General features: G+C 46.1%; 2 protein-coding genes across 5 annotated transcripts; both read right to left on the bottom strand.

Moving 5' to 3' along the window:
- Nucleotides 1–1,274: 1,274 nt before the first annotated feature.
- Nucleotides 1,275–4,784, bottom strand: LOC123061526 (probable protein ABIL1). The gene is made up of 9 exons (XM_044484655.1): nucleotides 4,375–4,784; nucleotides 4,152–4,234; nucleotides 2,833–2,983; nucleotides 2,655–2,754; nucleotides 2,485–2,568; nucleotides 2,328–2,400; nucleotides 2,198–2,253; nucleotides 1,958–2,046; nucleotides 1,275–1,807 (listed from the first exon to the last, which is right to left on the bottom strand). The coding sequence occupies exons 1-9, from the start codon at nucleotides 4,498–4,500 to the stop codon at nucleotides 1,652–1,654; spliced, it is 918 nt and encodes a 305-aa protein (XP_044340590.1). The 5' UTR covers nucleotides 4,501–4,784; the 3' UTR covers nucleotides 1,275–1,651.
- A 42,264-nt stretch (nucleotides 4,785–47,048) lies between these two features.
- On the bottom strand, nucleotides 47,049–55,320 carry LOC123061527 (S-type anion channel SLAH2). 4 transcript variants are annotated; one of them, XM_044484660.1, is made up of 4 exons: nucleotides 55,072–55,320; nucleotides 48,707–49,398; nucleotides 47,844–48,611; nucleotides 47,049–47,720 (listed from the first exon to the last, which is right to left on the bottom strand). In XM_044484660.1, exons 2-4 carry the CDS (start codon nucleotides 49,382–49,384, stop codon nucleotides 47,307–47,309), a joined length of 1,860 nt encoding a protein of 619 aa, XP_044340595.1. In that variant the 5' UTR covers nucleotides 49,385–49,398; nucleotides 55,072–55,320; the 3' UTR covers nucleotides 47,049–47,306. The 4 variants fall into 4 exon arrangements, with proteins under 4 accessions (XP_044340595.1, XP_044340596.1, XP_044340594.1 ...); XM_044484661.1 differs by lacking the exon at nucleotides 55,072–55,320 and adding an exon at nucleotides 52,187–52,316; XM_044484659.1 differs by lacking the exon at nucleotides 55,072–55,320 and adding an exon at nucleotides 49,601–50,364.
- Between the last annotated feature and the right edge of the window lie 12,648 nt (nucleotides 55,321–67,968).

Genomic DNA, 67,968 nt, shown 5'->3' on the forward strand with positions numbered 1-67,968 from the left:
GAGATCTCCGCCCGGCGCGGCACTGTTGCCACTCTGCCCTTGACGTCACTCCTGTCAGGAGTACTGTCCCCACTACCTCCTGTCGGTACGGCCCGAAGATGGTTGGCCCTGCCGGTCAGCGAGAGCCCGGAAGACGGCTGGGGACACACCAGTCGGATCCGAGGGAGGTCGGCTCCCAGCAGCCGGCCTGGCCCTTCCTCGGGGGCCTACGCGCCATTAACCAGACCAGATGCAGAGTGGCTACATTGATCTCCCACCAGGAGGCAGCACTGTAGCCACGCCTCCTTGACCAAACAAGCGTCATTAGCAACACGGCTACAGTAATCTGTAGCCAGCAAGACCCGCGAGCGGCGGAGGCGGCCTGTCGGCTCCATACCAGACCAGCCGGCGGGCCCCAGCAGTCGACGGAGAAGCCAACGACCAGAGAGACTGACAGCCGGGTCCTACGCCCGGCCGGATTATCATTGTACCCCTGGGGGTAGGCCTATATAACCCCCCCCAGGGAACCCATGCAAAGGGTTCGGATCTGTTAGGACTAGACTCATACCTAGAGGAGGAGAGAGCGTGCCTGCCTTCTTCCACCTCTAGCAAACAGCTCAAGGAGCACCATTGTACCACTTGCGCCTTAGTGATCATGCGAAGACCCCGCAGAGCAGGACTAGGGGTGTTATTTCCTAGAAGAGCCCCGAACCTGGGTAAAGTACGCCAGCGTTCGTGTCTACGCCTCATCCCGCTTCCAGGCACCGGCGACGTTCTACTCGCTCCCACCATGATAAGCCATCCATTGGCATATGTCACACCCAACCCCCCGACAACGACCAACCGCCACCACCGTCCAGGACCCGCAGCGGCCGCCGGCCACGCGCCGCCAAATACACCTCGCGCCAGATTTGGTCGCAAGTGGCGGCAAGCATGCCCCTCCAGCAAGCAGCCCGATGCATCACGGATGCCACCTAATGTCGTCGCCGGGAGGGCACTCGGAGCACCGCCGCAACCCACCAATCGTGAAGCCCTGGCCTGTGGTGGCGACCTGCACCCGCGCCACACGCCAGGGGATGAAGAGGCCCGCCGCCGGCGGCGGCTAGACTTTGCCTAAGCGCGCCTTGTGGTGGCGGCGGGGGCAGTAAGTGGGAGGATGGCCGACGACGGTTAGGGTTCCCTCCCCGTCTCCTGCAGGGGCGACACAGGAGGGGTGGGTGGGTCGGGAGGGTCCCGTCGTCGCTCTCAACTGAATAATAATCTCTGTGAGTATGCCTGAAAAACCAGTGGCATAGTTTTCCACGCAAAAAGACCTGTGAACATTGATTCAAGGAGATACAAATCTTCGATTGTTTTCTTTACAGACACGCTTTATGATCTATATATAAATGAAAGGAACTTACCATTGACATACCCATATGCATTCCATCTCATTCATTTATACTGAAAACTTCTGGAACTTCTGCCTAGTGACTAGACACGATGGTTTAAGACTGACTATATCTGTATAATTTTTTTCATCAATTTATAGATGAAAAGGGCATCAAAATAAGGTCTATCTCTAGACCGCTAACATACAAGATGCAAATAGTCATATAAGAGATGTGGACTGAGTTTGTTGCATGTACTTCATGGTGGGGCGGGCAGGAGCAAACTGCAGGTTTGCAGTTGATCAACGAACAGAGGCGTTTTTCATCTTTCCGGACCTGTGCCTGACAAAGAAAGCAGCTAGCATACTTTTGGTGCGGACGGGAGCCTTTTGGATTTGACGCCCTCTTGGGTTGTCGAGAGAACTGAATGATGCCAAATGCCTTGCACCAGGCTGATCCTGAAAATGCAAATCAGGCAACCCCAATATATAATCAAGAGTTCTGTACACAAGATAGGTTGTCTGTGGAGGGAAATAGACAAGTTTTACACCATCAAATGAATTACAGGTCTTAATACTAAGCACATATTTCATCATATCATGGTTTACCTTCATGCCAATGTTACGCGTAACAATGTCCGAACTGCTCACAGTTGACTGCAGACGCTTGGGCAAGGGAGACACGGACAATTCCTTACCTGAAATGTAAGTTGTTTCAGATAAAATGCTTGTTGTCTGTACACACAGATATAAACTATGCAAAAAATCTGCCTAGATAGATACACTTTGTACCAATCATAAAAGCAAAACACACAACTGGGGCTATAAGCAACCAAATAAATTAAATACCTGTAAGGTTGAACCCACCACTGGATGTAGGCTTAGTAGTTTTCGTTTCCCCGTGGCTGCAAAAGCAGATGACAACAAATCAAATACCCCATTTCGGAAGAGTGTATAAAAATGGGCGTGACATACTTACCCTAATTCAGATTGGTGTTCTCCATTGGTTTTGGTGTTCTTCTCTGAAGCCAAGTGCCAGAAAAGAGTCTTCTCTAATAAGGAAAACATTTTGCATTAGTACACTAAGTATATGGCATCAAACTTCCAAATGTGCGCACAGAAGCAAGAAAAGGCACCTGAGGGATAAGGTTTAGGCTTTAAGTCAAACTCGGCGTCTGTTTGCATCTCAGAAAAGGCCTGCGTTCTTTTGTTTCCCGCAGCTAGTTCAGAGAAAATTTCACAAGTTAAATTAGGTGATAATCGTTTCTTGGGCTGAGAAATAAATGTTTGTATCACACGTCCTTACTTGGTACGATGTAATGTTTGTGGTGTCTTGTGGCGTTTCCGATCATCTGCTGCTGCCTAAGGCCTTCTTTATCGGTGTAAGTTTGGCAAGTCAGGACTTGCTGAACATGGAAAGTAAGTGTCACTTGTAAATCCTGCAGCTCTATCAGCACAAATTCTCTTGCTAAAATAGTCAGTACCTGGTTCAAGGATGCTACTTTCAGCTCGACAGTTGAGACCTCTGAAACCTGTTGTTCATACAGGTCTGTCAATTTGTAGGCAACGGTGCCAAGGTGGTCGACCGCGTTGACCAGAGCCCTAACAGCATAATCCTTCAAGTTGTCCAGCACACTACAACAACAACAACAAAGCCTTTAGTCCCAAGCAAGTTGGGGTAGGCTAGAGGTGAAACCCATAAGATCTCGCAACCAACTCATGGCTCTGGCACATGGATAGCAAGCTTCCATGCACCCCTGTCCATAGCTAGCTCTTCGGTGATACCCCAATCCTTCAGGTCTCTCTTAACGGACTCCTCCCATGTCAAATTCGGTCTACCCCGCCCTCTCTTGACATTCTCCGCACGCTTTAGCCATCCGCTATGCACTGGAGCTTCTGGAGGCCTGCGCTGGATATGACCAAACCATCTCAGACGATGTTGGACAAGCTTCTCTTCAATTGGTGCTACCCCAACTCTATCTCGTATATCATCATTCCGGACTCGATCCTTCCTCGTGTGGCCACACATCCATCTCAACATACGCATCTCCGCCACACCTAACTCGATCCTTCAAGTTGTCCAGCACACTGATAACAGGAACATGCGAAAAATGATCAGACAACCTCTCGCTGCATGTTCTACTTCTGTGCAGTGATCACCTAGCAGAAACTTGATGCTGCCTTTTGTTCTTCCATATTTACAGAATCTTTGGTTCCTTTTGCAGTGCAGCCAGATGCAGAAGATGGACGCGTCCATTCAACTAAAATTAACAAGGTAACCTTTATTTCTAAGTCGACCAAGAAATTCTTATTTCTAGGTGGACGTTTCTGATCGTTGATTCTTCTTTATCCAATGGGAATCGAGTAGTTGCACAATTTGGAGTAACTATTTCTCAGGCGACGGCTTAAAATATCAGATCTGAATTAAACAATTATGAAAAGTTGTGCAAAGAAATCCAAAATTCCTACAACCTTCACTGCCCATGATTAATTCTCTAGTGGTGTCTCCGCATTTAAGCCTCCACACCTGGAGAGTTTTTGTCAATCAATTGTCCTTGATTTGTCTGATCCTAGTTCGTCTGTAGATGGGTGCAAGTATGCTACTAGCATACTACTGAACCAATCAACACCAAAATAGAAGCTGGGCATAAAGTTTGGTTAAAACATCGGCTAGCAACATCAAGTAAACAATGATTGCTACACATGCAAAGTTGTTATTACTACCAAGAAATTGCGACCGAGTTGCTACAGAATAGAATTGAGTGCTAGAACTTGAATCGCAGTGGAGACAAGAATAGCTCACATATGCTTCTGCTCGCTGTGGAGGTACGACTTCTCGCAGTACTCCGCGGCGGAGTAAAGCTGTGGGCGCAGGTTCTTGAGCTCCTGCACGCGCGACAGACGCAGGTCACTTACCGCCAACCTAACAAACGGGAGCGCAAAACGCGGATCTGTCGGCGCGCCGATAGAGGCGATGGCCAGGCCGGGTAGCGGCGGGATCTCCCGGATCCTGGCCGGCGGCGTACCTGGAGCGCCTTGACAAAGCTCTTGCTCCGCTCCATGGACGCCTCGTCGAAGGTGGTGGGAGCAGGGCGGGCGGGGTCGGGCCCGGACGCCCACGAGGGCGGCGCCTGCAGCTGCGGCTGCTGCATCGCGGTCCTCTGCTCGCTCCTGTCGTCGGTGGGAACGGGAAGCGGGGAGGCCAAGGCACGTCAGGAGGAAGCAAGGTAGCGAATGCGATTCGCCTCTGCTGTTGTCCCGCCTGCCGGGTGCTGCAGCAGCAGCGGCTCGCGTATTGGAGGTAGCTGCGCTCCGGCTCCGGCTGCGTGCGGGAGTGGAGGCAGGTGGTGGAGTGGGGGCGGGGCAGCGAGCGAGGTGGTGAGGGTGGGCGCGGATGGCGACGGCGGACGGGGTCGTGTTGGTTGCCAGTCGCTTTAACTTCTAGTCAATGTGCGGCGGGCGCAGCACCCACCCACGCAGGCCCTGTTGCACTTGGCAAATGACGGCAGCAGATTAGGGGAATCGAGTGCAAGCTTTGTCAGCCTCTTTTTCCTTCGCGGGGAATCTCTCTCGGCTGTGTTTTGTGGGAGCTAGTACTTTCTAAAAAAATTCACTGATGATTTGATGAAAAAGTGAGTTTGTCTCCTCCGTCCTGTGGCTCGTCCTCTGCACTTGGCTGTTGCTGTTTGGTTGCAACATGTTTGGTGCGTTGGTACCTTTGGGTTCGGTTGCTGTACATTGCAATTTGTGCGTAACAAGTTATGGCCTTGACATGTACTAAAAGGAGAATTAGTTATCTCTTTTATTCGAAAAGCATCGGATCTATTATAAAAGTTCATCGAAAGTAAAAAAAAGTACATCTGAAACATAATAAAAAATATACGAGATTCCGCTACCCCTGAACGACCACTACTACCCCAGAATAAGACGCCGACGCGCTGCTATGCCGCTCCCCCTACCAGGGTCTACTTGGCCTTGTCAATGACAGCGGAGATGTCTTCGTGCACATGCCCCGATGCCCTGAAGCCACGGTCGTCGTCGTTGAACCATTTAATAAATCTAAAGTGCCTGACACCAGATCTTGCCACATGACGAGAAACTCTAACCTCATCATCCCAAGAAAATGATAGAAATCTACATCGAATCTTCGTTTGGCTACATCTAGATAGGCGAACTTCTTATAGGAGTCCAGAACAAAAACTCAAAGAGAAAGGGTCACCATTCGCCTGAGCGATACACCTACGAGGACTAAAAAAATCTACCTAAAATACTAGCAGAGCGGAGGCACCGTCCAATCAAAACTTTAAGATTTGTATTTTTTGTTGCAAATGCTCACATTGGTAAAGTTGTTGCGGTGCTGGCCGCTATCTCCGTAGTTTGTTCCATGTGTTCTGGGTCGTCTCTTGATCATTTTTAGGTTGTTGTTTGTCACGCTTGAGGGCTGCACTGTTCATTCTTACTCCCTTCGTATTAAATATAAGACTTTGTCTTGACAACGTCATAGGAAAGTTCTTATATTAAGTTACAGAGGTAGTATTTGTTTAGGAGAGAAGTGATTGAAAAGAGAATGGTAAGTGTATGTACTAAAAAAAGAAAGGGTGGCACATATTTAAAAATAAAAGAGCTGTTTTTTTACCCTTCTTTTTTCATAGCCGTCTATTTTGTTACGGTTGAAAGTTCACCCTTGAAACATAACTAAGAATCCGACCAGTTTTTGTCGTGGTTGTACGTCTGTCCTAGGCAAGCTTTTTGTTCAAGATGCAACTCCACCCACGATACACAACTGGGGACTGACTCATTTTTGTCCCAGTTGCAACTTCACCTTCAACATGTAACTCGGTCCAACCTATTTTTGTCTCAGTTTCAAGTCCACCGATAACATGCAACTCCATGCCTGTAATGAAACTTCAACTAAGGGCGGGTGCAAGGTTATTGGCCAGTTGCATGCCCAAAACTAAGACAAAATTCATGTTTTTTGCATTTCCAGCTATTTTATAAAAAGTCATGAACATTTTGTTAAAATTATGAAAAAATAGAATTCATGTTTTATTTTTTATAAAAAAATCATGAACTTTTCCACATTCGTTTTTTTGAATTTGTGAACATTTTTCAAAGTTGCTAATTCCTTTCTAATTCACACACTTTTTAAAAATTACAAACATTTTTTATTTCATAAAATTTTAAAAAAACATACAAAGAATTTTTCATTTCACCAATATTTTTTTGCAAACAATTTTAAATAGATGAGCAAGGACAATCGACTTGTTTAAACAAAATAAGAAAAAGAAACAAACGCATGAGGGGAATGGCTTTGTTCTGGGATGAGGTGATGTCGATGTCGTATTTGATGTTGCATATTTTAACAGATGTGACATGTTTATATCACATATAGATTAGGCCTAGACACACCCATGAAAATAATAATAGTTTTTTTGTGTGCAAAAATAATAATACGAGTAGTTGTTAAGGTCTTGTGGGGCTTAAGAACCATCAAAGCTTTTTTATTTCCTTTTTTCAGAAAAGACATCCAAAGGGTGTCTCATATATGATAGTAGTTCCTCCATTTCCTAATATAAGATGTTGTAATATTTATCAAGGAAACACATACAATTAAAGGACAAGAGGACACAAAACAACCTATAAACCATATATAATTGAATAGTAATATAGCAAAATCTGTTGATAGTACTTTTGCAATGGATAATGTTGCGCTTTGAGCTATAATAGCTTGCAACAAAACCTAGTGAAGTCTTCCATATCGTTCTACTCACATCATGTAGGTGAATTAATTAATGCTATTTATGTATTGGCTGGACGAGATTTGATCCCATGATCCTACCACCAGCATCCTTCTATATTTATATCATCTTCACGTGTAATAAGATGCCAGTCAAACGAGGGTGCATCTTGCATTATTGAATATGAGCCCACCAAAGGTTCAGCGAGTGCGACACTCTGAACATATGAGTTCTTTTTTCTTGCAAGAAACTTTCAATCTATTAATTTTTTAGTATGATGGTACGAAGAACAATATTCTCTTCTTTCTTCTTTCTTCTTTTTTACTAATAAAGGGGCTATTGCTTTTTACCACCGCAATTTCGTCTGTACATGATTAATTTTAGTCCGACAGACCGCTAACGAGGTGGCACTAAAATAACGTACGGATCCGATATTTTTGTCCGCAACAAAAAAAATTAGTCTCCTGGGCCAGAAGTCCGAGTGAGCCAGCAAGCCAGCGGCAAAAACTATTCGCTGGCAAGCAGACTCGAACCCAAAACTTGTACTGGCACATAACAGAGTGGCCAACCAAGCCGGCCTGCGTCCTTTCCCACCTCGTTCTTTCACATCCAATCTACTCAATTTATATAGTGTTTCTTGGGTGTCAGGAAGGCATCTAGGAGATCATTACAGAAAATGGAGGAAAAGGAGGCGAATTAACTGGAAAGCAAGGCATTTCTTCTATATATTGAAGGAAATATGCCCTAGAGGCAATAATAAAGTTATTATTTATTTCCTCATATCATGATAAATATTTATTATTCATGCTAGAATTGTATTAACCGGAAACATAATACATGTGTGAATACATAGACAAACATATTGTCACTAGTATGCCTCTACTTGACTAGCTCGTTGATCAAAGATGATTATGTTTCCTAACCATAGACATGAGTTGTCATTTGATAAACGAGATCACATCATTAGAAGAATTGTGTGATTGACTTGACCCATTCCGTTAGCTTAGCACTTGATCGTTTTAGTATACTGCTATTGCTTTCTTCATGACTTATACATGTTTCTATGACTATGAGATTATGCAACTCCCGTTTATCGGAGGAACACTTTATGTGCTACCAAACGTCACAACGTAACTGGGTGATTATAAAGGTGCTCTACAGGTATCTCCGATGGTACTTGTTGAGTTGGCATAGATCAAGATTAGGATTTATCACTTCGACTGTCGGAGAGGTATCTTTGGGCCCTCTCGGTAATGCACAACACTATAAGCCTTGCAAGCAATGTGACTAATGAGTTAGTTGCGGGATGTTGCATTACGGAACGAGTAAAGAGACTTGCCGGTAACGAGATTGAACTAGGTATTGAGATACCGACGATCGAATCTCGGGCAAGTAACATACCGATGACAAAGGGAACAACACATGTTGTTATGCGGTTTGACCGATAAAGATCTTCGTAGAATATGTAGGAACCAATATGAGCATCCAGGTTCCGCTATTGGTTATTGACCGGACACATATCTCGGTCATGTCTACATAGTTCTCGAACCCGTAGGGTCCGCACGCTTAAAGTTCTGTGACGATCGGTATTATGGGTTTTTGTGTTTTGATGTACCGAAGGTAGTTCGGAGTCCCGGATATGATCACGGACATGACGAAGAGTCTCGAAATGGTCGAGACATAAAGATAGATATATTGGATGACTATGTTCAGACACCGGAAGTGTTTCAGGAGGTTTCAGACATTTACTAGAGTACCGGGGGGTTACCGGAACCCCCCGGGGAGTATATTGGGCCTAATGGGCCTTAGTGGGAGAAGAGGAGGGGCGGCCAAGGGCAGCCGCGCGCCCCTCCCCCTCTAGTCCGAATTGGACAAGGAGGGGGTGGCGCCCCCCTTTCCTTCTCTTCCTCTCTCCCTTTCTTCTCCTCTCCTACTCCAACTAGGAAAAGAGGGAGTCCTACTCCCGGTGGGAGTAGGACTCCCCCCTTTGGCGCGCCCTCCTCCTTGGTCGGCCGCCTCCCCCCTAGCTCTTTTATATACGGGGGCAGGAGGCACCCCATAGACACAACAATTGATCTGTTGATCTCTTAGCCGTGCGCGGTGCCTCCCTCCACCATAATCCATCTCGGTTATATCGTAGCAGTGCTTAGGCAAAGCCCTGCGACAGTAGCTTCATCAACATCATCACCACGCCATTGTGCTGACGAAACTCTTCGTTGAGCTCTACTGGATTGTGAGTTCGCGGGACGTCACCGAGCTGAATGTGTGCTGAACGCGGAGGTGCCGTACGTTCGGTGTTGAGGATCGGTCGATCGTGAGGACGTATGGCTACATCAACCGCGTTGTTATAACGCTTCCGCTTAATGGTCTACGAGGGTACGTGGACAACACTCTCCCCTCTCGTTGCTATACATCACCATGATCTTGCGTGTGCGTATGCGTAGATGTTATATGCACGAGTAGAATACAAGTGAGTTGTGGGCGATACAAGTCATACTGCTTACCAGCATGTCATACTTTGGTTCGGCGGTATTGTTGGATGAAGCGGCCCGGACCGACATTACGCGTACGCTTACGCGAGACTGGTTCTACTGACGTGCTTTGCACGCAGGTGGCTGGCGGGTGTCAGTTTCTCCAACTTTAGTTAAACCGAGTGTGGCTATGCCCGGTCCTTGAGAAGGTTAAAACAACACTAACTTGATGAACTATTGTTGTGGTTTTGATGCGTAGGTAAGAACAGTTCTTGCTCAGCCCGTAGCAGCCACGTAAAACTTGCAACAACAAAGTAGAGGACGTCTAACTTGTTTTTGCAGGGCATGTTGTCATGTGATATGGTCAAGACATGATGCTATATTTATTATATGAGATGATCATGTTTTGTAACGGAGATATTGGCAACTGCCAGGAACTATATGGTTGTCGCTTTATTGTATGCAATGCAATCGCCCTGTAATTGCTTTACTTTATCACTAAGCGGTAGCAATAGTTGTAGAAGCAATAGTTGGCGAGACGACAACGATACTACGATGGAGATCAAGGTGTCGCGCCGGTGACGATGGTGATCATGACGGTGCTTTGGAGATGGAGATCACAGGCACAAGATGATGATGGCCATATCATATCACTTATATTGATTGCATGTGATGTTTATCCTTTATGCATCTTATTCTGCTTTGTTTGATGGTAGCATTATAAGATGATCTCTCACTAAATTTCAAGGTAAAAGTGTTCTCCCTGAGTATGCACTGTTGTCAAAGTTTGTCGTGCCAAGACACCACGTGATGATCGGGTGTGATAAGCTCAGCGTTCATCTACAACGGGTGTAAGACAGTTTTACACACGCGGAATACTCGGATTAAACTTGACGAGCCTAGCATATGCAGATATGGCCTCGGAACACTGAGACCGAAAGGTCGAGCGTGAATCATATAGTAGATATGATCAACATAGTGATGTTCACCATTGAAAACTACTCCATTTCACGTGATGATCGGTTATGGTTTAGTTGATATGGATCACGTGATCACTTAGATGATTAGAGGGATGTTTATCTAAGTGGGAGTTCTTAAGTAATATGATTAATTGAACTTAAATTTATCATTAACTTAGTACCTGATAGTATTTTGCTTGTCTATGTCATTGTAGATAGATGTCTCGTGTTGTTGTTCCGTTAAATTTTAATGCGTTCCTTGAGAAAGCAAAGTTGAAAGATGATGGTAGCAATTACACGGACTGGGTTCATATCTTGAGGATTATCCTCATTGCTGCACAGAAGAATTATGTCCTGAAAGCATCGCTAGGTGCCAAACCCGCTGCAGGAGCAACGCCAGATGTTATGAACGTTTGGCAGAGCAAAGCTGATGAGTACTCAATAGTTCAGTGTGCCATGCTTTACGGCTTAGAACCGGGACTTCAACGACGTTTTGAACATCATGGAGCATATGCGATGTTCTAGGAGTTGAAGTTAATATTTCAAGCAAATGCCCGGATTGAGAGATATGAAGTCTCCAATAAGTTCTACAGCTGCCAAATGGAGGAGAATAGTTCTGTCAGTGAACATATACTCAGAATGTCTGGGTACCATAACCACTTGACTCGGCTGGGAGTTAATCTTCCGGTTGATAGTGTCATTGACAGAGTTCTTCAATCACTGCCACCAAGCTACAAGAGCTTCGTGATGAACTATAATATGCAAGGGATGGATAAGACGATTCCCGAGCTCTTCGCAATGCTAAAGGCTGCGGAGATAGAAATCAAGAAGGAGCATCAACTGTTGATGGTCAACAAGACCACCAGTTTCAAGAAAAAGGGTAAAGGGAAGAAGAAAGGGAACTTCAAGAAGAACGGCAAACAAGTTGCTGCTCAAGAGAAGAAACCCAAGTATGGACCTAAGCCTGAGACCGAGTACTTCTACTGCAAAGGGACTGGTCACTGGAAGCGGAACTGCCCCAAGTATTTGGTGGATAAGATGGATGACAAGGTGAACAAATGGTATATGTGATACTAGACCTCGCAGTAGCACCTGGGTATTTGATACTGGTTCTGTTGCTAATATTTGCAACTCGAAACAGGGACTACGGATTAAGCGAAGACTGGCTAAGGACGAGGTGACGATGCGCGTGGGAAATGGTTCCAAAGTCGATGTGATCGCCGTCGGCATGCTGCCGCTACATCTACCTTTGGGATTAGTTTTAGACCTCAATAATTGTTATTTGATGCCAGCGTTAAGCATGAACATTATATCTGGATCTTGTTTGATGCGAGATGGTTATTCATTTGAATATGAGAATAATGGTTGTTCTATTTATATGAGTAATATCTTTTATGGTCATGCACCCTTGAAGAGTGGTCTATTTGTATTGAATCTCAATATTAGTGATACACATATTCATAATGTTGAAGCCAAAAGATGTAGAGTTGATAATGATAGTGCAACTTATTTGTGGCACTGTCGTTTGGGTCATATTGGTGTAAAGCGCATGAAGAAACTCCATACTGATGGACTTATGGAAGCACCTAATTATGAATCATTTGGTACTTACGAACCATGCCTCATGGGCAAGATGACTAAAACGCCGTTCTCCGAAACAATGAAGCGAGCAACGGATTTGTTGGAAATCATACATACTGATGTATGTGGTCCAATGAGTATTGAGGCTCGCGGCGGGTATCATTATTTTCTCACCTTCACAGATGATTTGAGTAGATATGGATATATCTACTTAATGAAACATAAGTCTGAAACATTTGAAAAGTTCAAAGAATTTCAGAGTGAAGTGGAAAATCATCGTAATAGGAAAATAAAGTTTCTGCCATTTGATCGTGGAGGAGAATATTTGAGTTACGAATTTGGTCTACATTTGAAAAAGTGTGGAATAATTTCACAACTCACGCCACCCGGAACACCACAGCATAATGGTGTGTCCGAACATCGTAATCGTACTTTACTAGATATGGTGCGATCTATGATGTCTCTTACTGATTACCGCTATCATTTTGGGGTTATGCTTTAGAGACAACTGCATTCACGTTAAATAGGGCACCATCGAAATCCGTTGAGACGACGCCTTATGAACTGTGGTTTGGCAAGAAACCAAAGTTGTTATTTCTTAAAATTTGGGGCTGCGATGGTTATGTGAAAAAGTTTCAACCTGATAAGCTCGAACCCAAATCAGAGAAATGTGTCTCCATAGGATACCCAAACAAAATGTTGGGTACACCTTCTATCACAGATCCGAAGGCAAGACATTCATTGCTAAGAATGGATCCTTTCTAGAGAAGGAGTTTCTCTCGAAAAAAGTGAGTGGGAGGAAAGTAGAACTTGATGAGGTAACTGTACCTGCTCCCTTATTGGAAAGTAGTTCATCACATAAACTGGTTCCTGTGACACCTACACCAATTAGTGAGGAAGCTAATGATGTTGATCATGAAACTTCAGATCAAGTTACTACCGGACCTCCTAGGTCAACCAGAGTAAGATCCGCACCAGAGTGGTACGGTAATCCTGTTCTGGAGGTCATGTTACTTGACCATGACGAGCCTACGAACTATGAGGATGCGATGATGAGCTCAGATTCTACAAAATGGCTTGAAGCCATGAAATCTGAGATGGGATCCATGTATGAGAACAAAGTGTGGACTTTGGTTGACTTGCCCGATGATCGGCAAGCCATCGAGAATAAATGGATCTCCAAGAAGAAGACTGATGATGACAGTAATATTACTGTCTATAAAGCTCGACTTGTTGCGAAAGGTTTTCGACAAGTTCAAGGGATTGACTACGATGAGACCTTCTCACCCGTAGCGATGCTTAAGTCTGTCCGAATCATGTTAGCAATTGCCGCATTTTATGATTATGAAATTTGGCAAATGGATGTAAAAACTGCATTCCTGAATGGATTTCTAGAAGAAGAGTTGTATATGATGCAACCGGAAGGTTTTGTCGATCCAAAGGAAGCTAACAAAGTGTGCAAGCTCCAGCGATCCATTTATGGACTGGTGCAAGCCTCTCAGAGTTGGAATAAACGCTTTGATAGTGTGATCAAAGCATTTGGTTTTGTACATACTTTTGGGGAAGCCTGTATTTACAAGAAAGTGAGTGGGAGCTCTGTGGCATTTCTGATATTATATGTGGATGACATATTGCTGATTGGAAATGATATAGAATTTTTGGATAGCATAAAGGGATACTTGAATAAGACTTTTTCAATGAAAGACCTCGGTGAAGCTGCTTATATATTGGGCATCAAGATCTATAGAGATAGATCAAGACGCTTAATTGGACTTTCACAAAGCACATACCTTGACAAAGTTTTGAAGAAGTTCAAAATGGATCAAGCAAATAAAGGGTTCTTGCATGTGTTAAAAGGTGTGAAGTTGAGTAAGACTCAATTCCCGACCACTGCAGAAGATAGAGAGAAAATGAAAAGTATTCCCTATGCTTCAGCCATAGGCTCTATCATGTATGCAATGATGTGTACTAGACCTGATGTGTGCCTTGCTATTAGTTTAGCAGGGAGGTACCAAAGTAATCCAGGAGTGGATCACTGGACAGTGGTCAAGAACATCCCAAGAAACCTGAAAAGGACTAGGGATATGTTTCTCGTTTATGGAGGTGACAAAGAGCTCGTCGTAAATGGTTACGTCGATGCAAGCTTTGACACTGATCCGGACGATTCTAAATCGCAAACCGGATACGTGTTTATATTGAACGGTGGCGCTGTCAGTTGGAGCAGTTCTAAACAAAGCGTCACGGCGGGATATACGTGTGAAGCGGAGTACATAACTTCTTCGGAAGCAGCAAATGAAGGAGTCTGGATGAAGGAGTTCATATCCGATCTAGGTGTCATACCTAGTGCATCGGGTCCAATGAAAACCTTTTGTGACAACACTGGTGCAATTGCCTTGGCAAAGGAATCCAGATTTCACAAGAGAACCAAGCACATCAAGAGACGCTTCAATTCCATTCGGGATCAAGTCCAGGTGGCAGACATAGAGATTTGCACGATACATACGGATCTGAATGTTGCAGACACGTTGACTAAGCCTCTCTCACGAGCAAAACATGATCAGCACCAAGGTTCCATGGGTGTTAGAATCATTACTGTGTAATCTAGATTATTGACTCTAGTGCAAGTGGGAGACTGAAGGAAATATGCCCTAGAGGCAATAATAAAGTTATTATTTATTTCCTCATATCATGATAAATGTTTATTATTCATGCTAGAATTGTATTAACCGGAAACATAATACATGTGTGAATACATAGACAAACATACTGTCACTAGTATGCCTCTACTTGACTAGCTCGTTGATCAAAGATGGTTATGTTTCCTAACCATAGACATGAGTGTTGGGGAACGTAGCAGAAAACAAAAAATTTCCTACGGTTTCACCAAGATCCATCTAGGAGTTCATCTAGCAATGAGTGATTAGATGCATCTACGTACCTTGTAGATCGCGAGCGGAAGCGTTCAAAGAACGGGGATGAGGGAGTGGTACTCGACGTGATTCGAATCACCGAAGATCCTAGCACCGAACGGACGGCACCTCCGCGTTCAACACACGTACGGAACAGCCACGTCTCCTCCTTCTTGATCCAGCAAGGGGGAGGAGAGGTTGAGGGAGATGGCTCCAGCAGCAGCACGACGGCGTGGTGGTGATGGAGCTGCAGTACTCCGGCAGGGCTTCGCCAAGCACTATGGAGGAGGAGGGGGTGTTGGAGAGGGAGAGGGAGGCACCAAAGATCAAGGTAAGAAGTCCTCCATCTCCCCCACTATATATAGGAGGGCCAAGGGGGGGGGCGCCGGCCCTAGGAGATCTAATCTCCTAGGGGGGTGCCGCCAAGGGGGAGGAATCCCTCCTCCCCAAGGCACCTAGGAGGTGCCTTCCCCTCCTAGGACTCTTCCTCCCTTGAAACCCTAGGCGCATGGGCCTCTTGGGGCTGGTGCCCTTTGCCCATGTAGGCCAAGGCGCACCCCCTACAGCCCATGTGGCCCCCCGGGACAGGTGGCCCCACCCGGTGGACCCCCCGGGACCCTTCCGGTGGTCCCGGTACAATACCGGTGACCCCGAAACTTGTCCCGATGCCCGAAATAGCACTTCCTATATATAATTCTTTACCTCCGGACCATTCTGGAACTCCTCGTGACGTCCGGGATCTCATCCGGGACTCCGAACAACATTCGGGTTAGTGCATATACATATCCCTACAACCCTAGCATCACCGAACCTTAAGTGTGTAGACCCTACGGGTTCGGGAGACATGTAGACATGACCGAGATCGCTCTCAGGTCAATAACCAACAGCGGGATCTGGATACCCATGTTGGCTCCCACATGCTCCTTGATGATCTCATCGGATGAACCACGATGTCGAGGATTCAAACAACCCCGTATACAATTCCCTTCGTCAATCGGTATGTTACTTGCCCGAGATCCGATCGTCGGTATCCCAATACCTCGTTCAATCTCGTTACCGGCAAGTCACTTTACTCGTAACGTAATGCATGATCCCGTGACCAGACACTTGGTCACTTTGAGCTCATTATGATGATGCATTACCGAGTGGGCCCAGTGATACCTCTCCGTCATACGGAGTGACAAATCCCAGTCTTGATCCGTGTCAACCCAACAGACACTTTCGGAGATACCCGTAGTATACCTTTATAGTCACCCAGTTATGTTGTGACGTTTGGTACACCCAAAGCACTCCTACGGTATCCGGGAGTTACACGATCTCATGGTCTAAGGAAAAGATACTTGACATTGGAAAACTCTAGCAAACGAACTATACGATCTTATGCTATGTTAGGATTGGGTCTTGTCCATCACATCATTCTCCTAATGATGTGATCTCGTTATCAATGACATCCAATGTCCATAGTCAGGAAACCATGACTATCTGTTGATCAACGAGCTAGTCAACTAGAGGCTTACTAGGGACATGTTGTTGTCTATTATTCACACATGTATTATGATTTCCGGATAACACAATTATAGCATGAATAAAGACAATTATCATGAACAAGGAAATATAATAATAATGCTTTTATTATTGCCTCTAGGGCATATTTCCAACAGTCTCCCACTTGCACTAGAGTCAATAATCTAGTTACATTGTGATGAATCGAACACCCATGGAATTCTGGTGTTGATCATGTTTTGCTCTAGGTTAGTCAACGGATCCGCTACATTCAGGTCCGTATGTACTTTACAAATTTCTATGTCTCCATCTTGAACATTTTCACGAATGGAGTTGAAGCGACGCTTGATGTGCCTTGTCTTCTTGTGAAACCTGGGCTCCTTGGCAAGAGCAATAGCTCCAGTGTTGTCACAGAAGAGCTTGATCGGCCCCGACGCATTGGGTATGACTCCTAGGTCGGTGATGAACTCCTTCACCCAAATTGCTTCATGTGCTGCCTCCGAGGCTGCCATGTACTCCGCTTCACATGTAGATCCCGCCATGACGCTCTGCTTGCAACTGCACCAGCTTACTGCCCCACCATTCAAAATATACACGTATCCGGTTTGTGACTTTGAGTCATCCAGATCTGTGTCGAAGCTAGCATCGACGTAACCCTTTACGACGAGCTCTTCGTCACCTCCATAGACGAGAAACATTTCCTTAGTCCTTTTCAGGTACTTCAGGATATTCTTGACCGCTGTCCAGTGTTCTTTGCCAGGATTACTTTGGTACCTTCCTACCAAACTTACGGCAAGGTTTACATCAGGTCTGGTACACAGCATGGTATACATAATAGAACCTATGGCTGAGGCATAGGGGATGACACTCATCTCTTCTATATCTTCTGCCGTGGTCGGACATTGAGCTGAGCTCAATTTCACACCTTGCAACACAGGCAAGAACCCCTTCTTAGACTGATCCATATTGAACTTCTTCAATATCTTATCAAGGTATGTGCTTTGTGAAAGACCTATGAGGCGTCTTGATCTATCTCTATAGATCTTGATGCCTAATATATATGCAGCTTCTCCAAGGTCCTTCATTGAAAAACTTTTATTCAAGTAGGCCTTAATGCTGTCCAAGAGTTCTATATCATTTCCCATCAAAAGTATGTCATCTACATATAATATGAGAAATGCTACAGAGCTCCCACTCACTTTCTTGTAAACACAGGCTTCTCCATAAGTCTGTGTAAACCCAAACGCTTTGATCATCTCATCAAAGCGAATGTTCCAACTCCGAGATGCTTGCACCAGCCCATAAATCGAGTGTTGGAGCTTGCACACCTTGTCAGCATTCTTAGGATCGACAAAACCTTCCGGCTGCATCATATACAATTCTTCCTTAAGGAAACCACTAAGGAATGCCGTTTTGACGTCCATTTGCCATATTTCATAATCATAGAATGCGGCAATCGCTAACATGATTCGGACGGACTTCAGCTTCGCTACCGGTGAGAAAGTCTCATCGTAGTCAACCCCTTGAACTTGTCGATAACCCTTAGCGACAAGCCGAGCTTTATAGATGGTCACATTACCATCCGCGTCTGTCTTCTTCTTAAAGATCCATTTATTTTCTATGGCTCGCCGCTCAACGGGCAAGTCAGTCAAAGTCCATACTTCATTTTCATACATGGATCCTATCTCGGATTTCATGGCTTCTAGCCATTTGTCGGAATCCGGGCCCGCCATTGCTTCTTCATAGTTCGAAGGTTCACCGTTGTCTAACAACATAATTTCCAAGACAGGGTTGCCGTACCACTCTGGTGCGGAACGTGTCCTTGTGGACCTTCGAATTTCAGTAGGAGCTTGATCAGAAGTATCTTGATCATCATCATTAACTTCCTCTCTAGTCGGTGCAGGCACCTCAGGAACATTTTCTTGAGTTGCGCCATTTTCCGGTTCAAGAGGTAATACTTCATCAAGGTCTACTTTCCTCCCACTTACTTCTTTCGAGAGAAACTTTTTCTCCAGAAAGGACCCATTCTTGGCAACAAAGATCTTGCCTTCAGATCTGAGGTAGAAGGTATACTCAGTAGTTTCTTTAGGGTATCCTATGAAGACGCATTTTTCCGACTTGGGTTCGAGCTTTTCAGGTTGAAGTTTCCTGACATAAGCATCGCATCCCCAAACCTTTAGAAATGACAGCTTTGGTTTCTTCCCAAACCATAATTCAAACGGTGTCGTCTCAACGGATTTCGACGGAGCCCTATTTAAAGTGAATGCGGCAGTCTCTAAAGCATAGCCCCAAAAAGATAACGGTAAATCGGCAGGAGACATCATAGATCGCACCATATCTAATAGAGTGCGATTACGACGTTCGGATACACCATTACGCTGAGGTGTTCCAGGCGGCGTGAGTTGTGAAACTATTCCACATTTTCTTAAGTGTGTGCCAAACTCGTGACTCAAGTATTCTCCTCCACGATCTGATCGTAGGAACTTGATTTTCATGTCATGTTGATTCTCAACCTCACTCTGAAATTCCTTGAACTTTTCAAAGGTTTCAGACTTGTGTTTCATCAAGTAGACATACCCATATCTACTTAAGTCATCAGTGAGGGTGAGAACATAACGATAGCCACCGCGAGCCTCAACACTCATTGGACCGCACACATCAGTATGTATGATTTCCAATAAGTTGGTTGCTCGCTCCATTGTTCCTAAGAACGGAGTCTTGGTCATTTTACCCATGAGGCATGGTTCGCACATGTCAAATGATTCGTAATCAAGAGACTCTAAAAGTCCATCAGCATGGAGCTTCTTCATGCGCTTGACACCTATGTGACCAAGGCGGCAGTGCCACAAGTATGTGGGACTATCATTATCAACCTTGCATCTTTTGGTACTCACACTATGAACATGTGTAGCATTACGCTCGAGATTCATTAAGAATAAACCATTCACCATCGGAGCATGACCATAAAACATATCTCTCATATAAATAGAACAACCATTATTCTCGGATTTAAATGAGTAGCCATCTCGCATTAAACGAGATCCTGATACAATGTTCATGCTCAAACTTGGCACTAAATAACAATTATTGAGGTTTAAAACTAATCCCGTAGGTAAATGAAGAGGCAGCGTGCCGACGGCGATCACATCGACCTTGGAACCATTCCCGGCGCGCATCGTCACCTTGTCCTTCGCCAGTATCCGTTTATTCCGCAGCTCCTGTTTTGAGTTACAAATGTGAGCAACCGCACCGGTATCAAATACCCAGGAGCTACTACGAGTACTGGTAAGGTACACATCAATTACATGTATATCACATATACCTTTTGCTTTGCCGGCCTTCTTGTCTGCTAAGTATTTGGGGCAGTTCCGCTTCCAGTGACCACTCTCCTTGCAATAAAAGCACTCAGTCTCGGGCTTGGGTCCATTCTTTGGCTTCTTCCTGGCAGCTTGCTTGCCGGGCGCGGCAACTCCCTTGCCGTCCTTCTTGAAGTTCTTTTTACCCTTGCCCTTCTTGAACTTAGTGGTTTTATTGACCATCAACACTTGATGTTCCTTCTTGACTTCTACCTCTGTTGATTTCAGCATAGCAAATACTTCAGGAATGGTCTTTTCCATCCCCTGCATATTGAAGTTCATCACAAAGCTCTTGTAGCTCGGTGGAAGCGACTGAAGGATTCTGTCAATGACCGCGTCATCCGGGAGATTAACTCCCAGCTGAGTCAAGCGGTTATGTAACCCAGACATAGTGAGTATGTGCTCACTGACAGAACTATTTTCCTCCATCTTACAGCTGAAGAATTTGTCGGAGACTTCATATCTCTCGACCCGGGCATGAGCTTGGAAAACCATTTTCAGCTCTTCGAACATCTCATATGCTCCGTGTCTCTCAAAACGCTTTTGGAGCCCCGGCTCTAAGCTGTAAAGCATGCCGCACTGAACGAGGGAGTAGTCATCGGTACGTGCCTGCCAAGCGTTCATAACGTCTTGTTCTGCAGGGAGAACAGGTGCGTCACCTAGCGGTGCTTGTAGGACATAATCTTTCTTGGCAGCTATGAGGATGATCCTCAGGTTCCGGACCCAGTCCGTCTAGTTGCTGCCATCGTCTTTCAGCTTGGTTTTCTCTAGGAATGCATTGAAGTTGAGGACTACGTTGGCCATTTGATCTACAAGACATATTGTAAAGATTTTAGACTAAGTTCATGATAATTAAGTTCATCTAATCAGATTATAATGAACTCCCACTTAGATAGACATCCCTCTTCTAGTCATCTAAGTATAACATGATCCGAGTTAGCTAGGCCGTGTCCGATCATCACGTGAGACGGACTAGTCAACGTCGGTGAACATCTTCATGTTGATCGTATCTTCTATACGACTCATGCTCGACCTTTCTGTCTTCTGTGTTCCGAGGCCATGTCTGTACACATGCTAGGCTCGTCAAGTCAACCTAAGTGTATTGCGTGTGTAAATCTGTCTTACACCCGTTGTATGTGAACGTTAGAATCTATCACACCCGATCATCACGTGGTGCTTCGAAACAACGAACTGTCGCAACGGTGCACAGTTAGGGGGAACACTTTCTTGAAATTATTATGAGGGATCATCTTATTTACTACCGTCGTTCTAAGTAAACAAGATGCAAAACATGATAAACATCACATGCAATCAAATAATAATAGTGACATGATATGGCCAATATCACATAGCTCCTTTGATCTCCATCTTGGGGCTCCATGATCATCTTGTCACCGGCATGACACCATGATCTCCATCATCGTGTCTCCATGAAGTTGCTCGCCAACTATTACTTCTACTACTATGGCTAACGCGTTTAGCAATAAAGTAAAGTAATTTACATGGCGTTTCTCAATGACACGCAGGTCATACAAAAAATAAAGACAACTCCTATGGCTCCTGCCGGTTGTCATACTCATCGACATGCAAGTCGTGATTCCTATTACAATAGCATGAACATCTCATACATCACATATAGATCATTCATCATTCATCACAACTTTGGCCATATCATATCACAAAGCACTTGCTGCAAAAACAAGTTAGACGTCCTCTAATTGTTGTTGCAAGATTTACGTGGCTGAAGTAGGGTTCTAGCAAGAACATTTTCTTACCTACGTGAAAGCCACAAAGTGATTTGTCAACTTCTATTTACCCTTCATAAGGACCCTTTTCATCGAATCCGCTCCAACTAAAGTGGGAGAGACAGACACCCGCCAGCCACCTTATGCAACTAGTGCATGTTAGTCGGTGGAACCGGTCTCACGTAAGCATACGTGTAAGGTTGGTCCGGGCCGCTTCATCCCACAATACCGTTGAAGCAAGATAAGACTAGTAGTGCCAAGAAAGTTGACAACATCAACACCCACAACAAATTGTCTTCTACTCGTGCAAGAGAACTACGCATAGACCTAGCTCATGATGCCACTGTTGGGGAACGTAGCAGAAAACAAAAATTTTCCTACGGTTTCACCAAGATCCATCTAGGAGTTCATCTAGCAACGAGTGATTAGATGCATCTACGTACCATGTAGATCGCGAGCGGAAGCGTTCAAAGAACGGGGATGAGGGAGTCGTACTCGACGTGATTCGAATCACCGAAGATCCTAGCACCGAACGGACGGCACCTCCGCGTTCAACACAGTATGGAACAGCCACGTCTCCTCCTTCTTGATCCAGCAAGGGGGGAGGAGAGGTTGAGGGAGATGGCTCCAGCAGCAGCACGACGGCGTGGTGGTGATGGAGCTGCAGTACTCCGGCAGGGCTTCGCCAAGCACTATGGAGGAGGAGGGGGTCTTGGAGAGGGAGAGGAAGGCACCAAAGATCAAGGTAAGAAGTCCTCCATCTCCCCCACTATATATAGGAGGGCCAAGGGGGGGGCGCCGGCCCTAGGAGATCTAATCTCCTAGGGGGGTGCGGCCAAGGGGGAGGAATCCCTCCTCCCCAAGGCACCTAGGAGGTGCCTTCCCCTCCTAGGACTCTTCCTCCCTTGAAACCCTAGGCGCATGGGCCTCTTGGGGCTGGTGCCCTTGGCCCATGTAGGCCAAGGCGCACCCCCTACAGCCCATGTGGCCCCCCGGGACAGGTGGCCCCACCCGGTGGACCCCCCGGGACCCTTCCGGTGGTCCCGGTACAATACCGGTGACCCCGAAACTTGTCCCGATGCCCGAAATAGCACTTCCTATATATAATTCTTTACCTCCGGACCATTACGGAACTCCTCGTGACGTCCGGGATCTCATCCTGGACTCCGAACAACATTCGGGTTACTGCATATACATATCCCTACAACCCTAGCGTCACCGAACCTTAAGTGTGTAGACCCTACGGGTTCGGGAGACATGTAGACATGACCGAGATCGCTCTCCGGTCAATAACCAATAGCGGGATCTGGATACCCATGTTGGCTCCCACATGCTCCTCGATGATCTCATCGGATGAACCACGATGTCGAGGATTCAAACAACCCCGTATACAATTCCCTTCGTCAATCGGTATGTTACTTGCCCGAGATCCGATCGTCGGTATCCCAATACCTCGTTCAATCTCGTTACCGGCAAGTCACTTTACTCGTACCGTAATGCATGATCCCGTGACTAGACACTTGGTCACTTTGAGCTCATTATGATGATGCATTACCGAGTGGGCCCAGTGATACCTCTCCGTCATACGGAGTGACAAATCCCAGTCTTGATCCGTGTCAACCCAACAGACACTTTCGGAGATACCCGTAGTATACCTTTATAGTCACCCAGTTATGTTGTGACGTTTGGTACACCCAAAGCACTCCTACGGTATCCGGGAGTTACACGATCTCATGGTCTAAGGAAAAGATACTTGACATTGGAAAACTCTAGCAAACGAACTATACGATCTTATGCTATGTTAGGATTGGGTCTTCTCCATCACATCATTCTCCTAATGATGTGATCTCGTTATCAATGACATCCAATGTCCATAGTCAGGAAACCATGACTATCTGTTGATCAACGAGCTAGTCAACTAGAGGCTTACTAGGGACATGTTGTTGTCTATTATTCACACATGTATTACGATTTCCGGATAACACAATTATAGCATGAATAAAGACAATTATCATGAACAAGGAAATATAATAATAATGCTTTTATTATTGCCTCTAGGGCATATTTCCAACAGTCTCCCACTTGCACTAGAGTCAATAATCTAGTTACATTGTGATGAATCGAACACCCATGGAATTCTGGTGTTGATCATGTTTTGCTCTAGGGAGAGGTTTAGTCAACGGATCCGCTACATTCAGGTCCGTATGTACTTTACAAATCTCTATGTCTCCATCTTGAACATTTTCACGAATGGAGTTGAAGCGACGCTTGATGTGCCTTGTCTTCTTGTGAAACCTGGGCTCCTTGGCAAGAGCAATAGCTCCAGTGTTGTAATAGAAGAGCTTGATCGGCCCTGACGCATTGGGTATGACTCCTAGGTCGGTGATGAACTCCTTCACCCAAATTGCTTCATGTGTTGCCTCTGAGGCTGCCATGTACTCCGCTTCACATGTAGATCCCGCCATGACGCTCTGCTTGCAACTGCACCAGCTTACTGCCCCACCATTCAAAATATACACGTATCCGGTTTGTGACTTTGAGTCATCCAGATCTATGTCGAAGCTAGCGTCGATGTAACCCTTTACGACGAGCTCTTCGTCACCTCCATAGACGAGAAACATTTCCTTAGTCCTTTTCAGGTACTTCAGGATATTCTTGACCGCTATCCAGTGTTCTTTGCCGGGATTACTTTGGTACCTTCCTACCAAACTTACGGCAAGGTTTACATCAGGTCTGGTACACAGCATGGTATACATAATAGAACCTATGGCTGAGGCATAGGGGATGACACTCATCTCTTCTATATCTTCTGCCGTGGTCGGACATTGAGCTGAGCTCAATTTCACACCTTGCAACACAGGCAAGAACCCCTTCTTAGACTGATCCATATTGAACTTCTTCAATATCTTATCAAGGTATGTGCTTTGTGAAAGACCTATGAGGCGTCTTGATCTATCTCTATAGATCTTGATGCCTAATATATATGCAGCTTCTCCAAGGTCCTTCATTGAAAAACTTTTATTCAAGTAGGCCTTAATGCTGTCCAAGAGTTCTATATCATTTCCCATCAAAAGTATGTCATCTACATATAATATGAGAAATGCTACAGAGCTCCCACTCACTTTCTTGTAAACACAGGCTTCTCCATAAGTCTGTGTAAACCCAAACGCTTTGATCATCTCATCAAAGCGAATGTTCCAACTCCGAGATGCTTGCACCAGCCCATAAATCGAGCGTTGGAGCTTGCACACCTTGTCAGCATTCTTAGGATCGACAAAACCTTCCGGCTGCATCATATACAATTCTTCCTTAAGGAAACCATTAAGGAATGCCGTTTTGACGTCCATTTGCCATATTTCATAATCATAGAATGCGGCAATCGCTAACATGATTCAGACGGACTTCAGCTTCGCTACCGGTGAGAAAGTCTCATCGTAGTCAACCCCTTGAACTTGTCGATAACCCTTAGCGACAAGCCGAGCTTTATAGATGGTCACATTACCATCCGCGTCTGTCTTCTTCTTAAAGATCCATTTATTTTCTATGGCTCGCCGCTCAACGGGCAAGTCAGTCAAAGTCCATACTTCGTTTTCATACATGGATCCTATCTCGGATTTCATGGCTTCTAGCCATTTGTCGGAATCCGGGCCCGCCATTGCTTCTTCATAGTTTGAAGGTTCACCGTTGTCTAACAACATAATTTCCAAGACAGGGTTGCCGTACCACTCTGGTGCGGAACGTGTCCTTGTGGACCTTCGAATTTCAGTAGGAGCTTGATCAGAAGTATCTTGATCATCATCATTAACTTCCTCTCTAGTCGGTGCAGGCACCTCAGGAACATTTTCTTGAGTTGCGCCATTTTTCGGTTCAAGAGGTAATACTTCATCAAGGTCTACTTTCCTCCCACTTACTTCTTTCGAGAGAAACTCTTTCTCCAGAAAGGACCCATTCTTGGCAACAAAGATCTTGCCTTCGGATCTGAGGTAGAAGGTATACCCAGTAGTTTCTTTAGGGTATCCTATGAAGACGCATTTTTCCGACTTGGGTTCGAGCTCTTCAGGTTGAAGTTTCCTGACATAAGCATCGCATCCCCAAACCTTTAGAAACGACAGCTTTGGTTTCTTCCCAAACCATAATTCAAACGGTGTCATCTCAACGGATTTCGACGGAGCCCTATTTAAAGTGAATGCGGCAGTCTCTAAAGCATAGCCCCAAAAAGATAACGGTAAATCAGCAAGAGACATCATAGATCGCACCATATCTAATAGAGTGCGATTACGATGTTCGGATACACCATTACGCTGAGGTGTTCCAGGCGGCGTGAGTTGTGAAACTATTCCACATTTTCTTAAGTGTGTGCCAAACTCGTGACTCAAGTATTCTCCTCCACGATCTGATCATAGGAACTTGATTGTCATGTCACGTTGATTCTCAACCTCACTCTGAAATTCCTTGAACTTTTCAAAGGTTTCAGACTTGTGTTTCATCAAGTAGACATACCCATATCTACTTAAGTCATCAGTGAGGGTGAGAACATAACGATAGCCACCGCGAGCCTCAACACTCATTGGACCGCACACATCAGTATGTATGATTTCCAATAAGTTGGTTGCTCGCTCCATTGTTCCTGAGAACGGAGTCTTGGTCATTTTACCCATGAGTCATGGTTCGCACGTGTCAAATGATTCGTCATCAAGAGACTCTAAAAGTCCATCAGCATGGAGCTTCTTCATGCGCTTGACACCTATGTGACCAAGGCGGCAGTGCCACAAGTATGTGGGACTATCATTATCAACCTTGCATCTTTTGGTACTCACACTATGAACATGTGTAGAATTACGCTCGAGATTCATTAAGAATAAACCATTCACCATCGGAGCATGACCATAAAACATATCTCTCATATAAATAGCACAACCATTATTCTTGGATTTAAATGAGTAGCCACCTCGCATTAAATGAGATCCTGATACAATGTTCATGCTCAAACTTGGCACTAAATAACAATTATTGAGGTTTAAAACTAATCCCGTAGGTAAATGAAGAGGCAGCGTGCCGACAGCGATCACATCAACCTTGGAACCATTCCCGACGCGCATCGTCACCTCGTCCTTCGCCAGTCTCCGTTTAATCCGCAGCTCCTGTTTTGAGTTACAAATGTGAGCAACCGCACCGGTATCAAATACCCCGGAGCTACTACGAGTACTGGTAAGGTACACATCAATTACATGTATATCACATATACCTTTTGCTTTGCCGGCCTTCTTGTCTGCTAAGTATTTGGGGCAGTTCTGCTTCCAGTGACCACTCTCCTTGCAATAAAAGCACTCAGTCTCGGGCTTGGGTCCATTCTTTGGCTTCTTCCCGGCAGCTTGCTTGCCGGGCGCGGCAACTCCCTTGCCGTCCTTCTTGAAGTTCTTTTTACCCTTGCCCTTCTTGAACTTAGTGGTTTTATTGACCATCAACACTTGATGTTCCTTCTTGACTTCTACCTCTGCTGATTTCAGCATAGCAAATACTTCAGGAATGGTCTTTTCCATCCCCTGCATACTGAAGTTCATCACAAAGCTCTTGTAGCTCGGTGGAAGCGACTGAAGGATTCTGTCAATGACCGCGTCATCCGGGAGATTAACTCCCAGCTGAGTCAAGTGGTTATGTAACCCAGACATAGTGAGTATGTGCTCACTGACAGAACTATTTTCCTCCATCTTACAGCTGAAGAATTTGTCGGAGACTTCATATCTCTCGACCCGGGCATGAGCTTGGAAAACCATTTTCAGCTCTTCGAACATCTCATATGCTCTGTGTCTCTCAAAACGCTTTTGGAGCCCCGGCTCTAAGCTGTAAAGCATGCCGCACTGAACGAGGGAGTAGTCATCGGTACGTGCCTGCCAAGCGTTCATAACGTCTTGTTCTGCAGGGAGAACAGGTGCGTCACCTAGCGGTGCTTGTAGGACATAATCTTTCTTGGCAGCTATGAGGATGATCCTCAGGTTCCGGACCCAGTCCGTCTAGTTGCTGCCATCGTCTTTCAGCTTGGTTTTCTCTAGGAATGCATTGAAGTTGAGGACTACGTTGGCCATTTGATCTACAAGACATATTGTAAAGATTTTAGACTAAGTTCATGATAATTAAGTTCATCTAATCAGATTATAATGAACTCCCACTTAGATAGACATCCCTCTTCTAGTCATCTAAGTATAACATGATCCGAGTTAGCTAGGCCGTGTCCGATCATCACGTGAGACGGACTAGTCAACGTCGGTGAACATCTTCATGTTGATCGTATCTTCTATACGACTCATGCTCGACCTTTCTGTCTTCTGTGTTCCGCGGCCATGTCTGTACACATGCTAGGCTCGTCAAGTCAACCTAAGTATATTGCGTGTGTAAATCTGTCTTACACCCGTTGTATGTGAACGTTAGAATCTATCACACCCGATCATCACGTGGTGCTTCGAAACAACGAACTGTCGCAACGGTGCACAGTTAGGGGGAACACTTTCTTGAAATTATTATGAGGGATCATCTTATTTACTACCGTCGTTCTAAGTAAACAAGATGCAAAACATGATAAACATCACATGCAATCAAATAATAATAGTGACATGATATGGCCAATATCACATAGCTCCTTTGATCTCCATCTTGGGGCTCCATGATCATCTTGTCACCGGCATGACACCATGATCTCCATCATCATGATCTCCATCATCGTGTCTCCATGAAGTTGCTCGCCAACTATTACTTCTAATACTATGGCTAACGCGTTTAGCAATAAAGTAAAGTAATTTACATGGCGTTTCTCAATGACACGCAGGTCATACAAAAAATAAAGACAACTCCTATGGCTCCTGCCGGTTGTCATACTCATCGACATGCAAGTCGTGATTCCTATTACAATAGCATGAACATCTCATACATCACATATAGATCATTCATCATTCATCACAACTTTGGCCATATCATATCACAAAGCACTTGCTGCAAAAACAAGTTAGACGTCCTCTAATTGTTGTTGCAAGTTTTACGTGGCTGAAGTAGGGTTCTAGCAAGAACATTTTCTTACCTACGTGAAAGCCACAACGTGATTTGTCAACTTCTATTTACCCTTCATAAGGACCCTTTTCATCGAATCCGCTCCAACTAAAGTGGGAGAGACAGACACCCGCCAGCCACCTTATGCAACTAGTGCATGTTAGTCGGTGGAACCGGTCTCACGTAAGCGTACGTGTAAGGTTGGTCCGGGCCGCTTCATCCCACAATACCGTTGAAGCAAGATAAGACTAGTAGTGGCAAGAAAGTTGACAACATCAACACCCACAACAAATTGTGTTCTACTCGTGCAAGAGAACTACGCATAGACCTAGCTCATGATGCCACTGTTGGGGAACGTAGCAGAAAACAAAAATTTTCCTACGGTTTCACCAAGATCCATCTAGGAGTTCATCTAGCAACGAGTGATTAGATGCATCTATGTACCTTGTAGATCGTGAGCGGAAGCGTTCAAAGAACGGGGATGAGGGAGTCGTACTCGACGTGATTCGAATCACCGAAGATCCTAGCACCGAACGGACGGCACCTCCGCGTTCAACACACGTATGGAACAGCCACGTCTCCTCCTTCTTGATCCAGCAAGGGGGGAGGAGAGGTTGAGGGAGATGGCTCCAGCAGCAGCACGACGGCGTGGTGGTGATGGAGCTGCAGTACTCCGGCAGGGCTTCGCCAAGCACTATGGAGGAGGAGGGGGTCTTGGAGAGGGAGAGGGAGGCACCAAAGATCAAGGTAAGAAGTCCTCCATCTCCCCCACTATATATAGGAGGGCCAAGGGGGGGGGGCGCCGGCCCTAGGAGATCTAATCTCCTAGGGGGTGCGGCCAAGGGGGAGGAATCCCTCCTCCCCAAGGCACCTAGGAGGTGCCTTCCCCTCCTAGGACTCTTCCTCCCTTGAAACCCTAGGCGCATGGGCCTCTTGGGGCTGGTGCCCTTGGCCCATGTAGGCCAAGGCGCACCCCCTACAGCCCATGTGGCCCCCCGGGACAGGTGGCCCCACCCGGTGGACCCCCCGGGACCCTTCCGGTGGTCCCGGTACAATACCGGTGACCCCGAAACTTGTCCCGATGCCCGAAATAGCACTTCCTATATATAATTCTTTACCTCCGGACCATTCCGGAACTCCTCGTGACGTCCGGGGTCTCATCCGGGACTCCGAACAACATTTGGGTTACTGCATATACATATCCCTACAACCCTAGCGTCACCGAACCTTAAGTGTGTAGACCCTACGGGTTCGGGAGACATGTAGACATGACCGAGATCGCTCTCCGGTCAATAACCAATAGCGGGATCTGGATACCCATGTTGGCTCCCACATGCTCCTCGATGATCTCATCGGATGAACCACGATGTCAAGGATTCAAACAACCCCGTATACAATTCCCTTCGTCAATCGGTATGTTACTTGCCCGAGATCCGATTGTCGGTATCCCAATACCTCGTTCAATCTCGTTACCGGCAAGTCACTTTACTCGTACCGTAATGCATGATCCCGTGACCAGACACTTGGTCACTTTGAGCTCATTATGATGATGCGTTACCGAGTGGGCCCAGTGATACCTCTCCGTCATACGGAGTGACAAATCCCAGTCTTGATCCGTGTCAACCCAACAGACACTTTCGGAGATACCTGTAGTGTACCTTTATAGTCACCCAGTTACGTTGTGACGTTTGGTACACCCAAAGCACTCCTACGGTATCCGGGAGTTACACGATATCATGGTCTAAGGAAAGATACTTGACATTGGAAAACTCTAGCAAACGAACTATACGATCTTATGCTATGTTAGGATTGGGTCTTGTCCATCACATCATTCTCCTAATGATGTGATCTGTTATCAATGACATCCAATGTCCATAGTAAGGAAACCATGACTATCTGTTGATCAACGAGCTAGTCAACTAGAGGCTTACTAGGGACATGTTGTTGTCTATTATTCACACATGTATTACGATTTCCGGATAACACAATTATAGCATGAATAAAGACAATTATCATGAACAAGGAAATATAATAATAATGCTTTTATTATTGCCTCTAGGGCATATTTCCAACAGTCTCCCACTTGCACTAGAGTCAATAATCTAGTTACATTGTGATGAATCGAACACCCATGGAATTCTGGTGTTGATCATGTTTTGCTCTAGGGAGAGGTTTAGTCAACGGATCCGCTACATTCAGGTCCGTATGTACTTTACAAATCTCTATGTCTCCATCTTGAACATTTTCATGAATGGAGTTGAAGCGACGCTTGATGTGCCTTGTCTTCTTGTGAAACCTGGGCTCCTTGGCAAGAGCAATAGCTCCAGTGTTGTCATAGAAGAGCTTGATCGGCCCCGGCGCATTGGGTATGACTCCTAGGTCGGTGATGAACTCCTTCACCCAAATTGCTTCATGTGCTGCCTCCGAGGCTGCCATGTACTCCGCTTCACATGTAGATCCCGCCATGACGCTCTGCTTGCAACTGCACCAGCTTACTGCCCCACCATTCAAAATATACACGTATTCGGTTTGTGACTTTGAGTCATCCAGATCTGTGTCGAAGCTAGCGTCGACGTAACCCTTTACGACGAGCTCTTCGTCACCTCCATAGACGAGAACCATTTCCTTAGTCCTTTCCAGGTACTTCAGGATATTCTTGACCGCTGTCCAGTGTTCTTTGCCGGGTTTACTTTGGTACCTTCCTACCAAACTTACGGCAAGGTTTACATCAGGTCTGGTACACAGCATGGTATACATAATAGAACCTATGGCCGAGGCATAGGGGATGACACTCATCTCTTCTATATCTTCTGCCGTGGTCGGACATTAAGCTGAGCTCAATTTCACACCTTGCAACACAGGCAAGAACCCCTTCTTAGACTGATCCATATTGAACTTCTTCAATATCTTATCAAGGTATGTGCTTTGTGAAAGACCTATGAGGCGTCCTGATCTATCTCTATAGATCTTGATGCCTAATATATATGCAGCTTCTCTAAGGTCCTTCATTGAAAAACTTTTATTCAAGTAGGCCTTAATGCTGTCCAAGAGTTCTATATCATTTCCCATCAAAAGTATGTCATCTATATATAATATGAGAAATGCTACAGAGCTCCCACTCACTTTCTTGTAAACACAGGCTTCTCCATAAGTCTGTGTAAACCCAAACGCTTTGATCATCTCATCAAAGCGAATGTTCCAACTCCGAGATGCTTGCACCAGCCCATAAATCGAGCGTTGGAGCTTGCACACCTTGTCAGCATTCTTAGGATCGACAAAACCTTCCAGCTGCATCATATACAATTCTTCCTTAAGGAAACCATTAAGGAATGCCGTTTTGACGTCCATTTGCCATATTTCATAATCATAGAATGCGGCAATCGCTAACATGATTCGGACGGACTTCAGCTTCGCTACCGGTGAGAAAGTCTCATCGTAGTCAACCCCTTGAACTTGTCGATAACCCTTAGCGACAAGCCGAGCTTTATAGATGGTCACATTACCATCCGCGTCTGTCTTCTTCTTAAAGATCCATTTATTTTCTATGGCTCGCCGCTCAACGGGCAAGTCAGTCAAAGTCCATACTTCGTTTTCATACATGGATCCTATCTCGGATTTCATGGCTTCTAGCCATTTGTCGGAATCCGGGCCCGCCATTGCTTCTTCATAGTTTGAAGGTTCACCGTTGTCTAATAACATAATTTCCAAGACAGGGTTGCCGTACCACTCTGGTGCGGAACGTGTCCTTGTGGACCTTCGAATTTCAGTAGGAGCTTGATCAGAAGTATCTTGATCATCATCATTAACTTCCTCTCTAGTCGGTGCAGGCACCTCAGGAACATTTTCTTGAGTTGCGCCATTTTCCGGTTCAAGAGGTAATACTTCATCAAGGTCTACTTTCCTCCCACTTACTTCTTTCGAGAGAAACTCTTTCTCCAGAAAGGACCCATTCTTGGCAACAAAGATCTTGCCTTCGGATCTGAGGTAGAAGGTATACCCAGTAGTTTCTTTAGGGTATCCTATGAAGACGCATTTTTCCGACTTGGGTTCGAGCTTTTCAGGTTGAAGTTTCCTGACATAAGCATCGCATCCCCAAACCTTTAGAAACGACAGCTTTGGTTTCTTCCCAAACCATAATTCAAACGGTGTCGTCTCAACGGATTTCGACGGAGCCCTATTTAAAGTGAATGCGGCAGTCTCTAAAGCATAGCCCCAAAAAGATAACGGTAAATCGGCAAGAGACATCATAGATCGCACCATATCTAATAGAGTGCGATTACGACGTTCGGATACACCATTACGCTGAGGTGTTCCAGGCAGCGTGAGTTGTGAAACTATTCCACATTTTCTTAAGTGTGTGCCAAACTCGTGACTCAAGTATTCTCCTCCACGATCTGATCATAGGAACTTGATTTTCATGTCACGTTGATTCTCAACCTCACTCTGAAATTCCTTGAACTTTTCAAAGGTTTCAGACTTGTGTTTCATCAAGTAGACATACCCATATCTACTTAAGTCATCAGTGAGGGTGAGAACATAACGATAGCCACCGTGAGCCTCAACACTCATTGGACCGCACACATCAGTATGTATGATTTCCAATAAGTTGGTTGCTCGCTCCATTGTTCCTGAGAACGGAGTCTTGGTCATTTTACCCATGAGGCATGGTTCGCACGTGTCAAATGATTCGTAATCAAGAGACTTTAAAAGTCCATCAGCATGGAGCTTCTTCATGCGCTTGACACCTATGTGACCAAGGCGGCAGTGCCACAAGTATGTGGGACTATCATTATCAACCTTGCATCTTTTGGTACTCACACTATGAACATGTGTAGCATTACGCTCGAGATTCATTAAGAATAAACCATTCACCATCGGAGCATGACCATAAAACATATCTCTCATATAAATAGAACAACCATTATTCTCGGATTTAAATGAGTAGCCACCTCGCATTAAACGAGATCCTGATACAATGTTCATGCTCAAACTTGGCACTAGATAACAATTATTTAGGTTTAAAACTAATCCCGTAGGTAAATGAAGAGGCAGCGTGTCGACGGCGATCACATCGACCTTGGAACCATTCCCGACGCGCATCGTCACCTCGTCCTTCGCCAGTCTCCGTTTATTCTGCAGCTCCTGTTTTGAGTTACAAATGTGAGCAACCGCACCGGTATCAAATACCCAGGAGCTACTACGAGTACTGGTAAGGTACACATCAATTACATGTATATCACATATACCTTTTGCTTTGCCGGCCTTCTTGTCTGCTAAGTATTTGGGGCAGTTCCGCTTCCAGTGACCACTCTCCTTGCAATAAAAGCACTCAGTCTCGGGCTTGGGTCCATTCTTTGGCTTCTTCCCGGCAGCTTGCTTGCCGGGCGCGGCAACTCCCTTGCCGTCCTTCTTGAAGTTCTTTTTACCCTTGCCCTTCTTGAACTTAGTGGTTTTATTGACCATCAACACTTGATGTTCCTTCTTGACTTCTACCTCTGCTGATTTCAGCATAGCAAATACTTCAGGAATGGTCTTTTCCATCCCCTGCATATTGAAGTTCATCACAAAGCTCTTGTAGCTCGGTGGAAGCGACTGAAGGATTCTGTCAATGACCGCGTCATCCGGGAGATTAACTCCCAGCTGAGTCAAGTGGTTATGTAACCCAGACATAGTGAGTATGTGCTCACTGACAGAACTATTTTCCTCCATCTTACAGCTGAAGAATTTGTCGGAGACTTCATATCTCTCGACCCGGGCATGAGCTTGGAAAACCATTTTCAGCTCTTCGAACATCTCATATGCTCCGTGTCTCTCAAAACGCTTTTGGAGCCCCGGCTCTAAGCTGGCATGCCGCACTGAACGAGGGAGTAGTCATCGGTACGTGCCTACCAAGCGTTCATAACGTCTTGTTCTGCAGGGAGAACAGGTGCGTCACCTAGCGGTGCTTGTAGGACATAATCTTTCTTGGCAGCTATGAGGATGATCCTCAGGTTCCGGACCCAGTCCGTCTAGTTGCTGCCATCGTCTTTCAGCTTGGTTTTCTCTAGGAATGCGTTGAAGTTGAGGACTACATTGGCCATTTGATCTACAAGACATATTGTAAAGATTTTAGACTAAGTTCATGATAATTAAGTTCATCTAATCAGATTATAATGAACTCCCACTTAGATAGACATCCCTCTTCTAGTCATCTAAGTATAACATGATCCGAGTTAGCTAGGCCGTGTCCGATCATCACGTGAGACGGACTAGTCAACGTCGGTGAACATCTTCATGTTGATCGTATCTTCTATACGACTCATGCTCGACCTTTCTGTCTTCTGTGTTCCGAGGCCATGTCTGTACACATGCTAGGCTCGTCAAGTCAACCTAAGTGTATTGCGTGTGTAAATCTGTCTTACACCCGTTGTATGTGAACGTTAGAATCTATCACACCCGATCATCACGTGGTGCTTCGAAACAACGAACTGTCGCAACGGTGCACAGTTAGGGGGAACACTTTCTTGAAATTATTATAAGGGATCATCTTATTTACTACCGTCGTTCTAAGTAAACAAGATGCAAAACATGATAAACATCACATGCAATCAAATAATAATAGTGACATGATATGGCCAATATCACATAGCTCCTTTGATCTCCATCTTGGGGCTCCATGATCATCTTGTCACCGGCATGACACCATGATCTCCATCATGATGATCTCCATCATCGTGTCTCCATGAAGTTGCTCGCCAACTATTACTTCTACTACTATGGCTAACGCGTTTAGCAATAAAGTAAAGTAATTTACATGGCATTTCTCAATGACATGCAGGTCATACAAAAAGTAAAGACAACTCCTATGGCTCCTGCCGGTTGTCATACTCATCTACATGCAAGTCGTGATTCCTATTACAATAGCATGAACATCTCATACATCACATATAGATCATTCATCATTCATCACAACTTTGGCCATATCATATCACAAAGCACTTGCTGCAAAAACAAGTTAGACGTCCTCTAATTGTTGTTGCAAGTTTTACGTGGCTGAAGTAGGGTTCTAGCAAGAACGTTTTCTTACCTACGTGAAAGCCACAACGTGATTTGTCAACTTCTATTTACCCTTCATAAGGACCCTTTTCATCGAATCCGCTCCAACTAAAGTGGGAGAGACAGACACCCGCCAGCCACCTTATGCAACTAGTGCATGTTAGTCGGTGGAACCGGTCTCACGTAAGCGTACGTGTAAGGTTGGTCCGGGCCGCTTCATCCCACAATACCGTTGAAGCAAGATAAGACTAGTAGCGGCAAGAAAGTTGACAACATCAACACCCACAACAAATTGTGTTCTACTCGTGCAAGAGAACTACGAATAGACCTAGCTCATGATGCCACTGTTGGGGAACGTAGCAGAAAACAAAAATTTTCCTACAGTTTCACCAAGATCCATCTAGGAGTTCATCTAGCAACGAGTGATTAGATGCATCTACGTACCTTGTAGATCGCGAGCGGAAGCGTTCAAAGAACAGGGATGAGGGAGTCGTACTCGACGTGATTCGAATCACCGAAGATCCTAGCACCGAACGGACGGCACCTCCGCGTTCAACACACGTACGGAACAGCCACGTCTCCTCCTTCTTGATCCAGCAAGGGGGGAGGAGAGGTTGAGGGAGATGGCTCCAGCAACAGCACGACGGCCTGGTGGTGATGGAGCTGCAATACTCCGGCAGGGCTTCGCCAAGCACAATGGAGGAGGAGGGGGTGTTGGAGAGGGAGAGGGAGGCACCAAAGATCAAGGTAAGAAGTCCTCCATCTCCCCCACTATATATAGGAGGGCCCAGGGGGGGTGCCGGCCCTAGGAGATCTAATCTCCTAGGGGGGTGCGGCCAAGGGGGAGGAATCCCTCCTCCCCAAGGCACCTAGGAGGTGGCTTCCCCTCCTAGGACTCTTCCTCCCTTGAAACCCTAGGCGCATGGGCCTCTTGGGGCTGGTGCCCTTTGCCCATGTAGGCCAAGGCGCACCCCCTACAGCCCATGTGGCCCCCCGGGACAGGTGGCCCCACCCGGTGGACCCCCCGGGACCCTTCCGGTGGTCCCGGTACAATACCGGTGACCCCGAAACTTGTCCCGATGCCCGAAATAGCACTTCCTATATATAATTCTTTACCTCCGGACCATTCCGGAACTCCTCGTGACGTCCAGGATCTCATCCGGGACTCCGAACAACATTCGGGTTACTGCATATACATATCCCTACAACCCTAGCATCACCGAACCTTAAGTGTGTAGACCCTACGGGTTCGGGAGACATGTAGACATGACCGAGATCGCTCTCCGGTCAATAACCAACAGCGGGATCTGGATACCCATGTTGGCTCCCACATGCTCCTCGATGATCTCATCGGATGAACCACGATGTCGAGGATTCAAACAACCCCGTATACAATTCCCTTCGTCAATCGGTGTGTTACTTGCCTGAGTCCGATCGTCGGTATCCCAATACCTCGTTCAATCTCGTTACCGGCAAGTCACTTTACTCGTAACGTAATGCATGATCCCGTGACCAGACACTTGGTCACTTTGAGCTCATTATGATGATGCATTACCGAGTGGGCCCAGTGATACCTCTCCGTCATACGGAGTGACAAATCCCAGTCTTGGTCCGTGTCAACCCAACAGACACTTTCGGAGATACCCGTAGTATACCTTTATAATCACCCAGTTACGTTGTGACGTTTGGTACACCCAAAGCACTCCTACGGTATTCGGGAGTTACACGATCTCATGGTCTAAGGAAAAGATACTTGACATTGGAAAACTCTAGCAAACGAACTATACGATCTTATGCTATGTTAGGATTGGGTCTTGTCCATCACATCATTCTCCTAATGATGTGATCTCGTTATCAATGACATACAATGTCCATAGTCAGGAAACCATGACTATCTGTTGATCAATGAGCTAGTCAACTAGAGGCTTACTAGGGACATGTTGTTGTCTATTATTCACACATGTATTACGATTTCCGGATAACACAATTATAGCATGAATAAAGACAATTATCATGAACAAGGAAATATAATAATAATGCTTTTATTATTGCCTCTAGGGCATATTTCCAACAGTCTCCCACTTGCACTAGAGTCAATAATCTAGTTACATTGTGATGAATCGAACACCCATGGAATTCTGGTGTTGATCATGTTTTGCTCTAGGGAGAGGTTTAGTCAACGGATCCGCTACATTCAGGTCCGTATGTACTTTACAAATCTCTATGTCTCCATCTTGAACATTTTCACGAATGGAGTTGAAGCGACGCTTGATGTGCCTTGTCTTCTTGTGAAACCTGGGCTCCTTGGCAAGAGCAATAGCTCCAGTGCTGTCACAGAAGAGCTTGATCGGCCACGACGCATTGGGTATGACTCCTAGGTCGGTGATGAACTCCTTCACCCAAATTGCTTCATGTGCTGCCTCCGAGGCTGCCATGTACTCCACTTCACTTGTAGATCCCGCCATGACGCTCTGCTTGCAACTGCACCAGCTTACTGCCCCACCATTCAAAATATACACGTATCCGGTTTGTGACTTTGAGTCATCCAGATCTGTGTCGAAGCTAGCGTCGACGTAACCCTTTACGACGAGCTCTTCGTCACCTCCATAGACGAGAAACATTTCCTTAGTCCTTTTCAGGTACTTTAGGATATTCTTGACCGCTGTCCAGTGTTCTTTGCCGGAATTACTTTGGTACCTTCCTACCAAACTTACGGCAAGGTTTACATCAGGTCTGGTACACAGCATGGTATACATAATAGAACCTATGGCTGAGGCATAGGGGATGACACTCATCTCTTCTATATCTTCTGCCGTGGTCGGACATTGAGCTGAGCTCAATTTCACACCTTGCAACACAGGCAAGAACCCCTTCTTAGACTGATCCATATCGAACTTCTTCAATATCTTATCAAGGTATGTGCTTTGTGAAAGACCTATGAGGCGTCTTGATCTATCTCTATAGATCTTGATGCCTAATATATATGCAGCTTCTCCAAGGTCCTTCATTGAAAAACTTTTATTCAAGTAGGCCTTAATGCTGTCCAAGAGTTCTATATCATTTCCCATCAAAAGTATGTCATCTACATATAATATGAGAAATGCTACAGAGCTCCCACTCACTTTCTTGTAAACACAGGCTTCTCCATAAGTCTGTGTAAACCCAAACGCTTTGATCATCTCATCAAAGCGAATGTTCAAACTCCGAGATGCTTGCACCAGCCCATAAATCGAGCGTTGGAGCTTACACACCTTGTCAGCATTCTTAGGATCGACAAAACCTTCCGGCTGCATCATATACAATTCTTCCTTAAGGAAACCATTAAGGAATGCCGTTTTGACGTCCATTTGCCATATTTCATAATCATAGAATGCGGCAATCGCTAACATGATTCGGACAGACTTCAGCTTCGCTACCGGTGAGAAAGTCTCATCGTAGTCAACCCCTTGAACTTGTCGATAACCCTTAGCGACAAGCCGAGCTTTATAGATGGTCACATTACCATCCGCGTCTGTCTTCTTCTTAAAGATCCATTTATTTTCTATGGCTCGCCGCTCAACGGGCAAGTCAGTCAAAGTCCATACTTCGTTTTCATACATGGATCCTATCTCGGATTTCATGGCTTCTAGCCATTTGTCGGAATCCGGGCCCGCCATTGCTTCTTCATAGTTCGAAGGTTCACCGTTGTCTAACAACATAATTTCCAAGACAGGGTTGCCGTACCACTCTGGTGCAGAACGTGTCCTTGTGGACCTTCGAATTTCAGTAGGAGCTTGATCAGAAGTATCTTGATCATCATCATTAACTTCCTCTCTAGTTGGTGCAGGCACCTCAGGAACATTTTCTTGAGTTGCGCCATTTTCCGGTTCAAGAGGTAATACTTCATCAAGGTCTACTTTCCCCCCACTTACTTCTTTCGAGAGAAACTCTTTCTCCAGAAAGGACCCATTCTTGGCAACAAAGATCTTGCCTTCGGATCTGAGGTAGAAGGTATACCCAGTAGTTTCTTTAGGGTATCCTATGAAGACGCATTTTTCCGACTTGGGTTCGAGCTTTTCAGGTTGAAGTTTCCTGACATAAGCATCGCATCCCCAAACCTTTAGAAACGACTGCTTTGGTTTCTTCCCAAACCATAATTCAAACGGTGTCGTCTCAACGGATTTCGACGGAGCCCTATTTAAAGTGAATGCGGCAGTCTCTAAAGCATAGCCCCAAAAAGATAACGGTAAATCGGCAAGAGACATCATAGATCGCACCATATCTAATAGAGTGCGATTACGACGTTCGGATACACCATTACACTGAGGTGTTCCAGGCGGCGTGAGTTGTGAAACTATTCCACATTTTCTTAAGTGTGTGCCAAACTCGTGACTCAAGTATTCTCCTCCATGATCTGATCGTAGGAACTTGATTTTCATGTCACGTTGATTCTCAACCTCACTCTGAAATTCCTTAAACTTTTCAAAGGTTTCAGACTTGTGTTTCATCAAGTAGACATACCCATATCTACTTAAGTCATCAGTGAGGGTGAGAACATAACGGTAGCCACCGCGAGCCTCAACACTCATTGGACCTAATGGGCCTTAGCGGGAGAAGAGGAGGGGCGGCCAAGGGCAACCGCGCCCCCTCCCTCTCTAGTACGAATTGGACAAGGAGGGGGGGCGGCGCCCTCATTTCCTTCTCTTCCTCTCTCCCTTCCTTCTCCTCTCCTACTCCAACTAGGAAAAGAGGGAGTCCTACTCCCGGTGGAAGTAGGACTCCCCCCTTGGCGCGCCCTCCTCCTTGGCCGGCCGCCTCCCCCTAGCTCCTTTATATACGGGGGCAGGGGGCACCCCATAGATACAACAATTGATCTGTTGATCTCTTAGCCGTGTGCGTTACCCCCCCCACCATAATCCACCTCGGTTATATCGTAGCAGTGCTTAGGCGAAGCCCTACGACGGTAGCTTCATCAACATCGTCACCACGCCGTCGTGCTGACGATACTCTTCCTCGAGCTCTACTGGATCGTGAGTTTGCGGGACGTCACCGAGCTGAATGTGTGCTGAACGCGGAGGTGCCGTACGTTCGGTGTTGAGGATCGGTCGATCGTGAAGACGTAAGACTACATCAACCGCGTTGTTATAAAGCTTCCACTTAACGGTCTACGAAGGTACGTGGACGACACTCTCCCTCTCGTTGCTATGCATCACCATGAGCTTGCGTGTGCGTACGATTTTTTTTGAAATTACTACGTTCCCCAACATATATGATGTGGGCTATACTAAACGGGACACGGCATGGCCTACTTATATCGCAACAGAAGAGCACACAACATGAGCATATATGCATGGACACCCAACAAAGTATACAACATTTTTATTGTCTGATGTAAGTAATTCAATACAAGTCCTAGGTGTACAACATTTTTATTGTGAGTGATGGTTAATGTCCCAGTATGATATGATTTGTCAATAGGCATCGACGATCCAATCTACACCGTCGTACTTAAGTCAGACAAAAAACAACATGTATACGGCAATGCTCTTACTTTAAATAATATATGAAAATCCTTTGAATTAGTAATTAAACTTTCGAAGAATATGCTTCAAAGTCAAAAAATAGGCATCCAACCGAAGTCCTCCATGTGCCCCTTCCTCTCCAACTACAACCCCTTCCATCATTTGTATCTCACATGCATAACTCATCTTCGACCCTAGGGTACTGAGGAGTTGAAGGAGGCACCGCCAGAAGAAATGAGTATCGTTCTTCACATCTTTGCCCCATGGTTTGGACAACGGAAATTCTAAATGGGCTAACTGAACCAAAATGAAGATTGGACTTTGACTAAATTCTCCATGGTTGATATAAATGAATTAAATTATCCCATAGCAACACACATGCATGTTTCCTAGTAGAGGTAATAAAAATTACAACCATGTCCGTGGACCACCTAGCGACGACCACAAGCACTGGAGCGAACCGAAGGCACGCTATCGTCATTGCCCCTTCCCCACCGGAGTCAGGCAAACCTTGTAGTAGTAGACAGTCGGAAAATCGTCGTGCTAACACCCCATAGGACCAGGCATCAAGTAGTAACTGTCGGCGATGAAGAAAGTCGTAAATCAGAAGAATCAAACATGTAAACACCCGAACGAAGACCGGATCCAAACAGATCCACCAATGGGACTCCACGTGCCCTTCGACAATGCTAGACGCACCACTGCGACGAGGATAGAGCGTGGGAGATATTATTCCTACTAAGGGACATCGCCATCGCCACACAGCCCGAATCAAGACGCTGAATCTAACAAGAAACAGAACGGAGTGCCTCCCGCCAGCGAGGGCTCGAGATCCTCTGCACCTCCATGGCTTAGAGGCCATTGGAGATGGGACAGACCGGCGCCAACGCCGACGGGGGGAGAAGAGTTTTTCTTGTGAAGGAGGAAAGAGATTGTTTACTATGTCCTAAACTCCTTCACTCTGAACATATGAGTTGATAACTGATTAAGCATGAATTAGGAGATTGTTGAATTAACATAATGTTAAAATATAGTGTCTTCTTATTCAATTAATTGGACTTTTGGTTGAACTAACTAGTACAGTACATAGTGACGATCGATAAGTTGAAGCGACCACTTTGGTTTGCCGCTGCCAGAGTGCGGTGGCGGCTGCACGGAGGTCCTCTGGCCCGTATTTCACGTGCAGCATCGGGGATGGATTGTTTTAGCTTTGCTTATGTGTTTGGTTGAAGGCGTAGATATGAGTGGAACCCTCCAGATTTTATGAATGAGATGGTTTAATTTGAGCGAAGTGCGTTGTAGGATATTGAACTATTTCAGAGGTGTCTTGTAGGTCCTAAAACTATAAAAATCAGCATCTAGGTCCTCAAAGTGCAGTAAGTATGTCTTTTAGTTTCAAAATCTGCCTGACTGGCTAGCTGGAGCCGTTAAACCGTGACACGTCGGACAGGGGGCCTGCAAGGTAACGGCCGGTGATGGAAATATGCAAATAAATTTAAAGTCATCAACTATTGTCAAGTTCACAAACTTTTAAAAAAATCATGAACTCAAAAACTCCTATAGCGCACTATTGTACCGCTCAAGAAAAATCGGTGGCTTTTCAGTATTTTTTTGTCGGCCATTTTTTTCACGAACACAAAAAAATAATGAATTTCAAAAAAGTTTGCACACAATTAATAAATGTTCACGAATTTAAAAAAATGTTAGTGCTTTTAAAAAGTTTGTAAATTAAAAAATGTTCACAAATTTGAAAAATGTTCATTATTTGAAAATATACTTACGAATTTACCAAATTTTCATTAACCTAAATGTTCATGGTTTCATAAAATGTTCACGACTTTAAAAAAATTCATAAACATTTTTATAAATTCGTGAAAGTATATGATTGTTCGCGAACATTTTCCATATTTGCGAACAGGGCGAACATATTTTTTAAAGTTGTGAACATTTTTTTGCATATTCATGGAAATTATTTCAAAGTCGTGAGAGTATATGATGTTCGCGAATTTTGTTTCCATATTCGCGAACGACGCGAACATTTATTAAATGGCGTGAATTTTTTTCCATATTTGCAAACATTTTTTATAATCATGTAAGTATAAGAATGTTCGTGAACATTCTTTCCATATTCGCGAACAACATGAACATTTTCTTAAAGTCGTGAACACGTTTTCCATATTCGCAAACATTATTTTGAAGTCATGATAATATATGAATGTTTGTGACCATTTTTTCCATATTCGCGAACGACGTGAACATTTTTTCCATATTCGTGAACATTTTTTGGAAGTCGTGAAAGTGTGTAAATTCAAAGAATTTTTTCATATTCACAAACGGCAAAAACATTTTTTAAAAGTTCATGAATTTGAATATATTTGCATAGTTCTGACACCGATGTTACCTTGCGGGGCCCTGGTCCGACATGTCACGTGTCAACGACGCCAGCTGGCCGGTCAGGAGGGGTCAGCCTGATTTTAGACCTGAATGATACACTTACTGCACTTCGGGGACTTGGATTCTATTTTCATAGTTTGAGGACCTACATAACACCCCTGAAATAGTCCAAGGACCTATAATGCACTTCACTCGTTTAATTTTGATGCTTGGTTAAGATGAGTGGGATGAACCCATTTTCTTTTTGGTTGAATAGATAAAGGTGGTTTGGATGTGGTCCTCGCATAAAATAATCAAAGACATAAAGAGATTATCACATATAAAACAATTATGTGAGTAGTCAAAAAGGGATCGAATCGCACGATTCGATCGATTTTCTGGGATGGAATGATTCAGTGGATGGAACCATTCATGTGCTTTTTAACCAAACAACTTCTTTTTTGGTACGGTCCCAACCCATCCTGGACGACCCCTTCAACCAAATGCATGCTCTGATTGGGATGATAAAGTGGCGGTGTTGGAGAAAAGGGATTCTCCCGTGCACGGGAGGTCCCGTGCATGTAGGAGCCCTTGATTTGTTGGAGATTCATGACCATGCAGTTATGTATTGGCTATAGTTATATATTGAAATGCAACTGGTATACATAATGTGAGACCGAGTTATGAAATTTCCAGACATCATCCCTTTCAATTTCCAGACCAGATTCAGTACCACATCCATAACAATTAATGTGATACTGAAATATGAAATTGGAATGCAACTAGTATATATAATGTGACACTGAAATATGAAATATGAAATTTCCACACCACGTCCATTTTATTTGCATATCAGTTTCGGTACCGCATCCATTTTAATAAATGTGAGAATGAAATATGAAATTGAAATGCAACAATATATAATAGTGGGAGAGTGAAATATGAAATTGAAATTGCAATTTCCAGACCGCATCCATTTTAGTTTCCAGACGAGTTTCAGTACCGCGTCCATTTCAATTAATGTTTCCAGACATATTTCACTCTTTTAAAATAATTTTTTATGCATTTTTCTAGTGAAATAAGTTTGTTTCACATATGAAATATAAAACGTTCAAATTTAAACGTGTTTGAAATGTATCAAAGATTGGGCTTCTTTTAAAGATTTTGGCGCCAGGAGTTCAAATATATAAAAAAAATTCAAAAACAAATACTTGATTCAAAAGTTATGAGCCATTTAGCATTTCGCATGAAAAATAAAATGCAAGTTTTTAGTGGGAGAGAGATAGAACAAACAGCCATGCATGCAACATACTCTCTCGGTTTCAAAATATAAGTCTTTCTAGATATTCCAATAGATGACTACATAAGGAGCAAAATGAGTGAATCTACACTCTAAAATATATCTACATACATCCGTATGTTGTAATTCATTTAAAATGTCTAAAAAAACTTATATTTCGGAAGGAGGGAGTACTATCTATCCACTCTCTTACCTTTATGTAAAAGGCTGACACAAGTCGCATGCAAGGACAACTGCTACAGGACAATCTGACATATCACACGCTTTGTATTGTACTGTATTGACATTTTCCAGTGTAGTATTCAATAAACAATGCAAAAAAAAAAAACGTCATTAGCGCTCGGATCATGATGCATCAACGAGTGGCCGATGCAGGCACGGGAGGATAGATTTTTTGCTTTGGGCAGTGTTGTCCCTATGTAGGATAATGTCCTTTTCGTCCTATCCCCACTTCATCAGTGTGCTTAGTGTCGACGGTGTGCGTGTGGAGATTTGGCTTCGATTGATCATATTAGATTTGGTTGATTTTGATCTTTGATAGATCTATCTAGATTTGGACGGCGCTCATGGTCTTTTGTGTATTTGCGGGCCCTTTTCCAGCATTTTCTTTTGCATGGTCGTCATCAACTTGTGGTCTACATCAACAAATTAAGTCCCGAGCACTATTTTTACAAGCTCTTGTGTTTAAACAAGTTTGCTTTGTCAAGACATAGACTCAAAGGCGGCAACGAGCTTTGTTCACAGCGCGTAGCCGATGGATGGAGAAGGAAGAAGGCTTCAACATTCTAAGGATTTCAATGTATTTTTTCCATAGGAATGTATTTGTAAGGAGATGTAATACTTAATACATGTTCTTAGACTTTTCGGAAGAAAAAAACTAGTACATAGTCTATATATTTTTTAACGATTCGTACATAGTATTTCATATGGTATCACAAGCAAACATATATTTCTATGTCAGTTAGGACTTTGATTGAACCGACTGGTGCATGCAGTGCATTATATAAAGTATCTTCCATTAAGATGCACCCAATAAACAGTAAAATCAAAAAAATAGAAAGAAAAAAAATCCATGTTTTTTTGTGTGAGATGCCTGTGTGCATGAACTTCATGCAAAATTTTGTAAAGTTTGAACATCCGAGGAGCTCGTGGCAAAAAAAATCACGCGTGAACAGTTTGATTTTCAAAAGTTTCCCAGACACCCGAATTTTGTCTTCTTTTCCACGAGCTCCTCGAATATCCAAACTTCATCAAATTCTTGTATGGAGATCATGCAATTGAGCATCTCGCTTATTTTTTTTAAAATGTACTAGTTTTAGTGATTTTACTATTCATGCCTAGACTCATCTGAGCCCGGGAGCCGAATCACCGCATCTCAAGTAAGCCACCTAGTTTTTCCAGGCCCAAGATCACAAAACGCTTCTTTTAGAGCATGTGGTCTTGAGGTAAAAGAAGAATGTGTGCAGCAATATGAGCGTTCTGTGACAAGCTCTATTCTCCTTAATTAATGGATAAGACAAAGCTTGTGCTTTCATTCAACAAGAAAGAAAGAATGCGTGCTCTTCATAGCATTGTCATTTACAGATCAGAAAAAAAAAGACCATTGATATCGGCAACGATTCCCCAGAGAATACATACTGATGTCAAAAATGGCATCCTGTCCCGCTGACGACTGCTTCACCTTCTCTAATTTCTGAACCAGAAACCGAGAAGCAGGGTGTTGTTACTGATCCAAGGCTCAGGCTTATATTACATGAACAATATGCGCGGTTGGATACTTTGTTTCGCTACCCAGCGACCTATAGATTAGTCCTGCTCCAGCAAAAAAAAAAAGATAATATTGTATACTGAGGCCTGTTTGGTTTATAAGTCTTAGGACTTTTTTTAATCCCAACTTATAAATCTAAGTATCTAAAAAGTCCCTATCTATTTGGTTTCTAAGACTTAATATAATTAAAAGACCATATTACAACTATACGTTCTTATAAGTCCTTCCTTGAGAGTCTTATTTCATAAGTCTCAAATGCCCACTTTAAGTCTCTATAAGTCCCTTCTGTTTGGTTTAGATAAGACTTACGGAGACTTTTCCCCGCAAAAAAAAAGAGAGACTTATAGAGACTTTTTTAAGTCCCTAAGTCAATAAGTCCCCGAAAATAAACACCCTCTGAGTCTTTCAACCAATTCTGCAAGGTCCACACAATGTTTGTTGGTTTATTTCTGTTACATATCCGTAGACGTATACACAGATGGATCGATCTCCGTGCCTCACATTATACCCTCATCACCACAAAAATTGCTCCAAGGATATATCCATGCTTTCCACGGCAGTATGTGCACTCACGCCGACCAGCTGCATGCTTCCATTCTGCTCTTAAGCTCGTCTTGTCAAAGAGACTGAAAAGAATTATGTACAGCTAGGTATGCGCGAGAGCACGAGCGGGGTGTCGCTCTACGGCTCGGCTTTGCCTTTGGAGACGGACGGATCGGTCTCCGTGACCGAGGAATCGGAGTCGGCGTTGGGCGACTTGGAGACGGAGAGCACGAGCTCCTTCATGTCGGAGCTGGAGGAGCGGAAGTGCGCGAGGATCTTGCTGAACTTGGGCTTCCTCCGGGTGATGGCGATGGAGACGTCGTTGGGGAAGAGGTCCCTGAGCACGAAGGCGTGGAACATGGTGGTCACCAGCAGGCCGGCGACCGTGACGGTGGCAATGCCCGAGAGGCCGATGGACAGCGTCCGCGTAAGCACGTTGGTCACCTCCGTCGCGTACGTTATGGTCGCGATCGACGCGCCGGTCATCGGGAACGTGTACGCCCACCACGCCAGCGAGAACCGGAACCCTCTGAAGAAGTTGATCCGCACCGCCTGCTCATCACAGACACAAATCAGAATCGCTACAGATACCATATACTAAATACAGAGGAACGACGCCATGAGGTTTATTACGTGGGCACATGTGGGAACAAGTGGAGTCTGTTGGTTACGTACCAGTGACATGTAGAGGAAGAGCGCAATGAAATAGGCAATCCGGGCGCCGTTGTCGAACTCGCCGTTGATCTTGGCCCAGGCCATGGAGGCGACGCTGGGGGCGGCGACGAAGAGGAAGAAGACCGGGTGGAGCTCCTTGGGGAGCGTGACGTTGGTGGGGAGCCGCTGGTAGAGCGTGACGAACAGGACAATGTAGTGCGCGAGCCCGACGGCGAAGAAGAAGATGGGGCCCTCGCGGATGCCCATTTTGGCCCCCAGCAGCGCGCCGACAAAGTTGCCGACGATGGAGAGGTGGTTGGACGGGTTGGCCACCTTGGAGAGCCGGCGCTGGCCCCCGGACATCCACTGGCCGTAGATCTTGAGCTCCAGGCAGAAGATGGGCGCCATGAGCATGTACCAGACGCCGTGGTGCACCTGGGCCAGCTCCCGCGGGGCGCCCTGCACCAGGAAGAGGCAGGCGATCCATGGCGCGAAGAAGAAGTTGGCGCGTATAGGGTGGTGGAACTCGCGCCGGACCGCCTCGAAGTAGAAGACGATCTTGAGCAGGTAGATGCAGGACACCAGGCCCATCAGCGCCAGCGAGATGTACCACAGCGCGTGGGCCACCGCGAGGCTCACGTGCAGGAACACCGTCGGCGGCGCCGTCGCCAGCGTCTTCCACAGGATCGCCTGGCTGCTCACGCCCAGGACCATCCCGAAGGCGCTGATCGGGAACCGCAGCAGGAACGGCCACTGCTCGTCGTTCGGCAGCACCGCCACCTCCGTGGCCTGAAGAAAAAGAAAGACCCAACCGTTAGCCTTAGGTGAAGGTCGACTAGTCACTGACAGTTCATGGTCATGTCAGACCGTTGCTAACTACTTACCCTGAGGGTGTCGAGCTCGGGGCCTTCCAGGGCGTCGAAGTAGCGGTCGGTGCCCGGAACCTGGTCGGTCTCCTCGGAGATCTTGGAATGGTGGGAGCCGAGGTCCATGGGGTCCAGCGGCCGGCCGCGCAGGTTGGAGAGCTGCCGCTCAAGCCGGCCGGAGAAGGTCTTGAACGGATCGAACCTCTTGTCGCGCGTGCCTTCGGCCCTGCGCGCCCCGTCGTTGATCTGGGACGCATGGAGGATCGGCTGCGAGTGGAACCGCGTCTGCTGCAGCAGCCGCGGTGACTGCACCTCCACCTGCTTGGTGTCGGAGGGCGCCGCCGCCGCGTGCGCCTCGTTGCGGCGCACGGACGCCGCCCTGAACTGCGAGAAGTGGAGCCCCGACGGCGACGCCGGCATGCTGAGGGAAAGGGAGTAGGGTATCTGCGTGTCGTCGTACGCGCGCACAGGGGCAACTAGTGGTGGGGTCGCCGGCGCCTGGATGCTAATGACAGTGTCCTTGCTGTTCTGCTCGTTCAGGGCGGCGGGGGTGACGGCGTCCCGGCCGACGCAGTCGAAGCCGGCGATAGTCCGCGACGGAACCTGGATGAGCAGCGACGGGAGGTCTTCTCTGGACGACTGCTCGCTCAGCTGGCTGGCCATTTGGATTTGGACGTCTTTGTTGCCCAACTCCATACCGATCGAGAAACCTGCAGAATCATACACACACAGTAGCACTCCAGTTAGCAAAACATGCAGCGCTGCTGGAACATAGGAGTAATAGTGAAGCAGAAAGACATAATCAAGTATCGCAATACCAGATACACCAATTCGGCCGGAGCACGGCTGGGCATTCCCGTATGGCCACGCTTGCCATATCGATCCTAAATCCTAGTGCTAGTATGTTCTTACCTGGACTGGGCTAGTACTATGTGTTGGTGCGAGTCGTGAACGGTTCTGGTCTCCCTAATCAACAGGATAAGCGGATCGTTTGATATTTCCGTGCGCCCTCGAAGTGTTGCAGCTCGGCTCGGTGCGAGAGGTGCTGGATTTATAGAGCTAGCTTAGCTTGGCCCGGGTGGGAAAGCTCCAAAGCTAGCGACTCCCTTTCTGCACGCGCGCGGGAGCTGGAGCTGGTGGTGCCTGCCAGTGGAGCGGCAGAGCACGCCGCCGGCCGGCGACCGCGACGGCTCGGCGCTGGCCGCGGTTGCCATACATCGCGAAGGTTCGGTACGGTGTACCGCCAACGCCCGTCGCCGTCAGCCGAGGAGAAACTTGCCTGTTTCTCCTTGTCAAACTTTGACACTGCCTCCTCCTCCGCAATCCATGCGGCCCGATCGAGAAGATCTTTGCGATCTTGTTCTATGGTAGTACTACAGCACGACGGCATGCATCAAGACAGTGGAATGCGTACCTTTTTGCTTGCCGGCGACAGCGAGAGGAAGGTACGCATGTGTACTACGTATGAATATGATACGCACCAGAGTCCAAGCCAGGAGTGCTGCTTCAAAAAGGTGGCCCTTAGAATCCGGAGAAGTGGTCTGGCCTGGCCATGAGACCCGTGTGGAAACTGAACGTTTACTCATGGCCAGCTACGGTCGGACCGTCCAGTCGGACACGATGCAACATGTATCACATGGATACGATAAGGTTTTTGACTTGCGACGAGAATAATTCATGTTTGCGATCTAGAGCTAGCAGACAGTTAAGTAGAGGGACGCGTCTAGCGGGTGGCTGGCTGCCCACTAGCACTCCGTGGTGGCCGGCTGAAAAAGGTAAGTTTTTGTCTTTCTGACTCATATTAGAAAAAGTAAATAGGTGTGGACATATGTGAAAATGATAAATAATTATAAATTATCCATATGAACAGATATGAACGTATTTAATTTGTGTTTTCAGTTTTTTTAAAAATCATAACTTTTAAACCGCGCGTCGAAATTAAGATCCGTTTTCATTTTTGGAACCCTCGTGGCGTGCTCTTCGAAACTAGATCCCTCATGATTATGTTTTGACGAAAAAAAATTGTGCAATTTTCTTTCTGTTTTGTGCAACTGCCTAGTCGTCGGTGTGCAACTACCTGACAGGGATGTGCAACTTTTCTCCTATATTGTAAACATGCGGATTTCAATGATGGTGCAAAACTAACTCCTTCCAATGAGATGTGCAACTTCGTCTGTTACCCAGGCCAACTGCATAGTAGTTGATCTGCAACTTTTTCCTGTTCGTGGATGTGCTTCACTATTTGCTGCATCGGCCAACAACCTAACAATGGATGTGCAACTTCGTATACTACCACAGCCAACTGTCTAACTGTGATTTGCAACTTTCTCTTGTACCCCATGGATGTGTAGTTTTTCTGCTAGCACACGGCCCAAACCACCCCCTAGTGAGTTTTGCAACTTTAGCACTCTGTTTATATGCAACTTTTTATCATTCAACCGATGTGCAACTTTGTATATTGTCTGTGGCCAACTACCTAGCAGACTATGTGCAACTCTGTTTGTTGGTCCCGCCAATTAAAAATACATGTCCACAAATAGAGAGCGTAGGGAGTTGCACATTGACTAATAAGCAGTTGGCTTGAACAATAGACTAAGTTGCACATATCCCTTGCAGGGGAGGTGGGAGTAGGGTGTGCCAACAGTGAAAAACTATGCATCCACGAGTAGGGAGGAAGGTTGCACAACGACTACTAGGTAGTTGGTCGGAACAGTAGACTAGTTGCACCATATAGCACGAAAGTTGGCATCGAACAAATTTCGTTGAAACATACCCATGTGGGATCTAGTTTTAAAGATCTCATCACGAGAAATCCAACAGTGAAGATATATCTAAATTCCGACACATGGTTTGAAAGATAAGACTTTTTAAAAATTTTAAAAACCTGAAATAAATAGATATGGATCTGTTTTTCGTCATATGTGATAAGTCTGACCGCATTTAATGCTAGTAGTCAAATGCACTAGTAGACAATACATGTATGTATGCATGCGAATGACAGAACGGCCGTTCGTTCTCTCAACGAGCGCGCGTGCACTTTTAAGATTTTAGGTAAGTAGAGAGGCACGCTAGTCGGCAGTCACAGTCGGTCGACTATAGTAAACCGGTGCTTCCGTGCATTACCGGATCGGGCGTACCCTCCCTAGATGTCACCGGGAATCCCTTCCCAGCTGACTGGCAACACCTTGCTAGCTGCATCTATACTTGCCTGCATGAGAGGCAGCCTAGGCTAGCGATTCATAGCGTTAGCGTACACGTACTCTTTCTTGGCCGCATAGCATGAGCGCCATGCAACACCGAGCAAGCGAAACCGACAGAGTGACACGGCTAAAGGTACGCGAAAAAACCTCATCACTTTCTCCAGAAACCACGAACTCCAGCTAAAAGAACCAGCAAACAGATGGCAGCAAAGTAGCATGGGCACCACCATGGATTGCTGGATGCATCCATGTCCATGCATGCATGCAATTGCTAGTTCACCATCGTTTATGGATTTACCTGTTGGTCTTGAGAATTTGTTCAGGGATGAGACGTGCTGTGAAAACCCCAGCAAAAGCCAAAAAAGGAGATGTGTTTTGTGAAGGGTGAGACTAGTGGCGATAGGAGTAGATAGCAACCAAATAATGGAGGGTCGATGGAGGTGTGGTGGCTACAAGGGGCGCACTGGCTGTATATATAGAGGTAGGCCTAGGTAGATGGTGAGTGTATTGTATAGTCGAAAGCGGGACATGAATTGGTGGAAGGAAAAAAAAAAGGTGCTCGTACTACCTATTGTTGGAAGACAGAGTGGAAGCAGAAAGGTGGTGAGTCAAAGGCGCTCAAAGCGCGCGGTTGCCCGGTAGCCGTGTCTGCCTGCTCCTCGGGCCTAGATCCAGGCCCTCCCCTTTACCAGGAAAATTGTCGTTTTATTTATACCCTCGTTTGATAACTCAGTATTTTCTATGTATATTAACAATACTATAGTTTTTGAGAATACCATGGTTTTAATTATTAGAAAACTGCAATAATTTAACTTGTAGGTACAAGATACCACGGTTTTAACATTACAAAGAATTTTGAAGTATTGGGAAAACTACGGATCTGTTTGGTTAAAGCTTGCAAACACGCTCATTGCTAGCTAGCTAGACCTTGCGAGCTGATGAACGACCATGCACAAACTAGTACAACCATGCACTAGCTGAACAACCAATCTGAATGCACTATACATTAGCTCAATGTTACACTGATAAAATGGAGTAGGTCGTCGAAGTACATGCCAACACGTGCAATAAGGACCTGACCAGTCCATCACAACCTGGCAACTCTAGCGTACATAGCAAAACGAAATAAAATCCCAACACACATTCACTAGATGAGGATCTGGTAATGTAGGAGATTAGGAGGAGATGACTTCAAATCGGCGGAGGCTGGTTGGGAGCGAGTCACGCTCGTTCTTTTCGTGTTCTCAGTTTTAAAAAAAGAGGTTGGAGGTTCTTTTCTATTTACAGAGAAAATACCAAGGTTTTGGGCAAACTGTAGTATTAATATTGCAGTTTTTTGTGGCTGTCAAACAGCTCGCTGTAATTAAAACCATGGTATTCTCAAAAACTGTAGTATTGTTAAAATACATAGAAAATACTGAGTTATCAAACGGGGCCGCCTTAATCTGACCATTTTGCCTGCAAAACTTTCCACTTGTATGTGCTCATATGTTAAGATATCGATATTCTATTCATAGAAGGCAAGCTCTAAGCTTAGAGGTGACTAAGCATTTTTTTCTTCTTCTATCTTTGGTGGCAGTTTTGCACAACGTACGGAGGCGGCATCTATACCTTAGAGGCAGTCTTAATTAGGGCGTCTCTAACAGATACCTGATACCCGGAAAAAAATTATATGAGACCAGGTCTCATATAAATCAGATGAGACCCGCCTTGATGGATGACATGTGTCATTCACGAATCACAAAGCATCTAATCTCTCCCCACCTAATTTCAGGTGGGGGTGGGATAGATGCTTTGTGATTTGTGAATGCCACATGTCATCCATCAGGATGGGTCTCACCTGCTAACCCGTGAGACCTGGTCTCATAAATTTTTTTCCCCTGATACCCTATCCCAAAACTCCAAATTCTTCTCCCTATCCCATTTCCATAATTTTCTAGTCAAATTACCGTCACTCAGCTAGCAGGTCCTCTAAAATTTTATTTGTACTAGACAATTGCCCGTGCGTTGTAACGGGAGTATAAACATTGTATTTGATTAGCCCGTGACTGCACGTCTATCATTATATTGATGCGTTAATATCTTAGCAAGTTTTTGTACGCGACCGCCATGATTTACCTGTCATTTTATTGTTAAGCACTTATTTGATAAGAATTTAATGACTTGCCAAAAAAGTATGTTTTTATTTGGGTAAGTTGATAAAACATGAGACAATTGATTCCATTTTAGAAAGAATGGATGGGAGGAATAATTAGAGATGGGAGGTAAAAATCAAAGAGGAAAAGAAAAGAGTGAGACGTATATAAGGGAAGGTTGGACGAAAGAGAGGTGAAATGGAAACTTGCGTTCTTTTTAAGTAGTACTCCCTCCGTTCGGAATTACTTGTCGCAGAAATAGATGTATCTAGATGTATTTTAGTTTTAGATACATCTATATTCAAGACAAGTAATTCCGAACGGAAGGAGTATATATATAGAGAGATAAGCACTTATTTGATGAGAATTTAATGACTTATCAAATAAGTTATGTTTTCATTTTGGTAAGTTAATAAAACATGAAACAGTTTATAGGGAAAACTATTTATATTTACAATATCAAACATATAAAATATGAAATCACGTCTTCTGATGAATCTAATGAATATGTTTGACATTCTAGACATAAATGTTTTGTCCGTAAAGTTGATCAAATTTTATGAGGTTTGACTTTCAGAAAATCTACACACAACATTATCATGGAACGGAGGGGCAGTGTAAGTAAAACTAGTACTATTCCCTAGCTAATTATATACTCCGTGTACAGTATTACGCACAAGCCGATACAGACCGTGAGCGCTAGTTGCGGACAGCTAATTACACAGTAGTCTAGTGGGTGAAGAGTACATGCATGCCGTACGGTAGCACTTAACTACTACTAGCCTCGACGATGTTGATGGAGCAAGCGGACAAGAGAGAGGACGGCGGCGCAGGTAGTAAGTAGATGGAACAAATCCTCCGGATCGCAGCAGGCAGGCAGCAGAGGCCAAGATGAGCGCGTAAGCGACAAGGAAAGCACCCGATCCTTTCACCGTGGGTCGTTCACGTCCCCGTCCATCGTTCACATCCCGTAACCCCATAAAAAAAGCGGCGGCCGGCATCACCATGAAATTACTCGGGCAGGTCGTACCGTGGTACCACTACGTACCTGGCTAAGTAGTGCCGGGCCGCTACTCTCCAAAGCTCCCTGCCGTGCAACTTGTTTGACTGCTGCGCCTGCGCCTGCGGTGCCGACGGCGGCGGCGATCTTCCGAGCCCAACGCGTGCGGAATGCTATCGCGTCCGATGAAGCCGCGAGATGCGAAAGCAGCGACGACGATAAGGTTTTGATGTGACCGAGGAACAATGTGCCGCAGGCTTTCTCTGCTCGGCTATGGAGAGAGCTGGTGGCACTAGTGGTTCTCGCACTCTTCGCCCCCAAACAAGAGAAGCCGTGCTTTTATAGGGAGGCGATAAAGATTATACTAGGAGCGACGACGAGGGAAGGGAATTAATGCGCATGATTGTGAAAACATAACCTGCAGCCGGGAGGGGCCTAATCAGCCGAGGATTTTTTAGGTCGTGCACGATACCATGGTTTGTGCTGTGCGACATGGCACATGTTGTAGTACGACGTCAGTGGCCACCACTCATCCCTCCCGTCCCGCCGTCACACAGCCCAGTGGGCGACTTCGTGGGTGCCAATTGCCAACTAGGATCCATCCGTGGGTGGGTTCTACTCGGGCAGGTTGGTCACACCACAGCAGAATTTCCCAGCAGAGGGCTGAAAAGTCACTGCATCCAGATTTGATGGTCGATTCTGCGTCGTATAAGTCCGACGTTGCGGGTCGTGGCACTAAAAGTTTGTTCACTTGCACTTGCACTGTCGCGAGTGGGGGCATTGGGTTCGTCGCCAGGGGTATCAACCATGAGATGGACCAACGGATGCCTCCCAGCAAGATTATTCGTCTGATGGAACCCGTTCACGCGACGAGGATCCGATCTGTCATGCACCTACAAACAAAACAGAGATGCCCCTGAACTCCCCTGCCGGACAAATGCGTTTTGCTCATGGCTTAGCTTTATTTCATACTACTACCTGCGGCTCGTGCAGCCCACGCCAAAATTATATCCAGACAGCTGCTGCGCCTCAACGCATTTCGGCGAGAACCATCTAGCTCTAGGTTAGACTGACATTTCATCCCTAACCACAACTCATCCGCTAATTCTTCAACATCAATTGACTCGGACCTCTGCTCAGTTTCTTTCAAGCTTCATCCTGGTCATGGATAGATCAACTAGGTTCGAATCCATAAGCAATGACACTAATAAGACTCGCTTTTGCTACAACTCTGATGGGTTCCATTCCCTTAACCAAGCCACTGCCTATGAGTCGCCGGCTCATTCTTCAACAGGCACGCGGTCAGGGATCACTTTCCGTAACTAAACATAAGACTTGCTTCCAAGGCTCGGCGTTAGGGCGTGCGACGGGCATTCATTCCCGCACGGCGTGGCGGCTGCAGGGCTCGAGGCCAAGGCGATGGCCATGCCCTGGGTGGAGGTCACATCCCGTCGGCCACGCCCGCCGGCCAAGCACGCCGCATTCACTGCACGCCCCCCTCCGCCCGAGTGGTTAAGAGGCCTCTGCTTCAACTGCCTTTGCCCTCGACATCGCGCCATTGACTGTCGAGACCCTGTGGTCTGCAAACGGTGATTTCGCTCGGGCCACAAAGTGCGCTTCTACACCCACACTCCTCGGCCTCATCTGCGTTCGGGTGCTGCCAAGCTGCACAAGGCGCCTCCCCCGACGTCGCCCTCGCCGCTGCCGGCGACCTCGCCTCGTCCTCCCCAAGCTGGGCTCCCCCCACCGCCGCGTGTGTCGCTGCCGACGGCCCAGCCGTTCCGTCCCCAAGCTGCGATGGGCTCCTCTGCTGGCTCTTGGTCGGGTGACCACTCCACCCGCCCGGAGGTCTTCGTTGTGGTGCACAACACGCCGTCCATGCTGTTGGAAATCGCCCTGCTGGAATCCAACGCCGTCGTCGCCTGGTTCGACCGCGACCGCCATGCGTCCACCACCGAGATGGCGGCCTTCATCGCCGACAAGATTGGAGCTCTCCAGCCGGACGTCGTCGTGGTGCTGCATCACCCCGAGAAGTTTCTCGTGCGTTTCATCCACCGGCACCACGCCGAGCTTGCCGTCTCCCGCCGCGAGCTGGCGTTCGACGACACCAAGCTCCAGCTCCGCGCCTGGCGGCTCGAGGCGCACGCCGAGCATGTGGACATGCGACACCATGTCCGGCTCTGCCTCGAAGGCCTTCCCCTCTACGCTTGGGAGGAGCAAGCCGTCGCCAAGGCCATCGGCTCCGGGTGCTCCATTGACTACATCTTGCCTGCTTCCCAGTTGAAGACCCAAACGAAGGTCCTGGGGCTCTGTGCATGGACGCCGTGCCCAAGCAAGGTGCCGAGGGTGAGCTGGATCACTCTTCCCGCCCGCAACGGAGGTGCGCCGGTGTATGGCCGCAAAGGCTTGGAGCACCGCATTCTGGTGCATCTCGACATCCACGAGGACCCTCCTCTGGCAACATCGTCTCCAAGCCAAACCCTTGCCTGTACAACATTGTCAACGGCGATAAGCACATGAGGGACAGGCGCGAGAGAATTTCTCGCCCCGTGCAGCATGACAGCAGGGATAGAGATGATGGTGATGGTCGGGACCATGATGACGACCGCGATGATCACCGCGGACGAAGCGGGCGGGACGCTGCCAGGAGCGGCCAAAGCTTGGGTGCTCGACTCAGACGTAGCCTCTCTCGTGCTCCTCGTGATGGGCAGCGCGGGTCTAGCAGAGATGTCTGAGAGGATCGCCGTGGCAGGTCTGGCCGGGACGGGCGCCGTCATGCTGCCCTCACCGATCCGGCCGCTGATGCTGCCCTGCTGCTGGGTTTTGGCTCTGCTAGTGCCCCGGAGGCCATCGCCATGGAGCTGCTACCAATTGTCCAAGCAACTCCGGCCCCTGAAGATGATGGGCGCGGTCGGAGCCCCTCTAGGCAAAGGCGGCCAGCTGCGACCAGGCGCCTCTCCCAGGAGGCGCGCACTCCGCCCACTTCCCCGCCTCGCTCCCCGACGTCGGTCCTCTGGCCCTCCCCTACTTCCAAGCAGGACTCGGCCCGAGCTGCGAGGATGGCCCTTCAGGAGCGAAGCCCCGCCCTCATCGAGCTGTGCTCGCCGACGACCATGATGCGCCCGTTGATCTCCATCTCGCCGACGCGGCCTCCGGGGTTTGAACGCTCCCCGACTCCGCCTCTTCCTGGCATTGGAGAGCTCCAGCGCACGCCTACTCCGCCAAGAGCCCGTTTTGGGCATGCTGATGATACTCTACCTGAAGGAAATATGCCCTAGAGGCAATAATAAAGTTATTATTTATTTCCTTATATCATGATAAATGTTTATTATTCATGCTAGAAGAATAGCAAGCAAGTTGCTGCTCAGGAGAAGAAACCCAAGTCTGGACCTAAGCCTAAAACTGAGTGCTTCTACTACAAGCAGACTGGTCACTGGAAGCGGAACTGCCCCAAGTATTTGGCGGATAAGAAGGATGGCAAGGTGAACAAAGGTATATGTGATATACATGTTATTGATGTGTACCTTACTAGAGCTCGCAGTAGCACCTGGGTATTTGATACTGGTTCTGTTGCTAATATTTGCAACTCGAAACAGAGACTACGGATTAAGCGAACACTGGCGAAGGACGAGGTGACGATGGGCGTGGGAAATGGTTCCAAAGTCGATGTGATCGCAGTCGGCACGCTACCTCTACATCTACCATCGGGATTAGTATTAGACCTAAATAATTGTTATTTGGTGCCAGCGTTGAGCATGAACATTATATATGGATCTTGTTTGATGCGAGACGGTTATTCATTTAAATCAGAGAATAATGGTTGTTCTATTTATATGAGTAATCTCTTTTATGGTCATGCACCCTTGACGAGTGGTCTATTTTTGATGAATCTCGATAGTAGTGATACACATATTCACAATGTTGAAGCCAAAAGATGCAGAGTTGATAATGATAGTGCAACTTATTTGTGGCACTGCCGTTTAGGTCATATCGGTGTAAAATGCATGAAGAAACTCCATACTGATGGACTTTTGGAACCACTTGATTATGAATCACTTGGTACTTGCGAACCGTGCCTCATGGGTAAGATGACTAAAACGCCGTTCTCCGGTACTATGGAGAGAGCAACAGATTTTTTGGAAATCATACATACAGATGTATGTGGTCCAATGAATGTTGAAGCTCGTGGCGGATATCGTTATTTTGTCACCTTCACAGATGATTTAAGCAGATATGGGTATATCTACTTAATGAAATATAAGTCTGAAACATTTGAAAAGTTCAAAGAATTTCAGAGTGAAGTTGAAAATCATCATAACAAGAAAATAAAGTTTCTACGATCTGATCGTGGAGGAGAATATTTGAGTTACGAGTTTGGTTTACATTTGAAACAATGCGGAATAGTTTCGCAACTCACGCCACCTGGAACACCACAGCGTAATGGTGTGTCCGAACGTCGTAATCGTACTTTACTTGATATGGTGCGATCTATGATGTCTCTTACAGATTTACCGCTATCGTTTTGGGGTTATGCTTTAGAGACGGCCGCATTCACGTTAAATAGGGCACCATCAAAATCCGTTGAGACGACGCCTTATGAACTATGGTTTGGCAAGAAACCAAAGTTGTCGTTTCTGAAAGTTTGGGGCTGCGATGATTATGTGAAAAAGCTTCAACCTGATAAGCTCGAACCCAAATCGGAGAAATGTGTCTTCATAGGATACCCGAAAGAGACTGTTGGGTACACCTTCTATCACAGATCCGAAGGCAAGACATTTGTTGCTAAGAATGGATCCTTTCTAGAGAAGGAGTTTCTCTCGAAAGAAGTGAGTGGGAGGAAAGTAGAACTTGATGAGGTAACTATACCTTCTCCCTTATTGGAAAGTAGTACATCACAGAAACCGGTTTCTGTGACACCTACACCAATTAGTGAGGAAGCTAATGATGATGGTCATGAAACTTTAGAACAAGTTACTACTAAACCTTGTAGATCAACCAGAGTAAGATCCGCACCAGAGTGGTACGGTAATCCTGTTCTGGAAGTCATGCTACTAGATCATGATGAACCTATGAACTATGAAGAAGCAATGGTAAGCCCAGATTCCGCAAAATGGCTTGAAGCCATGAAATCTGAGATGGGATCCATGTATGATAACAAAGTGTGGACTTTGGTTGACTTGCCCAATGATCGACAAGAAATTGAAAATAAATGGATCTTCAAGAATAAGACTGACACTGACGGTAATGTTACTGTCTACAAAGCTCGACTTGTCGCAAAAGGTTTTCTACAAGTTCAAGGAATTGACTACGATGAGACCTTCTCACCCGTAGCGATGCTTAAGTCTGTCCGAATCATGTTAGCAATTGCCGCATTTTATGATTATGAAATTTGGCAGATGGATGTCAAAACTGCATTCCTGAATGGATTTCTGGAAGAAGAGTTGTATATGATGCAGCTGTAAGGTTTTGTCGATCCAAAAGGAGCTAACAAAGTGTGCAAGCTCCAACGATCCATTTATGGACTAGTGCAAGCATCTCGGAGTTGGAATAAACGCTTTGATAGTGTGATCAAAGCATTTGGTTTTGTACAGACTTTTGGAGAAGCCTGTATTTACAAGAAAGTGAGTGGGAGCTCTGTAGCATTTCTGATATTATATGTGGATGACATATTGCTAATCGGAAATGATATAGAATTTCTGGATAGCATAAAGGGATACTTGAATAAGAGTTTTTCAATGAAAGACCTCGGTGAAGCTGCTTACATATTGGGCATTAAGATCTATAGAGATAGATCAAGACGCTTAATTGGACTTTCACAAAGCACATACCTTGACAAAGTTTTGAAGAAGTTCAAAATGGATCAAGCAAAGAAAGGATTCTTGCATGTGTTACAAGGTGTGAAGTTGAGTAAGACTCAATGCCTGACCACTGCAGAAGATAGAGAGAAAATGAAAGATGTCCCCTATGCTTCAGCCATAGGCTCTATCATGTATGCAATGCTGTGTACCAGACCTGGTGTGTGCCTTGCTATAAGTCTCGCAGGGAGGTACCAAAGTAATCCAGGAGTGGATCACTGGATAGCGGTCAAGAACATCCTGAAATACCTGAAAAGGACTAAGGATATGTTTCTCGTATATGGAGGTGACAAAGAGCTCATCGTAAATGGTTACGTTGATGCAAGCTTTGACACTGATCCGGATGATTCTAAATCGCAAACCGGATACATATTTACATTAAACGGTGGAGCTGTCAGTTGATGCAGTTCTAAACAAAGCATCGTGGCGGGATCTACATGTGAAGCGGAGGGGTCCAATGAAAATCTTTTGCGACAATACTGGTGCAATTGCCTTGGCAAAGGAATCCAGATTTCACAAGAGAACCAAGCACATCAAGAGACGCTTCAATTCCATCCGGGATCTAGTCCAGGTGGGAGACATAGAGATTTGCAAGATACATATGGATCTGAATGTAGTAGACCCATTGACTAAGCCTCTTCCACGAGCAAAACATGATCAGCACCAAGGCTCCATGGGTGTTAGAATCATTACTGTGTAATCTAGATTATTGACTCTAGTGCAAGTGGGAGACTGAAGGAAATATGCCCTAGAGGCAATAATAAAGTTATTATTTATTTCCTTATATCATGATAAATGTTTATTATTCATGCTAGAATTGTATTAACCGGAAACGTAATACTTGTGTGAATACATAGACAAACAAAGTGTCACTAGTATGCCTCTACTTGACTAGCTCGTTAATCGAAGATGGTTATGTTTCCTAACCATAGACATGAGTTGTCATTTGATTAACGGGATCACATCATTAGGAGAATGATGTGATTGACATGACCCATTCCATTATCTTAGCACCCGATCGTTTAGTATGTTGCTATTGCTTTCTTCATGACTTGTACATGTTCGTATGACTATTAGATTATGCAACTCCCATTTACCGGAGGAACACTTTGTGTGCTACCAAACGTCACAACGTAACTGGGTGATTATAAAGGTGCTCTACAGGTGTCTCCAAAGGTACATGTTGGGTTGGCGTATTTCGAGATTAGGATTTGTCGCTCCGATTGTCGGAGAGGTATCTCTGGGCCCTCTCGGTAATACACATCACTTAAGCCTTGCAAGCAATGCAACTAATAAGTTAGTTGCAAGATGATGTATTACGGAACGAGTAAAGAGACTTGCCGGTAACGAGATTGAACTAGGTATTGAGATACCGACGATCGAATCTCGGGCAAGTAACATACCGATGACGAAGGGAACAACGTATTTGTTATGCGGTCTGACCGATAAAGATCTTCGTAGAATATGTAGGAGCCAATATGAGCATCCAGGTTCCGCTATTGGTTATTGACCGGAGACGTGTCTCGGTCATGTCTACATTGTTCTCGAACCCGTAGGGTCCACACGCTTAACGTTACGATGACAGTTTCATTATGAGTTTATATATTTTGATGTACCAAAGGTTGTTCGGAATCCTGGATGTGATCACGGACTTGACGAGGAGTCTCGAAATGGTCGAGACATAAAGTTCGATATATTGGACGACTATATTTGGACACCAGAAAGGTTCCGGGTAAGATTGGGACAATACCGGATCACCGGGAGGTTATCGGAACCCCCCGGGAGGTATACGGGCCTTATTGGGCCTTAGTGGAAAGGAGGGGAAAGGAGCAAGGGAGGGGGCGCTCCCCCAAGCCCAATCCGAATTGGGAGGGGGCCGGCTCCCCTTTCCTTCCTCCCTCCTTCCTCTTCCTTCCCTCTCCTACTCCTAATAGGAAAAGGGGGAGTCCTACTCCCGGTGGGAGTTGGACTCCCCCCCTTGGGCGCGCCACCCTCCTTGGCCGGCCCCCTCCTCCACTCCTTTATATACGGGGGCAGGGGGGCACCCCAGAGACACAACAATTGATCATTGATCTCTTAGCCGTGTGCGGTGCCCCCTCCACCATAATCCTCGATAATATTGTAGCGGTGCTTAGGCGAAGCCCTGCAACAGTAGAACATCAAGATCGTCACCACGCCGTCGTGCTGACGGAACTCATCCCCGACACTTTGCTGGATCGGAGTCCGGGGATCGTCATCGAGCTGAACGTGTGCAAAAACTCGGAGGTGCCGTAGTTTCGGTGCTTGATCGGTCGGGCCGTGAAGACGTATGACTACATCAACCGCGTTGTTATAACGCTTCCCCTTCTGGTCTAGGAGGGTACGTAGACAACACTCTCCCCTCTCGTTGCTATGCATCACCATGATCTTGCGTGTGCGTAGGAATTTTTTTGAAATTACTACGTTCCCCAACACTACCGACTGGGCTTGCTGCTTTGATCGCCCCAGTCCAGGATGCTGCTGTTGTGCTGCCTTCACAGTTGTTTGTTGTGCGCGAGCCGGTGCTGCTGGAGCGGGTCTCCTCGCTGTGCAGCCCGCAGCCTCCACCCGCTGTATCTCCTCCTAGGAACTTGCAAACTCGCCCGAAGACGATAGGTGGGCTGAAGATTTGCAACAGCTCTGGGGCATCTCGCTTCAGCGTGTGCGGTGCCCGTACGTCCGTCCCGAGGTTGTACCAGCGGCTAAAATGGCCGAACGGCTGGTATGCCGGAGTCTGGGCATGACCAAAGATGGAGAAGATTTTACTGAAGCCACCCTTGCTGCTTTCTCACTGAAATTCAAAGAGCAACTGACCCCAGAGATAATTGTGGCCATGCGTGATTTCTTCCAGCTGGACAATGGCACTGTCAACACAGTGGAAGACGCCCTCATTGGGCATGGAGGAGAGTCAACAATGGAACCTACCGCTGCTGGTACAGGCGAGCAAGAGGCTACAATTTGAAGAAAACTGCTTGTACTGCCTCTGTAGGGTCGTCTAGTTTTCCCATGTTAGTGCTTTAGATTGCATTTCCTGTAAGGGGTCCTTGCCGTGTGTGGCATGGGACTTGCTACTTGTTAGCAGTACTGGCTTTATGCCTTGCCTTAGTTGCTTCGACCCCAAGTTGTATTATGCTATCAGAATGTATCCTGAGAATCTCTATGTTTCCCATGCATGAGCAACCTATCAACATTGTGAGTTGGAACGTGAGAGGGGTAAATTGCCCAGACCGCAGGGCTACTGCTAAGGCAATAATCAAGGGCACCTCATGTCACCTTGTCTGCCTCCAAGAAACAAAGATCAACTCCATCGACATGTTCATTGCGGCTTCCATTGGCAGAAATAGGCTTCGTGGCTTCGCACAACGGCCGGCTGAGGGGACCCGTGGTGGCATCCTCTTGCTTTGGGATCAAGGCCTCCTGGAGGTCTCTGACATTGCCACATCTTCTTATTGTCTGTCGGCCACGGTACGCATCCGGGATACTGGAGCTACATTCAAAACCACTTCGGTGTATGGTCCTGCCGACTCGGCGTGCAAGGATGCCTTTTTTGCAGAGCTCCTCAGCCACAAGCCGCTGCCGGGAGTCGCCTGGTTGGCCTCAGGTGACTTCAATCAAATTTATCGTGCTAGGGACAAAAATAAGAGAAACGTGAACACAAGTAGGATCAACCGCTTCCATGCGATGCTGCAGTCTTGTGAGCTTAAGGAAATCCATCTTCAGAACAAGCGCTTCACCTGGAGTAACGAGCGATCCAATCCAACCCTGTGCAAGCTAGACTCTTTCTTCTACAATGTAGAGTGGGACACCACATACAACACCCACGTTCTCCACACGCTTTCATCCTCCTTGTCGGACCACTACCCGCTGCTCCTGGCAGATGACAAAGGACCCAGACGTCCCCGCTCCTTCAAATTTGAAAACATTTGGGTCTCCTTGCCTAGGTTCGTTGAGGTGATCCAAACGGCCTGAAACGAGCATGTGCCCCACTCAGAGCCCTATCAAGTCCTTCATCATAAGCTCAGAAAAACTGCCCTCCACCTTTCGGAATGGAGTAGAAAAATGTTCTCGAAGGCCAACGTCCAACTCCATGCGGCTCTGTTGGTCATCCTTCGGTTGGACATTGCTCAAGAGACGCGTCTCCTCTCCCCCGCCGAGTCCGACCTTCGGGCTAGACTTAAAACGGCGAGTCATTAGCCTGGCGGTCCTTCAGAGAGCTAGGAAGAGCCAGTGTGCGAGGGTGGCCAACCTCAAAGAAGGGGATGCGAACACAAATTTTTTCCATCGCCGTGTCAATGACAGGAGAAGAAAAAACCATATTCACCACATCAAACAGTCTCACGGTTGGGTGACTGAGCATGGGCAGAAGGAAACAATCATCCACGACCACTTCTCCGAGGTCATGGGCGGATTGGAACCAATAGTAACGTTGTGACGCCCTCGATTTGACCGTACACTAATCATACACGCAAACGTGTACGACCAAGATCAGGGACTCACAGGAAGATATCACAACACAACTCTACAAATAAAATAAGTCATACAAGCATCATATTACAAGCCAAGGGCCTCGAGGGCTCGAATACAAGAGCTCGATCATAGACAAGTCAGCGGAAGCAACAATATCTGAGTACAGACATAAGTTAAACAAGTTTGCCTTAAGAAGGCTAGCACAAACTGGGATACAAATAGAAAGAGGCGCATGCCTCCTGCCTGGGATCCTCCTAAACTACTCCTAGTCGTCGTCAGTGGCCTGCACGTAGTAGTACGCACCTCCAGAGTAGTAGGAGTCGTCGTCAATGGTGGCGTCTGGCTCCTGGGCTCCATCGTCTGGTCGCAGCAATCGGGTATAGGAAAGGGGGAAAAGGGGGAGCAAAGCAACTGTGAGTACTCATCCAAAGTACTCACAAGCAAGGAGCTACACTACATATGTATGCATTGGTATCAAATGGAAAAGGGGTAACATATGTGGACTGAATTGCAGAATGCCGGAATAAGAGGGGGATAGCTAGTCCTATCGAAGACTACGTTTCTGGTAACCTCCATCTTGCAGCAGAAGAAGAGAGTAGATGGTAAGTTCACCAAGTAACATCGCATAGCATAATCCTAACCAATGATCCTCCCCTCGTCGCCCTGTGAGAGAGCGATCACCGGTTGTATCTGGCACTTGGAAGGGTGTATTTTATTAAGTATCTGGTTCTAGTTGTCATAAGGTCAAGGTACAACTCCAAGTCGTCCTGTTACCGAAGATCACGGCTATTCGAATAGATTAACTTTCCTGCAGGGGTGCACCACATTTCCCAACACGCTCGATCCCCTTTGTGTGGACACACTTTCCTGGGTCATGCCCGACCTTGGAAGATCAACACGTCGCAGCCCTACCTAGGCACAACAGAGAGTTCAGCATGCCGGTCTAAACCCTATGCGCACAGGGGTCTGGGCCCATCGCCCAATGCACACCTGCATGTTGCGTGGGCGGTCGGTTAGCAGACCTAGCAACCTCCATTACAAAGGATGTTGCGTTACGCGGTCCAACCCGGCGCGCGCCGCTCAATCGCTAACGTCACGAAGGCTTCGGCTGATACCACGATGTCGAGTGCCCATAACTGTTCTCGCGTAGTTGGTTAGTGTGTATAGGCCAGTAGCCAGACTCAGATCAAATACCAAGATCTCATTAAGCGTGTTATTTTGAAGTAACCGCGAACGCCGACCAGGGCCATGCCAACCTCTCTCCTAGGTGGTCTCAACCTCCCCTGTCGCTCTACCACAAGTAACAGTCGGGGGCCGTCGGGAACCTAGGCCCACCACTACCTGGGTGGAACCACCTGTCCTTTCAGCTCCCACACCGGAATCACTCGCGGGTACTCAACGAGCCGACCCGACTTTAGTCACAACATGTAATATGTACTAAGTATATTGTATATACCCGTGATCACCTCCCGAGTGATCACGGCCCGATAGTATAGCATGGCAGCCAGACAAGAATGTAGGGCCACTCATGATAAACTAGCATCCTATACTAAGCATTTAGGATTGCAGGTAAGGTATCAACAGTTGTAGCAACAATGACAGGCTATGCATCAGAATAGGATTAACCGAAAACAGTAACATGATACACTACTCTAATGCAAGCACTAGAGAGAGTAGGCGATATCTGGTGATCAAGGGGGGGGGGCTTGCCCGGTTGCTCTGGCAAGAGAGAGGGGTCGTCAATAGCGTAGTCGATCGGGGCACCAGCAGCAGCGTCAGCCTCGTAATCTACCAGAGAGAAGAGGGGGAAGAAACAATGAATACAATGCAAACAGATGCATAACGATGCATGACATGACAAGTAGCGGAGCTAGGGGTGCCCTAACGCGGTATGTGGTGATACCGGTGAAGGGGGGAAACATCCGGGAAAATATCCCCGGTGTTTTGCGTTTTCGAACAGATGAATCGGAGGGGGAAAGTTGCGTGTTTGCTATGCTAGGGATGTGGCGGACGAACGGGCTGCGTATCCGGATTCATCTCGTCGTTCTGAGCAACTTTCATGTACAAAGTTTTTCCATCTGAGCTACGGTTTATTTTATATTAATTTTAAAAGGATTTTATCATTTTGTAGAATTAACAGAATTAATTTAATCCTAAACGCATTGATGGCGTCAGCATGACATCAGCGGTCAGCTTTGACCTTTGACTAGTCAAGCTGACGGGTGGGTCCCGTTTGTCATTGATTGGGACTAACTAATCAGGATTAACTAGATTAATTGAACGATTAGATTAATTAATCACAATTAATTAAGTTAATTAATTTAATTAATTAAATAAATAAATTATATTTTTATAAATTTTTAATATTTTTTTTAAAAAAAATCTTTTTTTATAACTGTTCTGGGTCGGGCCCCACTTGTCATTGGCCCTAAGGGCCATAGTGGGTTTTGCGCTAGCTTGCTCCTGGAGCGGGTGCTGGGCACCCGCCCAGGTCGACAGGGAGGAAACGGCACTGCGCGCCGGCGGCCACTGCGATGAGCAGCCGCATCGACGCAAGGGGCCGGGGCTGCGTGCCGGCGCGGCACGGCAGCAGGGCCGCGCGAGG

Source organism: Triticum aestivum, chromosome 3A, assembly GCF_018294505.1.
Source record: "Triticum aestivum cultivar Chinese Spring chromosome 3A, IWGSC CS RefSeq v2.1, whole genome shotgun sequence".
NCBI lineage: Eukaryota > Viridiplantae > Streptophyta > Magnoliopsida > Poales > Poaceae > Triticum > Triticum aestivum.

What these genes read in the sequence shown, in the direction of transcription:
- LOC123061526 (XM_044484655.1), bottom strand. Translation starts at nt 4,500, where the DNA reads ATGCAGCAGCCGCAGCTGCAGGCGCCGCCCTCGTGGGCGTCCGGGCCC. An exon ending in GCCTAAACCTTATCCCTCAG is followed by an intron (nt 2,401 to 2,484) that starts GTGCCTTTTCTT and finishes TTTCCTTATTAG; the next exon opens with AGAAGACTCTTTTCTGGCAC. An exon ending in CGCGTAACATTGGCATGAAG is followed by an intron (nt 1,808 to 1,957) that starts GTAAACCATGAT and finishes TTGCATTTTCAG; the next exon opens with GATCAGCCTGGTGCAAGGCA.
- LOC123061527 (XM_044484660.1), bottom strand. Translation starts at nt 49,384, where the DNA reads ATGGAGTTGGGCAACAAAGACGTCCAAATCCAAATGGCCAGCCAGCTG. An exon ending in CCGAGCTCGACACCCTCAGG is followed by an intron (nt 48,612 to 48,706) that starts GTAAGTAGTTAG and finishes CTTTTTCTTCAG; the next exon opens with GCCACGGAGGTGGCGGTGCT. An exon ending in TCTTCCTCTACATGTCACTG is followed by an intron (nt 47,721 to 47,843) that starts GTACGTAACCAA and finishes TGTGATGAGCAG; the next exon opens with GCGGTGCGGATCAACTTCTT.